Below are 72,089 nucleotides of genomic sequence, written 5' to 3'. Positions count from 1 at the left end.
TTCTATGATTCAATGATTCTGATGAGCATTATCCAAAAGATTTGGTAGCCTGGTTTTGAGTTTCCTGTTAAACAGCATTTCTGCTAGGGACAATCTATATTTCATGTGTGTTGCCCTGTAATAAGAGGGACAGGTAAACATTAGTGTGTGAATCTGTAGCTTTCTTCAACAACTTCTTCACTATTTGTCAGCACTGTACCTGGATTCCTGGCAGCCCTGGGCCAACTTTTAGCATACAGCCCCCCTTTGCCAGTGATAATGATAATAATAATTTAAAAATTACCATTTTCAGGGCCCCTTGCTGTCTGGGCCCCGGGTGGCTGCCTGGTTCACCCATGCCTGTGTCTGGCACTGCTATTTGTACTCCATTTTCCACCAGGTATTTAGGATTTGAAGCATTGTGACAGAATCCATATTTGTCTGCAAACTCTTTAAAATCAAGAAAGGTGCATTGAGGCCTGTTGTCTGTTTTTACAATTTGTGGCATCCCATGTCTAGCAAAATTCCATTTAATGCAAGTTATGACAAGGTTTGATGTTGTGCTTTCAAGCAATACAATTTCAGGATAGTGGCAATTATCCAGCACTAATCCCTATTTTTTTCCTGCATGCATAAATAAGTCAATGCCCACTTGATACCACGGAGCTATGGGCTCCTTCATGACTATCATGGCCTTTTTTCTTTGCACTCTGTACTTTAGGCACATTGTACAAGTTTTACAGCATCTTCTATATGTCATCATTTATATACCTTGGACCAATATAGAACACCGCTTGCTCTCCTTTTGCATTTTTCAGTCCCTAAATGACACTCATGTATTCTGTAACATGTCTGTTTTTAGCACTGCTGGAACAAGTCATGAGCCTTTGAACAAAATGCCATCCAGGACTGAGAGTTCTTCCTTGAACTGAGAGTAGGGGCTAGGTATACGTTTTCCAGGCTAACCAGCACAAATGGCTGTTACCACGTTTTGCAATATGGTGTCCTAAGCAGTAGCTTCTACAAGTCATGCCCACATTTTATCTGTGACCGGAATCACGCTTTGATTAAATTAACACGTACTATGTATGAGTCTGGAATTCTGTCATTTTCCATTGTGTCATATGCTCTAGACAACATATGTGCAATAAGTAGATGCTTTCCTGTGTATACTGTATGTGTAGGTCATACATTTGCAGCTGAAAGAAAAGTTTCTGTTATCTGGGTGGCATGTCTGATAACCCTTTCTTTGCTATAGTTACCACAGGTTTATGATCAGTTTCAGCTATCACAGGCTTCCCATAGATGAATATGGGAATTTCTTACAGCCATATACCAGAGCTAAACTTTCTTTCTCCGTTTGTGCATATAGACAATCTGACTTAGAAGTGCCCTAGATGCATATGCTACTTGTCTCCAGCTATCCCTGTGTTTTTGAAGCAAAGCTGCTCCAATGTCTTTTTTAGAAGCATCTGTTGACAATTTAATGGGTCTTTTAGGGTCATCATATTTTAATACCAGCAATTTCATTATTTTTCCCTTCAAGTTTTTAAATGTAGCTTCATGTTCATGTTCCAATATCCACTGAGCATTCTTTTGTAGGAGTGATCTAAGGTGTTTGGCCTACTCTGTTATGTTGATATTTCCCAACAAAATTAATAATTCCCAGAAATCTCTGCACTCCTTCCTTATCTGTAGGGGGTGTCATGTTTGTAATGGTTTTAACCCTTGCTGGATCAATTTGCCTGCCTTTCTTTGAGAGCTTTTCTCCTAGATGCATTATTTTATTGACCCTGAATTTGTATTTTTGGTTTTTTTCAGTTTCAAACCTGCTCTGTGAGCTCTTTCTAGTGTTTTTCTTAGTCTCAAGTCATGTTTTTTCACAGTATTTCCCCAAACTAATACATCATCAATATAACCCATAGTTCTATGAAGACCTTTGAAAACTTGTTGTATCTGCCAGTGAAATACTTCAGATGCAGAACACAGACCAAAAGGAAGCCCATGAAAGCAATACCTTCCAAAGGGTGTATTAAAGGTACATAATCTAATGTTATTCTTTTCTAGGGAACATTCCAAAACCCAGAAAAGACATCCAAAGTGGAGCAATATTTAGCTTTTGCCATGTTGCCAAAAACCTCTTCCCTGGTGGGAATGGGAAAATGCTCCCTTTTAATGTATCTGTTCATTTGCTTAGGAACCAGACACAATCTCAAGGATCCATCATTTTTTTATTTTATCACCACTGAATGAACCCAAGCAGTTGGTTGCTCTACTTTTTTTATTATGTCCATATTAACCAACCTATCTAATTCCTTTTTCAGTTTCTCCCTTAGTTTAAGGGGAACATTTCTTGGACCACGTTAGTATATTAATTCTATCTTGTACTCAGTTGACAGTTTCCCTATGCCTTGAAACGCATCATAAAACTCTTCTTCTGTGTTCTTGCTTTCTAGTCCCTCAATAGCATCCATTTTCTTAATCTGACCTAGAGTTTTACATCTTTGCAACACAATAATTGGCACTAGCTTTCCTGGGACTGGTACAAACTGAACCTTTACTATGTTACCATTGTGTCTAACATGCAGTGTGCAAACACACTTGGTTGCAATCATGTTGCCATTATATGCTCTAAATTTGACTTTTTTATTCTCAAAGTACTCAGGTTTTGTTTTCATTTTTGAATAATCTATTCTGGTATTACACTGACCTGTGCCCTTGTATCTAATTTAAAAGTTACCATTAGTCCGTTGGTGTCCTGGGTGACTGTCCAATTCTCAGAAGAATGAACTTCTTCTTGCTGTGTGCCAATGAGGAATTCTTCCTCTTTCTCACTGCATAGAGAATGCACCTGCTGTTTCTTGTATGGTATACCCTGCTCCTTTCTGCAAACTCTTGCAAAGTGCTTGAATCTTTTGCATTTGTTGCAGTGCTTACCAAAAGTAGGGCATTGCATGGGTTTGTGGTAACCCCCATAGCATCTGCAGCTGGCCATTGTTTCTTCAAGCAGTTCTCTTTGGCCTCTGCTTGTCTGCTTCATAGTGAGGTCCTCTATATTGCTTGTGTGTTGCCTTAGGTTTTTGCAGTCTTGTAATCCTATCTAGTTCAGCTTATTCTGTTTTTTCCTTCAGCTGCTGCAGCCTGGCATTTGTTATCTCAGCTGCTTGGCACAGTCTAACGGGCTTTTTCAAATTAAGCTCAGGATCCTCTAGCAGTCTTTTGCTTGTATCCCTTATACCTAATACTAGTTGGTCTATAATGATCGACTCTTAGTTCTCCAAAGTTGCATGTCTGGCTCAGCAATCTGAGGTCTTTGACAAACTCCTCTCCTGTCTCACATTCTTTCTGCTGTCTCATGTGGAAACTGTATGGTTCAAAGGTTTCATTTTGTTTAGGTATACAATATTCCTCAAACTTTTTTATTATTGTGCCATAGCTTTTCTGTTCTGCTTCTGACAGTTGTAGGCTATTATAAAGAGAGAGAGCTTCTGAGACTACTATGTTTAAAAAACAGCTACCTTGAGGGAAAAATCTTCCTTCTCTGGAGCTCCAGTGGCTGTCATACATATGGCAAAGCTCTGCTTAAATTTCTTCGTTTTCTGCTGCATCGCTAGACATATTTAACTCCTATGGAATTCTGAGATGCTCCATTTTTCTATCTTTCTTTGTACCCCACTCCTCAGACCATGTGTTGTTCTCAAAAGAACAAGGAGTTACACTTATAGAAAGATAAAGCTTATTTATTCAGAAAGCCTTCTTAGTCTGCTGATCTGCTGCTCCCTCCAGTTCCCCCTCCTTCCATTCCTGGGCAAATGTTACAGCTTATACATAACACTCTTAAAGGTATCCACACACTGCTGGTAACTACTCATGATATCCCCTCATTTTCTGAGGGCCCAGCATGGTACAACTGAAAACTTATTTGCAAAAATACCGAGCCCTCACCATTCTACATAAGGCCTTTGGAACCATGAAGTACTGCAAAATTCTAAATTTCAAAAACACGCTGCGGGTTCCTTACATTATGGAACCAAAACTTAGCTGCCACTTCTGGCAATTCTGGTTTTAATCTTTGTGGCTTTGTTTTGTATACATAAAATAAAGACAACAATCTCACCTTCACTTATTGGAGTTTTCCAAAGATAACTTCATTAATATTTGTAAAGAACTACATGAGGGCACCATGGAAAAATCTATGAAGAAATTAGTAACTCTGTATTCAGTGCGGAGAGGGATAATGTCAGTAGATAAAGTGTGGAGCTACAATTTCAATGACAAGTATAAAGAAAAATATTGCTTAGCTGCCTAGCCATCCTGAGCACTGAATGAGGCAGGGATTTTTGTGGAAAAAATTGTATGTGATTATAGGACTGACAGTCAACCTGAGCAGGGAGAGCTGTGCAAACTATGCAGTAGACAGGGTCCTAAATTGCTCAGGGATTCCCACTGCATTATGATTATGTTCAGTGGCGACGTGTATGGGGTGCATGGGGGTGCATGTGCACCCCCTGAGAGCACCGATGCACCCCCTGTCAGGCTGCACTCCTCACTTAGGTGACAGGCGGGGGGACAGGAAAGAGCACCGGTGCTCCCCCTCAAGCGCCGGCCGGGGAGTGGGAGCGCCAGATAAAGCTGCTGCTTCTGCTTCTGGCATGGGATGAAGCAACCACTTCCAGGTGTGTGTGATTGGCTGCAGGTGGACCCTTACTGGTTGCTGTGGGGGCATGTGCCCTCCTTGACTAAGGTGGCACCAGTCGCCCATGATTATGTTTTGGTATCATTATTGAGTAAAGAGCAGGGACACAAAATTGAACCTTTGCACAGAGCCCCCCAAAAGGTAAAGCCACTGTGTGCAAGGCAACCTTAATTCTAACATTTACTAACGTGCAAGTGGTTGGTTAAAACTATTCTTAATAGAGGGGAACAATAGAGAGTACATAGTGAGAAATTGGTGGTAACATGAGTCTTGAACTAAGATGTGGGGAGAAGTGGGCATGCTAGAAGGGAGGAATAGGCTGCAATTGGACCTAGACAGGTTACAGGGGTGGGTGGATGAGAACAGGATGGGTTTCAACATTGACAAGTGCAAGGTGCTGCACCTGGGGAGGAAGAGCCAGCAGCATACCTACAGGCTGGGGAACTCCCTTCTCATCAGTGCAGAGGCAGAAAAGGATCTTGGAGTCATTACTGATGCCAAAATGAACATGGGCCGACAGTGAGGGGAAGCAGTCAGGAAAGCCAACCGTACCTTGTCATGCATCCACAGATGCATCTTGAGCAGGTCCAAGGAGGTGATCCTCCCCTTCTGTGTGACACTGGTCAGGCCACAGTTGGAGTACTGCATCCAGTTCTGGGCACCGCACTTCAGGAGGGATGTGGACAACATCAAGAGGGTCCAGAGGAGGGCCACTCGCATGATCAGGAGTCAGCAGGGCAGGCCCTACGAGAAGAGGTTAAGGGACCTGAACCTGTTCAGTCACCACAAGAGAAGGCTGTGTGGGGATCTAGTAGCTGTTTACAAACTATTCAGAGGGGACCAGCAGGCATTGAGGGAGTCCCTGTTCCCCCAAGCACTACCAGGAGTGACAAGAAATAACGGTCACAAGCTGGCAGAGGGTAAATTTAGGTTAGATATCAGGAGGTGCTACTTCGCTGTCAGGGTGGCTAGGATCTGGAACCAACTTGCAAGAGAAGTGATGCTGGCTCCTACCCTGGGGGTGTTTAAGAGGAGGCTGGATGAACACCTCGCTGGGGTCGTTTGACCCCAGTACTCTTTCCTGCCATGGCAGAGGGTTGGACTTGATGATCTGCTCAGGTCCCCTCCGGCCCTACCAACTATGAAACTATGACCTACTTTATAATCAGCAACTTTTGTAAACCATGATGCTTTGGATATCAAAATGGGCCTAATGGCAGTACTTGTTTCTGCAAAGTTTTATGCACATTTTTAATTTTGGTGGAATTAGGGCCTTAGTTAATCCCATGATATTTTATTAGAGGGGAAAAAACTCCTTCTTTTGGGTATGCATCATAGCCAGAAAAACTATTTTAGAGGAATTCTTTGATATAGAAAAAAAATGTTATTTTAACAGATTTTTGCATCTTTCTGGGTTTATTTTTATATTTTGTGAACATGAATTTGAGAAGTGTTTTCCCAGGAACATTCATATGAAAAACCCATTTCATACTCCTATACACATATTAAGATATGGGCACACAACAAAGTTATTGCAAGATAGGTATACATTTACCATGCTTTTGCTATTCCACAGTAATCATCTGTGTGCACTCTCTTACCTTGTGCTAGATGAAATCCACCTTAGCTTATCTGTTTTCATTGAGGGATAAGCTATTCGTTTGGCTTTTACCCACCACAGGATAAGAATGTACATACCAACCATTACCATGGAACAACTGACATGCAGTAAATCTAGTAGCATAATGATAGGTGGGCAAGTGGGGAATGAGGGCTGGATGCTGCCTGAAGGGCCATGCTGGAATGGAGTGAAGGAGATGCCTCACCCTCCCTTCACCCCCAAAGCACCCCCACCCCACCAGACACCCTGCACTTTCCTTGCAGTGACTCTGGCTCCTGCAGCAGGGAAGGAAGAGCAACAGGGGCACTGCATCTTGTAGGAGCAGTCAGAAGTTTGCTGCTGAAAATCAGTGTTTTTTAAGCTGCTGGACAAGTGTTGGTGGCAAAAAAAGGAGGTGACATCACCCATCATAGCAGGAAGCCTCTGGCTGTAGCCTCAGCACCTTGTATTACCAGTACACAGAGCACAAGTTACACCTCTGAGTAGAACCCATTTCTCTGTTACATCAAGGTAATCAACTCACGTGCTCACCCTCCTAAAGCCACCTTTATTTTTAAACAGAAAAAAAAATCAGCAGTCATGTGACTGAAATCCCATATGGTAAATGAAATGGTATAAAGCAGGAGTCCATCAGATATAAAGTCATACTTCTTAAGTTATTACACATACGCTATGTAATTGTTTCTAGGTTTTACTTAACTACTATTTTAATGCAATCAGTCCATTAGGATAGGCTCTGTTACTCTATTCCGTACCAGAGGGCAGATGTTCAAGGGAACAGTAATGCAAAGTGATTACCCACAACAGCTGATTTGTGCTGCTAATACATGCAAAATAAGCTAATTAGGGTGAAAAACTTGGACTCCTAGTGACCTATTAGCAGATTCTTTGTGCATACACAGACCCAAATGAATATAACTGTTACAGTCAAGAGCAAAACAACAAAATTGGTCAAAACCTGGAGAAACAGTGAAAGACAAACTATCCTCTTTACCCAGGCAAAACGTACATCACATCACATCCAGCTCTGCCACAAATTTCTGATTGTGAGGATTAATCTACGCTGGTGTAAGTCATGTTAGGACTGTCTACAGGTATCCATAAAGCTCAGATACAAATTTCTCGCTCCCCTTTTCTGATCACTCATTTATTGTGCATGATGATGGCTAGCAAAGACACATAGGGTGTGTCCGGATGAGCACAGATGTACGGTGTGCGACACAGTACACTGCATGTACTGCACATGCAGGCATTCCCTGTGTTGCCAATTTGCAGTGCAGGGGGGGAGGGGTTGACACCAGGAGATCCCGGTGTCAGAAAAACCTGCATCTTAAAAAAGCAGGGTGGTGCACACGGCAGCAATGTGCGCTGCTGGAAACTGGAGCCTAGCCAGGCAGAGCCACACTCCAGCTGTCAGCCAGGCTCCATGCTGCCTGATTCCCACTGTTGCAGCCCCTGGATACCCTCAGGACCTGAGGTAAGATTCCTTGGGCCAGCCTAGGTGCTGGCCTCAGCTTTCCCTGCCCCACCCAGGCAACGTGCCATGAGCCAGACCATGCATGGACGGGCATTTCCCAGGGACAAACAGCAGTGGTATGTATTGAGCAACCCTTAACTAGCACAACAGGATTTGTGTTTATTGTTGATTATATTTATTTGCTAAGTAATTTAAATAATTTAATAAAATAGATATATTAAAATGTTCTGATGAGACCCAGACCAACGTGGAGACATTGAGAAACTCTAAAACTTTTCCCAGATTTGAAAGAGCAGAGACACTTATGCTGTATTTCTTGGATTTTTTTGCAACAGTAACTGGATATTGGTGGCAGAGACAGCTAAATGAAGATGAATATATTAAGTGGGGATTAGACAAGATGCATGAACTATTTCTCTATATTGGATGCAGAACTTAACAAAAGCAGAACATTATAGGGGAAAAATATGACCTGAGTCCTGGCACTAGCAAGTTTAAGTGAGATAGCCTGCATCTTTGCTATATGACCAGACAGCTTCCCAGCACAAAACCCTCACTCCAGCAGCAATCTGCTGAAAACTTCATGGCTAGAATTGTGCATGAACTTGTTATAACCAATTATTTTTTGTGAATCTTCTGGGAACAAGTTTACTTTTCAATGTGATACAAACCAATAATATTATAATAGTCTAAATTTTAGTAGCAATTTGTCAGGTAAAAACACACTCAAGTGACTTATAAAGGAAAGGGTTAAAATAACGGAGAAAAATCCTATTTATTCTTTCTGAACAGCTCCCAAAGATAGAAACTTTTCCCAGTCTCACTTTTGGCTGATGAATAGGTAACTAAATTGGACACTCTGGCTAGGGACAGATATTACATACAAACTGATATAATTGATAGGAAACCGGTCTAAACCTGTAATAGAACAGTGCATATAGACAGATTTCAAAATGGTGGAACCCAGTATAACAAAGACCTGGATGGATGTAGTGAATCAGTGTGGCCAGGGACAGAAGCTATACATAAACTGGTTTAAGCGATCAGAAACTGGTTTAAGCCTGTAATAGAACAGAAGTTCAGTGCACATAAACCAGTTTCACAATGGTTGAAACTGGTTTATGATAAACCTGGTTGAAAGTAGTATTAGACCTAACTGATTTAGGTCAAACTGGTTTATGAAAATTCTGTCCCAGACCCCGTCCTGATTCAAGTTAAATCAGAGTTCCCCAGCATCCCAGAATACTTTGCAGCCCTGGGCTGGGCTGTTCTGTTTGCTCCAAAGAGCAGGGCTGGTCCCACCCCTCTCCTCCATAGCCGGAGCAGTGAGGGCTGGTTCATTGCCACGCCCCCCCCCGGCAAATCCTGGATGGGGTCTCGGGCCAGGCCAGGGGTGGGGGTTAAACTCACCTTCCCCCGAGTATGAAGCTGCCCTGCCCCACTGGCTTACTTAGTGCTGGCTGTGACTGTGGACTACAAATCCCAGAAGCACCTGGAAGCAGGAAAAGGAAGTGATGAGCAACCCTGCAGAGTCCTGCTGTTGTGATTGTGGATTGCAAATCCCAGAGACCTCCTCTGCTCTGGCCAAGCTGGATGGCCCTACATCCAGGCTCTCATAGAGCTGAGGCAGCAAAGCCTCTGCTCCCTAGCCCAGCTAGCTGGGGATATGGAGGGTGGGGCAGCAAGGGGGAATACAGACCCCCACCCCAACTTCCCCAGCTGGCATCTGCACAGTGTGGGGGCTCCTCCTTGGTGGGGACTTTTCTCTCTGCAGCCCAGCTAGGCCATTGCCTCAGCCCTGCCCCCATGCCAGACACAGCTTCTCAGCTGGGGTGGGGGAGCAAGGGGAGACACAGAGCCTTCCTGTCCTAGCCTGTCCAGCTGGGATCCGCACAGTGTCGGGGGCCCCCTGCAGCAGGGTTTTTTTCTCTTTTGCAGCTCAGCTGGGCAATTGCCCCAGCTCTGTCCCCATGCCAGACCTGCCCTGTCAGACCCCAGATGGAGGGCCTGGGGCAGTGCTTGGGCGATTGCCCAGCCCGGCTGCAGAGGGGAAAGCTCCCACTGCAGGGCCCCCCCGTGCCGCGCAGACTCTAGCTGGAAAGGGCTGGGGCCCCATTAGCGCCCCCCAGCCTGTCCTGCCCCCTCCTAGGACTGCCATGGTGACCAGCTCTCAAAGCCTAGGGCTTGGTACAGAGGAGCTTCTCCAGTGATAGCAGAGGGTTGTGGGTGTGTGCCTGGAAAGCCAATCAGGGATGGTGCTAGACAGCTCGGCCTGGCTCTCCTTATCAATGTCCGGCATACTGGGAGGTGTGTGGGAGTGCCCCCCACCTTCTGGCCTGGCCACTACAGGTATTTGCCGACCTCTCCCCTGCCAAGGTGAACGTGGGTTATGTTTGCTTTTGATCCAATCTTCACAGCTTAAAGAAATCTGTGAAGGTGGATTGATTCTGCCTTGTGCTTTTTGAACTGTCTGTACTCAGCCTCTCTCTCCCTGTTTATTATAGTTCTGCCTGTCCACTCAAGGAAAAGAAACCAAGGGACTAACCCCACAGTGGAAACCAATGACAAGTAGTAGATAATACATTAAATGCAAAATATCTAAATAATTTACAAACAGAAAAAAGCCTGACATTTATTATGTAACTTATTCACTATAAAGAGTTTGGTGTTTTCTAATCTCTTGATCTTTTTCCTTGCTATTAAATTAATGATGGTCAAACTGATCCAGATGAAATAAGAACCAATCCAAATTGAACTGGGGCTTAGAACCAATCTTATGTAAGAGGAACACAAGGTTTGGAAATGTTCACAAACAGATGTAGTTTATGTCTTGGCCTGAAATCGTAAGTGCCAAAATATCATGAGGAAGGCTGTTCCCTCAATATTTTCAGCCAAAGTCAGAAACAAATGTGTCAGAAATCCTGCAAAAAAACCTGGTTCCTGTTTTGCACACACAGAGGTTTCAGATAAACTTATGAACTTTTATTTGCTGAGCTCAGCTTAATCGGGACTTGTTTGAGGTTTTTCTCTCTCCAATAAAGCCACATTTCTGTTTCCCACAAGAAAAGCAAATTTCCATTTAAATGTGAAAAATCAGTTGCTTTTCATAGTGCAATCAGAGACTCTATGCCTAAGTGGTAGGTGTTTCCTTAAGTAAAGAAGTAAGCTAAGTACAACCACACAACCCAATATATATTACCAATTAATGGCCTATTTAGCCTGTGCCAAAGAAATTCATTGATCGCTCTGTAATTTGCAGCATTACTCCGGTGAACTTATTGTTGGGAAGCCTGGAAAGCCCACAAGTTACTATACATATAGTATGCTGTTTAGTCCATCTCTCAGAAAATAGAATAGAATCCAAAACCATTTAAACAAATAAATATGCAAAGAGATTTTGCTGCAAAGGAAAAAACATGATGATGTTTGATATTTTTTTTTATTGGCTCTCCAAAGCTAGTATACAAAACCTAGCTGACTGATATCTGCAACATGAGTGAAGAGGAAGGATGACCAAGTGCTTGAAAGTGTTTGTGGGCTCTGTCACACTGCCATCCTGAAGGATGCAGCTGTTCACCTCTTTCTCTGCTAAAACAGATGGAAATTGATGTAGCTAATTGGTACTACCGACTCAGGAGTTAAAGAAATGGTTTTTTTAAGTTCTTTTTTTTTCTCCTTACCTCCTTGTCTTGATGCATGGTATTAACATTCCAGATGGGGAACATTAAAATACGTAGCATTTCAAAAAGAAAATCTCTTAAAGTTGATGAAAAATGTCCATAAAATAAATAAAGGCTGCTGAAGTGAAGACACATGTTATCTATTTCTTCAATTAGCAGCAAAGTCCTGGTGGTATTCTTAAGGAACTGTGAGAGTTCTGACTGAAGTATTCATTATTTTCTAGGATACCACTGTTGGATAAAGAGAGAAAAAAATCCCCAGGCTGAGCTACGGTAAAATGCCTCTTTGCAGATTGTGGAAGTTCTCGGAGCGAGGTTTTATATCAATATGTTTAATGCAGTATTTGTAAAATTCTCTCTCAGTAGGACCCTAAGAGATTATTTTAATCTTCTAGGTTAAAAGAAGGACAGATCACTTGATTTCACTTTCAGGAAAAAATGTGGAGTATTAAAAAAATATTCAAAAACCATAATTATACTCTCAGGCTTATTTGTAACGCTTTTCTCAACTGAAATCAGGAGCAATATTAATAATAGTTCTAAAAATAAAAGGATTTGAAGCGTCTAAAGCAACATTCCTAAATGATTTAAATATTGAAAACTATTAATAGATTTTGTTTTGCCATAATGGACAGTTTTGATTTCCTACATATTCTTGAAGTCAGAAATAGAAATTTATGAACAGGTTGAAGACTCAACAAAGGCTGCTGACAACTGCACAATGAAGACAGTAAATTTCAGTCCTTAAATGCTGCCTTACTTAAGGCTGGGAATTGATAGACATCTGAGATATTCTGTGTTTAACAGTCCTTTCTACTTTCATCTATTTTGCTCAGAAGCAAAATATTTCATTCTGATTGAGAATAGGGTGTTCACTACCTTTCTGACGCTCTTTCTGGCTCAGTCAGAAGAAAGCTGAATAGGTTTCAGCTACAAAAGAAAATCCCACATTTTTCTTCTATTTTTTCTCTAGCCATTGTGTAAAAAAAGAAATACTGCACCTAGCTTCATTTATCAAGGGGCTGCCTAGTAAAATTAACAGCATTATACATTTTATTCATATGCTGCACATTTTTTCTTAATTACTTAGAATCTTCATCCAAAACACTTAGGTATCTTAGAAACCATAATTCATTTACAAATCAGGGTCTGAGATCCATGAAATAAGAAGGAGGCTTTTCATTTGAGGGTCTTTTCCTGCCTACATGAATGGGGAAGTGAGTCACCTCTGATGTACCCTCTTTCCCCTTCTGGAGGCTGTTGATGACTCACTGTGGGTCAGGAGTCAATGTGTGGTAAGTGTAACACTACTAGACAGGACAAGGCTGGGAAAGAGATAAACAGACTAGATGAGAGGTGAATGAAACTTTTTCCAGCCCTGGTTACTCCTCAGAGAAGGTCATATTAGGCTGTATCAGCCTTTATGAGGAGACTTATTATGGTTTTTAGGGATAAAAGAGCTATCTGGTGTTATGCTACCAGAGAACCAAAAGGTGATGATAGGCTGTTGTCGGGCTCCATGGCCTTCACAAAGATTGGTAGATCTCCCAGATTTTCTGAGATCCATGAAGATCTGTCAGGCCATGGATTTTAAGACTTTTCTGTGAATATGGTCAAAAATCATTCCTTGGCGTGGTTATGCGGGGAATCTCTGCAAAGAAATCCTCATGATAGAGGAAAAGATTGGTTCCAGATAAAAGATACTTTGTGGACTGTTTGTAATCTCAGTTAAACCTGTACAAGCCAGATGCAACTACCACGGGGACTACAGCAATGTTAAACTATTGTGAAACCATAGAGAAGTTGTCAATTGTATTATTCAGTCTTGATAGATCATAAAATAGTGATGAATCAACAATAGGTCACGCAGAAGTTAAATGTAACATTTATTTTTGCTTATTTATGCAGAGTCCCTAAGAGACAGTGCTATAACACTCAGGAGGCATGATGTTTTTTTTCCAGTGTGATATTTTCATATTTGGTTTTGGCTGAAAGCAGAAACTCTGCAAGCACTTAAAACAGTAAAATATTAACTAAACTTTACATTTTTCTCAATTGTTCATTTTTTTTAGCAGTGTTGCCAAACCTTTGGGCTCTATCAGTCAATGGGATTGGTCTGTGGGTGGGATCCCACAGATGGGATGGGTCTGTGAGCCAGATTTAGGATGGGGTTGGTGTGTGGGGTCAGCCAGCATGTGGCACCCTGTTCTTCAGATCTGGCTGTGAAGCAACATGTGTGCACTGGTGCAATTTGGCATGGAAGGCCATGTCATCTGCCCATGGGGCTCCCCCCAGGCCTAGAAATTTGGCAGCATGGGAGCAATGGTAGAATTGCCCATGGCTTTCACAGCTGCACAGCTACCACCGTTCCCCTGTTGCCAAATTTCTGTCCCATGGGCCAGATGACATGGCCCTGTAGGATTTGGCCCACAGGCTAGAGACTGAGCACTACTATTCTATAGTGAATAGTATAACTTCCAGGCTAGTTCTTTTGTTTTCTTTAAAAGAAAGACAGAAAGAAAGGAAGATGGAAAGGAAGACAGAAAGAAAGACACAAAGAATGAATGAACCTTGGCTGGATTGGCCAACCTGTGGCAGCCTCTGTGCATGGCAAAGAGCACATGGAGGAGGGGACAGGCAGTGAACCATTAGGTAAGGCAGGAAGCAGGAAACAGAGTAGTAGATTGGGCAGGGAAATCAGAGTGGCACTTGGGGAGGGTATGGAGCTGCCAAAATGTTTGGTCCCCACTGACATAGGCCAATGGATAGTTTGAAATAGCACATCCATTTTTCCTGGTAGTCATGTTTTAATTGTTACAAAACTTCTTCAGGTTAGCTATAAATGAAGCTCAGTCCATCAGTCATGACACTTTACATGCTAGCTCTCAATGTAAGTTATGCTCAGACACATATTTTAGAAAACGTTCATCCCATTTGCCTTTAGCACATAGAAGGAGTATTATAGTGTGGATTATTCATAGATTCATAGATGTTAGGGTCGGAAGGGACCTCAATAGATTCATAGATTCATAGACTGTAAGGGGCTGGAAGGGACCTCAGAAGATCATCAGGTCCAGCCCCCTGCACCAGGCAGAAAAGATCACTTGGGTCAGGTAACCCCAGCGAGGTGACAGTCCAGTCTCCTCTTGATGATTTCCAGGGTAAGCGATTGCACCACCTCCGGATCTGAATCAGGCCTAATTAAGTTTCATAGAGTCATAGATTGAATCTATGAAACTTAATCAGGCCTGATTCAGATCTCGTTTATATTTCTAAACCTCATTACATAGATTCAAAACCTCATTACATAGATTCTAAACCTCATTACATAGATCATCGAGTCTGACCCCCTGCATAAGCAGGAAAGAGTGCTGGGTCTAGATGACCCCAGCTAGATGCCTATCTAACCTCCTCTTGAAGACCCCCAGGGTAGGGGAGAGCACAACCTCCCTTGGGAGCCCGTTGCAGACCTTGGCCACTCGAACTGTGAAGAAGTTCTTCCTAATGTCCAATCTAAATCTGCTCTCTGCTAGCTTGTGGCCATTGTTTCTTGTAACCCCCGGGGGCGCCTTGGTGAATAAAACCTCACCAATTCCCTTCTGTGCCCCCGTGATGAACTTATAGGCAGCCACAAGGTCGCCTCTCAACCTTCTCTTGCGGAGGCTGAAAAGGTCCAGTTTCTCTAGTCTCTCCTCGTAGGGCTTGGTCTGCAGGCCCTTGACCATATGAGTTGCCCTTCTCTGGACCCTCTCCAGGTTATCCGCATCCTTCTTGAAGTGTGGCGCCCAGAATTGCACGCAGTACTCCAACTGTGGTCTGACCAGCGCCCGATTGTAATAAGGTTTCTGTGTAGCGATTTAGAGACAGATGTATTTTATTAAAATATTTGTTAATGATTTTATTGTATTAAGGACTGAGATATATTATATATTCATGATTTTTTTAATGTTCCATACATATTTAGAAAAGTTATAGGGTTTTTGATTGCTTATATTGAGTATATGAACTCCCCTTAATAGCCAAAATAAATAAACGTCTCAAACTTGGGTCCTGTAGCAGGAGCAAGGCCCTGAGCTGTGATCCTCCTGGTGGTGATGCAGCCCCCGCCTCACACTGACTCCTTGGGATACCCTTGCTTTTTTACTTTTTCTGCCACACCTTGATGTTTCTTATGGAGTATAGGGAATTGCCCCAGGGTCCCAAAGTGAGGCCCAAGTCCTCAAGCAGTCGGTTTCAGTCTTGCTCCCGAGGGCAAGAAACTGTGACCTATTCAGACCCATTAGTGCCTTGAGGCACCAGCCTCTTTATAGGTGGTATTCATGATCTCCGTTTCCCCCTGTAGCCATGCCCATGCCTTGCAGGTGTTACTCCATGTCCATTTTGGAGGGAGCCACCTGGTCCCAATGCAGCTTTTGGACCTCAGCCTTCCTGGCCTTGGACTGTTTATTCTGGTTGTGCCCATCAACCTAGGTCCACTGCTCCAGACCTCAGCTCCTGGACCCCAGCCCCACCTTGTACTTGCATGCTCTGGGCCCCTGGCCCAAGCCTGGAGTACCTTCTGGGGTCTCAACCCGAGGTCAGGCTGCCTTAGCTACATGATCCCTCAGTCCTCTGAGTCTCTGACCCCAGGCCGGGCTTCAGGCACCCTTCTCTAGCCTCCACACCTCCCCCATAGCCACAATCTGGTCCTCTGGGATATAACTTGCAGCACAAACACAAGCACCCACTTCCAAACTCAAAGTCACCCTCACTTGGGTCAATGTCATCCTGCAAGCCATACCTCCCTTCAAGCTCTCAATATGCAGTTCTCATGGGTGGCTTGGGTGTCTGTCAGAGTGTCTTCTGCAGCCCCTCTCTCTCTCAGGAGATCTGCTCCCTGCAGTATGTGGGCTAGACTGTGCCCTTTTCTCCAAATACTAGCTTTATATGCCTCTAAGCACACCCCTTCTCATCAAGTGAATCCTCAGCCACCCACAGGTGTTTCTTCTTTGAGTGGCCAGCCTCCCCTCTGCTGTAGTCCTGCACAACCAGCTTAGTTAGCCTGCTGCACTTTCCCTTTAAAGTGAAAGGAACCTCTGGCTCCCTGTCATAGGTCCAAAACATATTTTGTCCCATTTCCACCGTGTTTGAATGATCATTCAAAACCTCATAGTGTAAATATCATCACTATATCAATTTAGAAAGCTGAGATATGAGCGTGTTAAAGCATAGAAGAACTCCTGGTACATATCACTGTATAAACAGAGGTAACTTAAATGTAGGTGTAAGAAGAATTTTTGAAGCGTGTTAATCTGAATGAACTGTAGATAACATTAGTTAAAGTGTCACCATTGCCTTTTATAGGTACTAGAATAGCCATTTGGCCCTTTTTAAATCTGTAAAATGTTATATGTACAAAGATAAAACACAACAATAATAATACTAATAATTCCTGGGTTAGACTATATAATTTTTGAGATTCTTTTCAATGTCTTATCATACTGATACAAGTTCTCTTATAATACTAATAGTTATAATACTCTAGTACTCTGGTTATCTAAACTTACAAGCAATTACATGCTATCATATTACCTCTTGCAATATTTATACTTTTATGATATAACATGGGTCTTCAAATTTAATATTGTTTTGAAAGAAGAATACTGTAAAAATTTGGAGGAGAAGAATGATGATAGTAAAGATGTTGCCTCTAGTTTGCTATCTCTGGAGAATCTTAAAAGCATCTTTAATCTGAACATGGTGACATAAACTTCACTTTCACTGTCTGCTCTTGAACTATAAGGAGCATGTATGCTGCTGAACTAGTGAAGCTCCGTGGGAAGTAGGGTTGTAAAACCCATCTAGGAAGTTTGTAAGATTTTAAGTAGGGTCCCCTGATGCACACATGACAAGCTCTATAAACACTGAAAAAGTTTACAACCATTACTTTGCTAGGACAATGTATTTATCTTGATGAAGTTGATGTGGTAGAGGTACTTACTTTCATGTCAAAGAGGTCTAGCTAATATTCTCTTTGAAATCATTGCAGATATATTTTAGCTCCCGTCATAAGCACCTCCATTTAGGTTTCTGGAGGGGGGTATTCACCCAGATATTTCCATAGCCTGGTAGGTGGGACAGTGTTGTGGGAAATGTGGGCTTGAGTCCTGCAGGCTGATGAAGGTCTGGAATCCAGGTCTTCCAATTCCTGGACAAATGCTTTAACTCAGGGGTGGCCAAAATACAGCTCAGGGTCTGGATCTGACCCATGAAGCTGTGTCATTCAGCCCCAGAGGCTCCCCACAAGTTTGGAAAATTGAAGGTGGGGGAGCAGTGGCAAGGGTATGAACCTCAACTCCAACTGCAACTTCAATATTTAAGAGGTGGGTACTGCTACTGGCCATGTTTTTCATGTGATAGTGGCTGGTGGTTGCCATGCTTTGTAGGTATCAAATAAATGTAGGCACTCGTGGGGGTTTTATAGCTGTTAGAGTGAGATTGATTTAGATACCATTGGACTTTAGGTCCCAAGTCCTGTGTAAGCAGCTAGTTTACCAATTTGATTCTGGCTTTTGGTCACTTCCATATGTATTTTTGCCTTCCCGCTTCTGCAGATTCTGAATAAAAAGCTCTCTCTCTCTCTCTCTCTCCCCCCTGCTCCCACCCTACCTAATGAAAATATTTGGCCCGAGTTTAAACTAAATCTGAATAGAACCTTTTTCAAATTTCAAACTGTTTATTTAAAAATCTTTTTCCAAATTTTTGTGTTATTTTTTTTAACACTGCTGAATTACTGACTATGGTCTGTGGCTAGTAACAGAGTCCTAAGTCTTTTTTTTTATCTCTTTAGAGTGAGAAAGGATGTGAAATTCACAAAAATATCTGTGTTTGTGAGACAGAAATGTAATAATTATTATTAATTAATCTAATAATAATAATTATTATTAACAATACATTTCAGTGCAATTATATTTGATAACTTTTCATTTTCCAAGGGAAATTGCAATAGAATAAAACAATAAATATTAACACGATACCCATTTCCAAACGACATGGATGAGCTGAATTTAGAAAAACAACTGAACACTTGGGTGCTTATCCCAACAATATAAACCTTTTGAGACTTGTTTTTATTAGGATGGATTGCAGCCCTAATGCTGATCTTGCAAGCTGATCTGTGTAGGCAGAACCCTGAGCATACATAGGGCCTCACTGGCTTCTCATTGGATCAGCTTGCAGAGTCAGGACCCAGCTTGGAACAAAACCATATCAGAAAGATAACACGGCAAGTGTTCAAATGCTGCACTGAGTTGCCAACACAGAAAACGTGATGTTTGTATGTTTTTAAATGCCAGTTTCCATTCTTAGAACTACAGTGTGCTTGCTTCATTTTGGAACTGGCTTGTCATAAGAAATAACAAAGGCATGAGAATATTCACACTGACTTGCTTTTTAAAAATGACTAACATCTCTTTTAAAATTGTTTTCTGGTTGATAATTCCTGTTCTTCTGGATGTACGTAAGCTGATTTCTCACCATATGCTTACATACATATTTGAGTGACCCTGGGAATCTAAAATTTTGGCCGTGCGCATACAGTGGTCTTTATAAAACTCTGCTTTTCCCAGGGAAAGGTAAGTGTTAATTCTTTTTTAGGGGGCCTTTTAATTGAATCTCAATTTGTTGTCTGTACAAAATTACACTCTTTCCCACACATGACTTGAAGTTGCCTATTTATATGCTTTTATTGCAATACCATTAAGACCACCAGTAGAGAGGACATAAACAGACCCTCCCCGGGGAACCTGTCAGCATAACTTCTATGTTGCCATATGCTGATGACCCAGCTGTCTTTCCATTCACCCATATCAACTCTGGCCACTGAACTGTCTAGCTACTAGCTTGCAACTTCCCTTGCACTCTAGCCTTCAAGAGCTGACACTAAAAATCAACCCTGCTGCTTTTAAAGATAGCCTGTCTCCTGAAAGTGAATGATCATCATCATATGCTGCAGCTGATACTACAGAAACAACAAAAAGAGTCTCCAAATGAACTGATGTGTTTGTAGGTTCCAATTTGTATCTGCAGATCCTCAAATCCAATGTAGGCAGCTTTTTATGCCTGCAAGATAATCTTTTTCTGGGAAATTCAAATTAGACTCTGTAAACAGTCAGGGAGACAGGCAGTAGCACCTGAGCATTTCATTCTTATTGTTTAACCATTTTTTTTGGTTTGAACTCCTCCACTTTTACTTGATTATAAAGCTGAATTGCAGTTGCTCCATCTGTTTGTTTTCAAACTGCAGAAAAGGCACCTTCATGGTATTGGCATGCAGTACAGTGCCTCTGTTTCATTTTGGGTTAATACATTCCCTATTATACTTATTGTTTTGCATTTATTCTATTGCCTGGTACTGTAATACACTGCTCTCAGTATTCTAATGGGATTTCATGGGGCTGCCATCACTAGCTTGATTTGTAACAGGAAGCCAGGACAATAAAGGCTTTGAGAAGATTAATGTGAGAAATGCATGCCTCTGTAGAGGGGCATCAATGCAAAATGAAAAACAACACTGTCTTCCACCGCTTGTTACAGCCATCTCATTTTCACCAGTAAATAACTAGTGCATTTCCCTCCACAATGAACATGAACAAAGGAAAGACAGCCTCTATCAACAATGAATGCACTATAAGGGAAGAGAGAGGGCAGCATTCCTTTTAGGCATTTAATATTCACCTGTCAACTCTACCCTCCCCCCTAGACTTCTATGTTTAAAGAAATTCTCTCATATTTTATCTCAGGGAGCACCCCCGCAAAAGCAAAAAACCCAGCAAATGCACAGCATGTTATATAATTGGTCTGACAAAAGAAATGGCAACTTAGCAGCAGGTTCTGACTGTAAACTCATGAACATACTCAACTGAAACCATTTTGTCTACCAACATAGTTTGGATGATAAATTACATTTGGAAGCACAGAATATACAACTGTGCTGTTGACCTGAAAGCAAATACCCAGCACCAGAGCAAAGTGGCCCCAAGGAAGTAGCCTCTTCTCTATCACTGGACATAAATTATATTTATGCGCTATGCACACTAATAGAAAGTCATTGGGTGTTGTTAGGGCTGCTTAGATAATGTTCCTGCAGGGCTTTGAAAATGTAAATAGTCCTAACACATTACATTGTTACTGTTGTTGTTAATTCCTATCAAATAGAATCTAAACTACATTGTTCATTTTGGCTAAAAAATGGAGCTGCTGTATGATGAGAAAAGGGGAAAAATGGCATATATACTTCTTTTTTAAAGGCAAAGCCTTTGTGGCTATGCAAAAAACAGCATTTTCACAATTTAGATAGTCAATGGCAGTGTCACACCAACCCAAAAGTGACTTGTGTTAAGCTCTTCAAAAAAAAAAAAAAAATCAGTGAAGTTTCCAGATTCCCATTACAGCTAACTGGTATGTAGTTTGATGACCCTGGGGAGCTGTGGCCTGTGCTCAATAGGGTAGATTACTTTTCTCTAGAAGCATCTGTGCTCTTGTCACCTCTAGGTTAGACTACAATGGAAGTCATCAGTGCTTTCCTGGACAAAACTGGGAATCTTCAGCTCACTTAGCCTATCTGCTCACCAGTGTAAGCTCAACTTAACATACTGTTCTGGTCATTTTAAGCTGCTTTTGAGTGCATTTCTAAGTGTTGGCCTTATTCTATGAACCCCCCTATAATTTGGGTTTAGTCTTATAACAACACATCTGTGCTACCCATATTATTGAGGTAAGGGGTAGGTTCTTCTGTTGCCAAACTTAGTCAGCTGAGAGAAGCATTTGTCTGTGATACTTATCCTCCCATTGCCTAATAATCCACTACAGTCTGAGTTTATTTACTCATGCCACAAAGCTGAAATATTTTTTCAAGCATTTATTTAATTGTATTTTTGATAACTGTATTGTGTAAAGATACCAAAAGGTTAGTACTAGGACTGTCCACTAATAAATTACAGCGTAAATAGATAAATGAGGGGAGAACACAAAAACTTGCATCCTGAATGTCGTGGAATAACGGTTTCTGGAACAGTATTGTAGTTACACTCAGTAGTAATGCTAACAATAAGGTGTATACTAGTACCATATTTTTTATGTACCCTGTACATGTGTGTCCCATAGCAATATCTGTAATATACTGCAGTAACTTTATTATGAAAGCAATAACAAGCAGGCCACTTTGTGATATATTCCTTCCCTTAAATCCGCTTGAGGGAATTCTAAGTTGATTTAGGTGTGACTTAGTTTTTAACTGGATTAAAGTCTGCACTCTATTAAAAACCAATCAACTGACGTGCCTTGCAGGAATTTTATTTTATGAATAGAACTACACTTTAAGAGCCTGCATTTTCCAAAAGATTGATTTTGCTCAGTTTTTCCCTCATCAGCTCTCTCCAATCTAGATTCAAATGAAAGCACGAACAAATTGCAGAAACGCTTTAGGCTCTTTCATTGTATTCCCTTGCAGAACAGATATCGCCCTAGCTCCTTTCCTTTTATTGATCAAGTGTGCAAATACAAATCACAATTGGCTGGTATAGTCCGAGGAAAGTTTTGATTAATCTGACATAGAACAACATCAGTAACCCTGTTAGGACCTTCTCCACAGCCCACTGGAGTCAGTAGGGAAAAAACTTCTATTGACTTTAATGGGCTTTGGATCAGGCTCCTAATATCTTTCTTGTAATAAAATCTGAAAAATATCCTAAAGCAATACAGAACGCAAGACAGATGGAATTTTAAAGGCATTTAGAACTGTGAGATTGACAAGAAACCCGTAATAGTCGTTGCTATTGTAAAGCAGAAGGTTCCCTGAGTGGGCAGAAGTTGTACAAATGTAAAAGGAGTTCTCACTTAGCAACCCAGATCACTTGTGACCACTGAATGCTTATATTTGAAAACGTTAAGGAAAATGTTCCATGGAAATCTGGTTGATGAGAAATTATAATATTTTTAGTGAAAAATAGAATGGGAAAAAAAGAAGAACCACCTCAAAATGAAAATAATAGTTATTTTGGGTTTTTTTTTATCAAGCAGCAGTTGAAATGAATTTATAGTTGCATTAATCGCATTGTCTTGTAGTGCACAGTGCACCGGTTACTTGCCAAGTTGTTGCCAAGTGATAGTTGACGTACACACAGCCAGAAAGTACTAACAAATAGATTTTTAGTGTTTCCCTGTTCTATTTTTACAGTGTTATTTTTAATCTACTAGTCATTATTTATGTAACTTCTCTTTTCCTTTGTAAATAAAGTTTTGCTCCCCAGGTGCAAACTTTAGAATACAAAAGACTTGGAAAGAATAGATGGCTTACATACAACTGAAGGGAGACATTTTCAAGAATTTTCTACTAATACTTTTCTCTATTGCCTTACTACTTTCTACTTGGAATGACATGGTCAGTGTGTATAACACTGCCCATTGTTTGTAGCACATTTTCTTAGTTAATTGTTTCAATGGAGGAAAAAGAAATTCCCATTCAGAAATCTCCCTTCTGTTGTTACACATTACTTTACAAATGAGAGAAAATTTAATGTGCTGTTTTGGACTGAAATCGTGAACGCTGAATGTAATATTTGCCTATGAAGTTCTGTATATGGCCCCTAGCATTAAAGGCTAAGTACAGACATTCAGTGAGGTTAGGGGGAGGTTAGATCACATTAAAAATGGCCACCCGATCCTAGTTCATCCAGGTGTGGACCTTACACTTAGGCCCAGTCTCAGTGATCGAAAATCAATCTAAAGCTGTAATAGTACAGAAGGTCCATGCACATAGACTGGTCTAAAAATGGTGGAACGTGATCTAAGATAGACCTGGATCGATATACATTCAAACTTAATGGATGTAGGTTAGACTGGCGAGTCAAACTTCAGTAGTTACCTGTGCAACCCCAGGGCAGGGATAGCCCAGCCTCTGGCCCCAGACATAGGACTACACTTTTCCTACCCACCCCCTATAAACCCTATGAGCCCCTCTGATCCCACAAAACCCTCCTGGACCCCAGCAACCCCCGCCCCCTCCCCCCGGGACCTTGTCTGCATCGCCAGTTGCTCCTGTGGACCCTGCCTGCCCCCTGATCCCTCCTGAAGATGCCATCTGTACCCCTAATCCTCCCATGAATCCTGATTGCACCTCTGATTCTCCAATCTGGCAGATGCTGCCTGCTCCATGATCCCACCTGCTCCTCTGTTCCCTCCACAGATCCTGCTTACCCCCTGATTCAAAAGAACCTAAATGATTTTCCCATTTTCAAAAGAGACTTAGGCACTTACATTAAGCTTATACAGTGGAAGGCGGTATCAATGCCATGTTAAAATACCTAGCACTAAGTGATTGGAATTGGGTCCAGAGCACTGGCTCTGAAACTTGAAGCAGTCAGACCATGTTAGTGCAGCACTGAGCCTAATTTGATAAATTCACTAGAGTGAGTGTAGTGCTGCACCCACATGGCTATACTGCTTCTAGGCCTGGTGTAGCCCTGATGCATTGATCTTAGCAGGCCTGGATATTCACTTTCACATGCATGCTCCATGCCTGGAAATATGATAGTGGAAATGCCCAAGGATGTCCTTCTGTGGTCATTTTGAGACCTTGATCTGTCATGCCCTTGAGAGAGGCTGCTGGAGACAACCCCAAGCATCCTTACAGTCCTATTTCTAGGTTTGGAGTGCATCACAGAGAGAAGATGAGTTGGGCATGCTCAAGGACATGCTGGCTTCAGCCCACTGTCACCACATCAGAAGTACCCAAAGTCACTTTTGAAAACAGGATGTAGGCACTTTATGACATTTTACCCCCAGTGCCTTCTCCTAGGTCACACAGACAGCCTGTGGCAGAACCAGGGAGAGAACCCAGATTTTCTGAGGTCCAGTCAGCTCCTGAACCACAGTACTAGACTTTCATTCTAACGTGGATTACAGTTTGTAAAGAAACTGAGTTCTTGTATTATGTAGACATTAGGGTGTTTCCATGTGTCTTCCTGCTTTCCCATTTATTCTTTACTGTGCCGTAGATGTATACACCTATGACATTTGTGTACACAGGGGGTCTTACTGTTGTGAAAGGATACTGACTCTGCCATGAAGAGTAGCAAGTATGACCTGTACTCCAGAGTACAAAGTATGATCTGTAGCAAGTATGGGCTGTAGGGGTGAGTGTTCCTATGATTGCATTCCAAGTAGATTTACATTCACTTTCTTCCTTGTTTCTCTGTTTCAGACTTTAAATAACATTTTCTCTCTTCCATCTATGGGGGCGGGGTGGGGGAGAGAACAATAGTTGTTGCTTCTTTTTTGCAGTTCCTATCTACACCTCATGACAAGAAGGGTCCAAGAATGGTCTTCCGTTGGGGTATGAAATAGACCTTTCCTTTCCTGTACATATTGCATAAGTTCAACCTTTCTGAAAAGTCTTAATTGGTTTCTCAAGATAGCTCTCAAAGTAAGTGTAATTGTAGATTGAAATAGCCCTGCCCTTTTACAGAGACAGTATGGTATCATTTTTATACATGTCTCTCAAATGTGGGGGATTAATTTTTAACTTTGTGATATAGCAGTACTAATGAATATGAACTAAAAAAATACCACTAATAGCTGTTGGCACTCTCATGTGCTCATAATGCATTTATAGAGCCTCTAGCCTACCAAAAGGATTATTTGTATCAGGAATATATAGTCTAACTGCACTTTTAAAGCATGCAGGTTATTCATAGCTCTGGACCTGATTACCTTTTCACTTATTCTCACATAAATCAGGAGCTGAAGTCTATCAATACAGGTAGATGTAAAACAAGTAAAGGTGAGAGGCAGACTAGGTTCATATATATCTGTATACCCACATGTACCTGGTTCTCCTCTTACTCAACATTTATGCTAGTGCAAGTCCAGTGACCCTGATATAATTAGTTTTGATTTACACAGGTGTGTCTGAATGAGATGCTTTACTGAGCAGTAGACTAATCTACTGCTCAGTAAAGCATCACCATGTAACATGCACAGCAGCTACTATACAGTACATTAGACTACTTTACAGTTAGCTAGTACCTGTACATTCAGACAGTAAACTAACTGTACAGTAGTTACTGCACAGTAGAGCTTGTGTAGAATGAGTGGTTTTACTGTGCAGTAAGCTTTCTGTGCATTAATTGCATGTGTAGCTGCACCTACTCAGGGGATGCTAAAAGTGTAGACTAATTCTACTGTGCATTAACACATCACAGTAAAAGCTGTGCTAATGTATTATTGCACAGTACAGTTAGTCTACTGCACATCAGCATCACCTAAAAGATGTGCACCGGCAGTAGTGCTGACTATGGCACATTAAGTTAGTACCTGTAATAATCATGGCATATTATGGCACATTAATGCACATGTAGACATGTCCAGTAAGAAGAAATTTAGGCCCATTCTGTTAAACCCAAAAGAGCAAATCTCTGCCCCATTCTCCCATTTCCTTTGTGGTGCCACTGTAATTAAAGCACCTGGAGCGTCACATGTATCAGCATATGCACACTGAAAAATGGCAGCAGGGACACTTTAATGAAAGCTTGTTGATTGAGCTTTAGTTAAAGTGCCTCTACTGCCATTGTTCAGTGCAGGGACACTGATACATATGATACTGGAGTCTGCATGAGCACAGTAATTACCAGTCTCCAGCAGACTCAATTAATTGAGTCTTCTCCGACATGTTGTAATTACTGTACATCAGAGCAGCCTCTCTGCACGTATATAGGTACCCTAAGTACCTAAGGTTAGGTTGCGAGGAAACAGAACACATGTTATCACTTGGTGGTGGTGTGGGGGAGAGGGTTCAGAGCCTGCCTGCACAGGCCGAATCCAGCAGGTATGGCGGGGATTGGGGGGGCTCTTGCATGCTTCTCAGCATGCCCCATGGGCTCCCTGGGTTGACAAAGACTCCCAAGTGAAGCTGAGTGGCCAAGCCACCCCTGACTGAGGACATCATGGTTCCCCACCTGCCCCTGGTATGGCAGCAGCTCATCATCCCCATGAGCCATCAGCCAGGTGTCCCATGTATGACCACCCAGTGCACCAAATGTGTGTGTGTGTGTGTGTGTGTGTGTGTGTGTGTGTCCCAGATGCCTGGGTTCTGTGTGTGAGTGCCTCAGCCACCTGGGTTCTGTATGGGGGTGTGTGTGTGTGTGTGTGTCCTGGATGTATATTCTTTGTGCGTGAATGTGTCTTGGATGCCTGTATTCCGCCCCCAGCCCCAGCCAATTGATGCTGGTGGCCCTAGCCCCACAAAGCGGCAGGCTATTTGGATCCATGAAGCCCTTGCTGAGTAGCTCTTCACCCATATGAACCAGGAGCCCTCCCTGGATGAGTGGGGCCAGAGGGCTCTGAGTGTCTCCTTGTGGCACTGGGCCATGGGTCTCCAGCCTCGGGCTTCTCTGGCCTGTGTTATGAGCAGCACTGCCCACAACCTGGGCTGGCTGGGCACCAACCCCTTTTCCCTTTTCCTCTCCAATGCCTACCAGGGGCACACACTGGGGCTGTTGGGGAATGCATCCCAAGAAAGAGATATGCCTCATTTAACCAAATGTTGAAGTTGCCAAAGTGTTAGTATGTTTATTAAAGAAAAACTGTGCAATGTTGCCCACTCTGGAACTTGGAACCTCCTTTTCACTTAACACCAAGAAAGTAGGGAAATACCCTGCCTGCACTGGATAGTTATGACATGGAGTGGGGGGAGAGGGGTGGGAAGTCGTGGGGGCTCAATTTAACAAACATGAAACCTTGGGGCAGCAGGGGGAATGCCACATGCAAAACTGCTGCCACTTGGTTTAATGAAATGTTGCAGCTGCCAACCTTTTCGTGTGCATAAAAAAGAAAAAATGTGGAATGTTGCCCACTCTGGAACCCCAACCCCAGGGGACTGCCTGTCCTCCAGAGGCTGTGTTGGTCCCCTGCAGTGGGACTGAGGTCTGGAGTGGCTTGGCCCGGTTGGCTGGTGTGCCAGTGAAACCTAGAGTTGTAACTGGTTGTAACACCTTGGCTGTAGGGCTGAAAAAAAACTTTTCAGTGTCTTTCAGACTGTGTTTGGAATAGGGCTTGCACCAGGTGGATCTGGGTAAACACAATGGCCTCAGGAAAGCAACACAGCCTTGAGGGATGGGGGCAGCCAGTTGTTAATTAACCAGATTTATGGTCTCACTCCATGTACCAGACTGATAAGCCCCCAATAACAGTAGGGAGTACTGACACTGGCACCTCAGCTTCCTTCCAGACAAGTGACATGTGGGTTGTGGGGGTTGCCAGTGGCATGTGAGTTGATGTTTGAAAGACATGGGATCAGTGGGGAGCATCAGTAAATCTATACTATTAGTCTTCCACCTGGACAATCATCGAGCCAAGAACATGCTGAATATCAGAGTAGGCAACCATAGCCTTCCCCCCTGAGCATACTCTAACTTACCAAGGAGTGACATTAAACCTTTCCCTCACCTATAAACATCATATTCAAAAAGGTGAGCTGTAAAGTCTCTGAATGGGTAGCTGCCTTAAGACATTTAGGCAGCACAACATGTTGTGGCAACTTCAAAGTGCTTAGAACCACTGCACCTGCAATGGCATACACCCCAGCAAATTACTGTGCTCCTGTATGGTTCAGTAGTTGTCACACTAAAAAGCTTGACACTGTATTTAACAGTGCACAGAGACTCATTACAGGTTGTACAATGTGTACACACAGATGTATTCCCTGGACTCTTGAGCATTAAACCAAGTAACATAAGAAGACAGAGCCTAACAGCTCCCCTGCTGCCAGGTATCTGAGCATGTAGACAGCCCAGAAAGCCAGGTACTGTGGCCTTGGGTATTGCACTGAATTTAGGTAAGGGGTGGGGTGAATGGAAATGAAATGATTGTTCAGAGTAATTGGCTGTGCTGTAGCAAGGGGGCGCGGGGTGGGGGGCGCGAGTGTGGTGACTGCTCTGGCTGCCGAAGCAAAGGGGCACCAACAGGCACTGCCCATCCAGGGAGGAACATGGGATGGAGCTGCAAGCGGCTCATTTGAAATACAGGGACAGGAGAAGGGTGGCTCCCACTGCTGTGTGCACTCCTGGGCATAGGTGGTAGAAGGTTGTGGCTAACGGGTCTTAGCCCAAACGCGGGGCAGCGATGGCAGCACATTGGACCACAGGGCAGCCTGGGTGCAGGCTCTGGGTGGATGCAGCATGAGGGAAAGATCACGCAGAGACACAGATGATCGGCTGGAGCCTGTAGGCAGTCAGAAACTCAGCCCGGCTCTGCTGTGTGTGGAGCAGCGCCCAGCATGTAAGTGTGTGGGGGGGAAGTGGGGAGGGAAAGGTCGTGAGGGAGGCATATTATGGTCCCAACGGTGAGGGAGGGAGTGGGGGAGGGGTGAACGGGGCCCTGGGGCAGGTTGTAGTAGGGGTGGAGCCCAGGTGGCTCATCCAGGGGCATGGGGGACTCCCGCCACTGGGTGCACCCCTGGGGCGGTCATGGAGGCAGGTGGCACCCCAATTGGTGCTTAGGATGGAGGTAGCCTGCTGTTGCAGGCTGGGGCTCTGTGACCTGCTGCCACTGCCCTGGTAGCTGTGCAATGCCATGTGCCTCCCATCGCTGAGTGGGCAGGGGTCTCAGTGCATTCAGTCTGCAGGAGGCACGTGGTGTCACATGGCTGCCAGGGCAGAGGCAGTGGGGCACAGAGCCCCAGCCCTCAGCGGCAGCCCTCCTCCATCCTGGGCACAGATCCAGGGGGATGTGCCCCCCATGCCTGCCCCAGGGGTGTACACAGTGACGGAAGACCCCCATGCCCCTGGATGAGCTTCCTGGGCTCTAGCCCTCCCATGACCTGCCCTAGGGCCTCGTTCACCCCAGCCCCTGCTCCTGCCCCTACCTTACTCCCGCCTTCACTGTGGGAGCCTCAATCTGCCCCCCCCCACAACCCTTCCCTTCCCCGCTTTCCCCCTACACACTTACCTGCTGGGCAGTGTCTGCATGTGTGTGTGTGTGTGTGTGTGTGCCTGTGCATGTAGAAATATCTTTTAAGTTTTACTCAGCCCCCACAAATAAGATTTTCTCCCTTTGCCTATGCTCCCAGGCAAGCATGGGAGGGCGTGTGCCCCCTGGATCTGTACACAGGGCGAGGGTGGGCTGCCATTGCAGACTGCTCTGGCTGCCAAACTTTGTTGTTACGGCACTGGTAATTAGGTCTGAAATCTATTCCTGCAACCTTTTATGCCAGCACCAAATGAGTCCCCCATTGGTCATGACCTTGACAGAGAAGTGTGGATCAGGCTGAACAGACTGAGATCTAGATATGGATGCTTCAAAACAACACTTCATAAGATGAACATCTTGGGCAGCCCATTGTGTGAGTGTGGTGTCCAGCAAACAGCATAGCACTTATTCAAAAGCTGAAAATTTAACATATATGCAGATGAGGTAACTGGAATCCACATACTATGCAATAATACCACACAGTGGCACATAGCTGGTTGGAGGGAATGGGCTGGGGGAGGAGGGGTTTTTAACCGGGAGTTCACCGCCTCAGGTCACTTGGGGTTGGACCGGCCTGGTACTGAGGCAGACCACATAAGCTCTGACTGAGGCTACAGTGCTGGCCTGGGAGGTGGGATGAGCAAGGTGCTGCAAAGCCTATGGGTTGCCAGTGGAATGTGACCTAACATGAGCTGAGATCAGATCTGGTACAGAAGTTCGTTACAGCGCTCTGATGTACAGTGCCGAAGTCTGATACCACATCCATCCAGGGGTTATCTTAGAGCAGGATCCACCAGTTTTACAGCATTCTGTGTGCCCTGTCTGTTCAATTACAGCTGTTAAGCATTTTCTGGACACTTACTGTGCAATAAATGTAACTTCTATACCAAGCCTCCGAGTCATGGTGATATTCTTCTTTCTCTGTTGTACCCAATGTGAACTGGAAATGAATCTGACCCAGATTCAGGTTATATCAATGGAACTATAGATACCACCTTAGTCATAGAAATGTGAAGAGAATCATTGCAGTGTGTCGAGTTAAATAGCTTATTAATGCACCTCTCAATTTTTGGTCATTTTTAATAATACAAGGATCTAAAGGGGGACATTGTAGTTCTAACCTTTCACAGTGATGAGCTGTTATTTTCTGTCTTGAACTGTTCTCAACCTTGCTGTGCATCTAGAGGATAATTGTATCTCAGACATTTTACATCTCTCAAAAAAATCTGTTTGTCTCATTTGATGGACTTGAGCAGTTGCAAGATCAGCATATCCCAAATATGCTTCATAAGCCAGAGGAACGGTCTGTGACAATGTACCCTGATGCCACAGTGCATTGCTTAAACTGTTTCCTTTTGTTAATTTACATTCTTCAGGGAAGATCTGATATATGTGCCATGAAGATATCCGAGGGTATTTTTGATCATAAAATCTAATGATAAAACTAAACTAGTTTTTCTGTTTTTGTAAAAACCTGGAGCTAAGAATTCAGCTAGCCGTGGGCAAAGGAAAATCCTTCATTATTAAGCTAATTATGTGGGGTCAGATTTTGATCATTATAGTTACATAAAATAAGTATTGTAGTTATTGAGTTACCACAATGATTTTGACTGGATTACCTGAAGAGAAAGAAAATTCAAGTCTAATTAAGAGTGTCAGACTCGACCCCTTGCTGCCTCTTGGTGGTATATACAGATATACCACAGAATTTAATGGAATTACACCAGCATATAGGATAAAAGCACAGGCCCAGTCAATATAGAAGTTAGTTCTTACTTGTTACAGCTTTCTTTTTTTATTTCTTCTTTTCCTGTACTTGAAAATGTTGTTTTTCTGAAAGCAACCAGCCAGATGGCTTTGGACATGAATCTAAACTTCATAACTGACTTCACAAGATTTACACCAGCTGAGCCTTTGGTCCTCTGACATTCTCTTTATTTAGCATGGGCACTGTCAGAATGAACTACCGTGCCATGGACTGAAATCTGTTTTGGAAGCATTATATGTGGGACTGAGGGCTCAACCATCATCTCATTTCAGTTTTCACTTTCCTCCTGAGAAGAAAAAAATAAAGGTTCACTAATGCTACCAAGTCATTTCACATATGCTACTATGCAAGTGTCGATGGCAATAACTTTCAGATAATATAAGGTAAAAGACTTTGTATCTCATTATCCATTCTGGGAGTCACCCAGGTTCCCATCACACACAGTTCTCTGACAACTCATGTTTTGTGTATACATGCTGCTATATAATGGATATTCCATGTTAGTTTTTAGTTTAATCCATCAAATATGTCTGGAGGTCTGGTGCTTTTCTGCCCCTCTGTGAATGGTGAATATATTAGAGATGGGTCCCCGGTTTCAAATTAAGCTCATGCAAGCAGTCTAGTGAACCTTGTTTTCAGGTTCTTATGTTACTATCTTACTTTCCACCATCCTAATTTCCCCTAATTATCATAATTACTAAGCTAACACATAATGTAAAAAGCTTAGCAATTCACCACAACCTCTGGTTCATATTTTTTCCTAGTCTTCCATTTCTTAATTTTTAAGATATCAGGTTCTTGTATGACATACTTTAGAAATGCTTTAATCTTGCCATTCCAATAGTAAATTGACATTTTACACTTGGTGTACATTTTTTTAGTTTCCATGTATGTCATGCATGTAAGAAGCAGCCCCTCTGCTGAGTAACATGCAGTATAGATCTGGGCTGTCCAACTGGTGGCATCCAGGCCATATACTGTCCACAAGGGGTTGATTTGAAGCCACCGGGTTCCTACCCAGCTAGTGCTCCCTCTGTCACTCTACCTGCAGCAGCAGTTGGGGTCTCTGGGCTCCCTTCCCTCCTCTGGCTTCCACTTTCTACTCCCTCTCCATCTGTGCTGTTGGGGGAACCTGCCATCTGGGGCACCCACAAGTAGTGCAGTGGGGAAGCACCCATATGGTATACAGTTCAGGGGGCCTGTGGCTCATGCTGGTGCAGCCTGAGCAGCATGTGGCTCCCCACTGGTGTGGCCTGCAGGCAGTGGTGATGGTGTAGGGAGTGCACAGGGGTGCACGTGCACCACCTGAGAGTGCTGGTGCACCCCCTGACCGGACGTGCACCCTGCTTAGGTAATGGGCAGGTGAGAGTGCCAGTGCTCCCCCTGCAAGCGCCAGCTGGGGAGTGGGAGTGCAGGATGTAGTGCCGTGGCCACTTCCAGAAGTGCTGTGGCTGCTTCCTGGTTGGCGAGATTGGCCATGGCGGGATGCCTCACCCTGGGTGCTGACTGGTCACTGCGGGGGGCACCAGTCCATGCCTGCAGGGCATGCAGCTAAACACTGCTGTAAAGCAGCTGCATTTCCTCATTTTCAAGAGATGCTGCATGCACGGTGGGAGAGAGTGGACTGAATGTGCTTCGTGGAGGGCTCCCAGGTGTTGGCACAGAGGCAGTCACGAAATGTAGTCATACCCTTTCTACTGAAGTGGTAAATCAGCACAATGCCTCTACAATGGACTCTGTTATAAAGGAGATTTATGATGTTACAGCTCACCCCTTTTCCCTTATGAGAATAAGCTGTGCAGATTTAAGCACTTTTATGTCTGTATAACTGCAACCACACTGGGTGTGTTGTACCACTTTAACTGTGCAAAGTTGATTGAAGCAGTACAATTTTTGAGTCTACAAACCCATAGTTGGGGTTTGTTTGGTTTTTTGGCTTTCTTTTCCTCATGCATTTAACATATTAACTAAAATGATACTTCCGTACATTGAATATTATAAATGTGTGTGTGCATACACACATTTAAATAAATGCAAAAATATGGCTTAGATAAAAATGCAGAGGTGCCAAGGAATACCTAAAATAAAACAGATTCAATAGTAGTTTCCTTTTAAATTAGTTTATTCACCTGGGTTTTATTTCCACTAACTTAAACTACCTCTGAACTCCGCATCTAAGATGTGGACCAGCCACAAACACAAACAGACTATATGATTTTAACCTATATTTTTGGCATGGGCAATAGCCCAGCTCCACGTGATCTCATTCAGTGACTAGCCTCATACAGACAGAAAAATACATAGGCCCTAAACTGTTCCCCAACTATATAAGTCATCAAAGCAATTTTAAAATCAATTTGATGTTTGACAAAGAGCCAGTGTAGCTCCCTGAAGATTAGTGTGACATACTGAGGCTGCTTACTTCGAGTTAAAATTCTGACAGCAGCATTTTGCACGTTAGAGACTATGCAGCATTTTCTCAGAAAAGCCATAAAGTAAAGCAGTACAATACTCTATCTTACAGATCACAAATATGTGCACTACATCAGTCTGTAATAATAGTGTTGGCTAAATTCCTGCTGTGTTCTGTGTGTGACAAATCAGGCAGGTAGACAGAGCCTATAGCACAATCTTGCCCCAATTTTAAATAGCAAAAAGAGCAATCAGCTCATATTCAGCAAATTATTGGTATCAGGAGTCTTCATATGGTGTGTAGAGGTAGGGAGCAAGAAAATTAAGAATCATTCTCAGTACTGATTTTACCCAAATCTTTTCTGGGGGGTTTTAATGGATTGGGGCTTGGATAAATATAGTGCCAAGCTGGTAAAACCTTATTTTTCCCTCAATGAACGTTGTAGGCAGGGTGATGCCATGATGCTTCTATAGCAGGATGGAGCAATGTAGTCGTAGTGTCTTTTGGGCCAGCTACTAGGTCATTTGGTAATAGGAGAGAATCACAGAAAGGGCTTATAAAGCAAAATGAAGGTAGTTATTAGAACAAGGAAAAGAGAGTATTATTGCTATTACTCTGTTCCCCCCTGCTTCAGCGTAGAAGTTTCTGCTCTACTTCTACTTAGGAGCTGCTTAGAGCTTCCTTCCTGTCTAGTTCTGTGCTAGCTTTAAATGAATAATACAAGATCCACACTGTTATTTTCAACTCTCACTGGCTCTTAGACTTCTCGGCAGTTAAAGGGGCCTCAAAATCATTCTGCACCTTTGACCAGGGAGAAGGCTGAGAGATTGAGTGTTTAGAAACTGAAAGGTCACAATCTTGGACTGGCTAACAACATATGAAATAAATAAGAGAAGGGCAGCACAAGAAAAATCATCTCTATTACACTGAGGTAAATACTAGAGAGAAGTTTCTATGATGTTTTAAAAGGAATTCAGGTTCTGCCATGTTTGTAGCTCCTATAGAAGTTGAATTTCATGAACATGCATGCAGTAGTTTTTGCTGGCACTGATGAACTCTTCTGATTTACACCTGTTGAGTATCTAGACAATAAAGTTTAAAAATGTTCCAAAATATTGTGCATTACACACACACACACTTTATGACACACACACACACACACACACACACACACACACACACACACACACACACACACACACACACTTTGGAGGAAATAATGAACTTCTTCCAAATATTCCAGAAGCCAAAAAAAACCCAGAGGCTGCAAATTATTTGTCTACTCACCATACATTCCAGGAGGGTCCTTTAATCAAGTGCATTAAAAGCTGCTGACAGATTCAGACTGATATTGAGTCAGAGATAATGGAATATGCTCAATGTCTGAGTTCTGAGAGTTCAGTTCAGAAATTTCCAGACTGATTTGCTTAATCACACAAGTCCATTTTTAAAGAGCTTTAATTTTCCTTCTGCCTACTGTTTCATATTTAGAAATTCAGATATTCTTGGGTTCTAAAGCTTTATGATACATATTCATATGACAACTCTGAACATTATGATGGCTTGTTCAGAATATGAAAAATGCAGTTTTGAGAGTGAATGATCAATGTTATTCAGAAAATGGCTTGAAGGCATTATTCTAGGCTGACATAGCATAATCATCATCCTGGCAAAGAGACAGCGCTGGTTAATAGCCACAGCTAGTCTTTCCAGTTCTTTTTAGCATTAGGAAACAAAATAGTGGGAGACTAACTGAACTGGAGTAAAGACCTGGAAGGCTGGGGCAAATAGCAGGAAAAAGTGATCAGCAAATCCATAAACCATGTAAACAAATAGAGGCAGAGCCAAATATCAGAATCACTTCAAGACTTTTAAGCATTTCAAGACTTTCCATTGTGTAAGGAGACCGAGGTAAATGTCATGTGAAGTCAAGCCATTTCATAAATGATGTGAAGTGTTTTGACAATAAAATTGTGTCAGTGTCGACATGAAAGATGAAGTCTTTTAGTACCGAGTAGCATGCATAAGAATAACATCTGATCATTCTTATCTGAATCCCCAAGGACTTCAGAGGGTTTGTTATGGATGGTAAAAGGTAATGGAATAGGAAGTAATTAATATTCACAATTACCCAAGGGCATGTGGGGATTATTTTACAATGAAAATAATCATGATCTATGAAAAAATGTAGTCATGTGAAACATAACAGACAAAAGAAGAGCATAATTAAGTGACAGTTTGGAGTGAAAACATTTATCAGTAAAAATGTATTATTTATCTAGTCATAGGCAATGTCATACTGGTCTGAATGGTGATTAAATACGAGAATGAAAGCTCAGGGTTCTGCTGTGTTCCCCCCTCAAAAACTCAGGGGACAAGCATGTTGAATTATTGCAGATGAAATCTTGCTCTGCTTCCTCTTATGTGTCATGGCATCCCCCTTGAGGATTCTTCCCAGAGGCAAGTAATGTTATGGGCACTCCTGACAATGTGTTTTCTTGGAGAGCTGCTTTGTGACAGAGATCACTGGAATGGCCTGATGGCAATACTGAGGTGAGGGCTCCTAGTTCATAAGTCCTTTTCGTATGGAGGTTCTGGAGGAAGTTGTGAGCGGAGGATATTTCTGCTGATAAGGACAAAGACTGAAAATGGAGGAATTAGAAAGGATTTCCATGATTTCCAAGTGAAGGGAAAAATTGGTTCTTCCTTAAATGAGGTCTATTGAGATTACTGGGGAAATGGCTAGGTGTTGGAGAGGAGAATAAGAAACCTCATAGGTAAACCTATTGGATCTGAATAAAGTCCTGAAGCTGGACCTTTGTTTCTCCTTCTCTTCATAAAAAAAAAAAAGGATAAAACAGAAATGCTATGTGAGCATTTCAGCCACTGCTACCAGAGAGCTGCCAAATGTTTGCTTTACAGTTGGGGGAAACCCCCCAGAGACATGGGGGTGGTGGAACTTGATATTTAGTATCAGAACCCAGGGAAAATTAGCTAATGTGTGTGTCAGAACAAAAAATCCTCTGCTCATTTCAATTACTCAAAATCTTGGCTTGCTGATGAGAGTGCATTTTAGAGCCTTCCATAATTAAACGGAGAAGTAAGAGCCAAAAGAGAAATTATAAAAACCTGTAAAGGAGAGTTAAAAAAATAAAACTATGTTTAAGTCACATATTTTGCCACCATCTCATACAGCATAGCCCATAACAGAAGGGTTTTTAGTGGGCTAGATTTTTACACCAGTAAAAAACTGCAATAATTCTATTGATCTCAAAAGCTATGCCAAAATTACACTGTATAACTGAAGTCATTGCCAATTGTTTGTAAAGTGAACATGTAAAGCATATAAAAGTTCTTGGTATTAAATGGAAGTACAGGCAAGATCTGCTGATTGTTGTGCAAAGATTTGCAAACCTTTATGTCTGTATTCTTACTGCAACTCTTGGTGAATTGGGGAGTGTAAGGACAGTAAATATAGTTTAAAATCACCTTTCTATGCCCTCCAATAAGTCAGAGTCATATTGGCCCTTGGCATAACTTAAAGGAAACCCAAAGACTATCAGGTTGGTGGAGAATCCTCCATTACTGTATCTTCCATCTAGCATTGGGCACGCCTTGCACAGGATGGGGAAATAACTATGCTCTACCTGCCCTAACATAGCAGAAGGTGCAGCCTCAACATAGATCACCTTTTCATCCCCTGTGCAATGGAAGGGGACTGAATGGAGCCAAGGACTTGATGAACCTGTTGATTTTGAGTGAATCCCAGGCCATTTTTGGTTGACATCAGGCAGAGCTTACTGTTTTACAAGTTTCTGATTAAAAACCAGTAGGAAAATATTAAGTGTGACTGTAATTAGCCTTCAGGTTCTGGGTTTCTCTGTAACCCACATAACTTGAAAGACAAAAAGCAATTTCCATGAATTTCTAAAAGCTAAAATGTTCTAGCTCTATTTAGAACCCATACTTCAAGACTTCTGTAAATACGAAGAAGAAAGTATGTATATTCTTATACTAAAAGAGAAAATCTTTAGCAATTTCTTCACCAGGCAGAAGACTCTAAGCTTTCACTCACTGATAAATACAGCAGCTGAAAATTAAAATCAAAAGACACTACAAACATATTTTCCAATGGTAGGATTTCATGTCTTTCTGGCTTTCATATTTGTTTACAGAATTGGTAAGGAACGTAACTTTCCAAATTTTACAAAATCAACTCATTGCACCACATATATTTTCCAGCTCCCCAGCCCTTCACAGGGTAGTGGAAAGAGAGCAGGGATGACAGAGCTCTCTCTTCTTTCATAAAAAAAGTGAATTAGTAAATGTAACATAAAAAAAGACTCATTTTGTGTAAATATGAGAAGAATGGGGGAGGGAGAGACAACTGGTCTCACCAAGTGCTGAGTACAAGCAGAAATAATAAGATGCATTTTTATCTAACACAATGAAAGCTCTCCAGTCCCACACAGTATTTATTGTTTCAGTTTATGTTGGTGTAATGGACTCCTAATTTTTGTCTGCTTCATATGCATTTGATTGTTATTTTTGTTTATCTGCAGTTGCAGTGCATTTAGTGATTAAATCTTCCAGAGAATTTGTTTTCCAAAACCCTTACAGGCTAGACAGGCCATCTTCAAGTATCAGTTGGGATTTGATATAGTTTGGCAGTAATTGTTTCTTTTCCTATTATAACTGTAATAATAAAGAGAATGCATGTGATATCTAGATTGGGAGAATTATTAGGTCACTTATACAAGTCAATATACCAATGGTGAATATTGCTTGTTGAATCCAAGTTATTTGGCCCTGTGGGCTGGATTTGGACTGTGAGGCTTTAGGCAGGCTGGATGACCTATGAGTGGTTTTGGCAATAGCACCTTTAATCCCTGCAGCTGCAGAGCTGCCGTATCAGTGCGGCTGCAGGGCTAGGGACAGACATTACACATAAACCAGTTTAAGTGATCAGAAACTGGTTTGAACCTCTAACAGAACAGGTGTTCAGTGCACATAAACCAGTTTGAGAATGGCTGAAACCGGTCTGAGATAAACCTGGTTAAATGTAGTATCAGTAGGCTGGCCATCATAGAGGACATTCCAGTTTTCTGCTACTCTTTCCTCTATTGATGTGAAACCCAATGCCTTTATGTCCTCTATTTTTTCTCTTAAACTTCAAGAGAAAAATAGAGGGCATAAAGGTGTCGGGGTTCGTCTCAACAGAGGACAGAAGACAACCGGACTGTCCTCTATGATGGCCACCCTAAGTATCAGACTTAACTGATTTGGCCCAAACTGGTTTATGCAATGTCTATCCCAGACCCCTTGCTGGTTTAAATTAAATCAGATACCCCTGGCATGCTCTCTGGACTAGGTGGGGCTCTCTGCTCCACAACAGGGCTGGCCCCTCCTCTCTGCTCCCTGGCTGCAGCTCTGGCAAAGACTTGAAGGCACTGCAGCATCTGCCTGCTCCCCCCACTCTCTGCCTGCTCCCCTCTCCACTCTCTGCTAAGCAGGCATTCCCCCATTCCTCACAGACACTTCTCAGCATTAGCTAGCAGACCACGTGCTGGCTACCTCCGAGCTGTGGCACAGGGGACAAAGGCAGAATCGACAGATAGCTGGTAATGTCCCTCTGTTTTCTTAATGGAGTGATAAACATTCCCTGCTGGGCTGTTTAGGAGGGGAGGGGGGAACCCCTCCCTAATCAGAGCCTTAGGCCTGGCCATGACCCCCTCAGCTCAGCTCTGTGGAAGAGATGGGAGGGCTGCTCTAGCGCCCCCTGGCTTCTAGCGGGAGCCAGTGCAGGCATGTGCCTGCATTTCTGGGATGTCTGTCTGGTTACAAAACTGATTTAGCCTAGCCAGGTTAGACTAACCTGCAAAGATTCAATCAATTTAGGCTCAGGCTTTTTGAATGTCTGTCCCTAGCCATGGTGAGCTTAGCCCTCAGCTACTCCAAGGAAATTCTACCAGGCCATTAGCCAGACATCATTCCTTCTACTCTCCAGCCCTCTTTTTGAACCTGAGCCACTACAAGTTGCATTTAATATTCATTGGTTAAAAAAGATGGACAGCAGTGGGAAATTTTCTGCCCCACTGGGAGCAAGGGTCCAGGCTAAAACCCAGATCTGCTCCATTCCCCAGCAGCATTCATGTCACTGAGCCACACACCCACCTTCTGGTCCCATAGCTCACCTTTACTTGGCTGCTCATGGGGCTCAAGAGGAGCTTAGTTAATACCTAACTTGTGGCCTGAACACTAGGATGCTGCCGGAAAGTCAAGAGATGCATATGGAGTGCTCAGAACCTGGTTCTCCTGTTTGTTAGATCAGTGCCCTAATTACTTAGCTACTGGGGTTAGAACATGAGAGGACCCCTTTTTCCACTAGTCATGGGTTACATATACAGCCATGTAGCTGCCTAGCCACTCTGTCACTTATTGTACATGCTCGGTAGCCATGTGGACACTTACATATACACGCTGCATGCAGTGCAGGACTGCAAAGTCTGAGTAAGTGCAAACAATGCCACTTACAGGGCTGGAAAGCTGCCATTTGGATGCATAAACAGAAACAGCATTTCACCCTTGCTGTTCCCTGATTTTATGTTTGGTTCTACTCTGTTGAGATCCTCAATACAACTTAGACAGCCTCAACTGGTAAATCATTAGGGAATTGCGAGAGAGCAGTGGTGCTCTAGTAAAATGGCCTTGTTCCTTATTATATTCCCTACACATTTTTTATGCAATGGGCTTTATATCATCTGGGAGCTAGCACAAGATGTTTGGTTCTGCCGGCTGACTTCCTGACACCTTTGTGCTATAAGAGAGGTGAAACAGACAAGAAGAGCACTGAGGATCTGACCAGCTGGCCTACAGCAGTAAACCCCCTCCACTGCTTATTAGATGAGGTGTAAAATCATGATGCTGATTACTTGTGGCAATTAAAAATCTGATGGGGGAAGGGCCTGAAACTTCTTCCATATACAAAATATGCTGAAGGAATCACTGTGTCAACCACAGGAAAGTAAGTAATCTCTGAGACAAAATGCAGCAATCCCTGGAAGGTCTGATTTGATTCCCAATTACTTCAGTGACTTTTAGATCACGTCAAAAGCACCCCTACCCAGGAGTTGTTGACAGGACATGAAGGATACCATAACTAATTTTTAATTTCAAGGGCATTCTCCATAGGTGGGTGGGAACTTAATTGTCCAAACTGGAATTAGTCTATGGTACTAGGGTAGAAGTCCTTATTTAAAAAAAAAAATGCTGTGAGACATTTAATGACCTCTGTGTTACCTCTTATCTAAAAAAAACACCCCCCAAAACCAAAACAAAACAGCATTACAATGCCAGCTGTAGCAGTTCTGCTTCCCCAAGCAAACCAGCAAAGACATGTTTACCACAACCAGCAAAATCTCCCACAGAGTTACTGAAACCTCTGATGATTTTGAGAAACAGCATCACTACTGTTCTCCTCCCCTTTACAAGTTCTTATAAGAGAAGGGAAAACCACAGATCACTTTACAGCTGTGTGTGACATCACCAGGGATCCTGGTTTTCCCTGTTTCAAAATCTGATAAAAAAATCTGTTTTCTCTGATAAAAAAATCCAAAATTTTCTGATGAACTCTCCCCAAATCCAGATTTTTCTGCAATTAAAATGAAACACCACTACATATATAGGTATCAGTTGAACACAATGTTTTATTGACATATTTACAATTTTAAAGCAATTTGGAAACTTGCCAGTGCCTCAATCATTGTAATAAAATAAATTCTAAATACCTATATATTTTGGCATTTGATTTTTTTTTTACCACAGAAAATCGGAGCTACCCCTGCCCGCTTCATTCACCAGGATGTGGGTCCAGCTACAGTGGCTGCCCCCCACTTTGTGGTGCTGAGCAGCCGTAATATGCTGGTGCTCTGTCTCTACCCATGCTGTTGGCCCTCACTCCTGACCCACAGCCCCCTGGCCTTGCTAATGCTCCTCCACTCCTGACCCACTGCCCCCTGACCCTGCCACTGCCCTTCCACTCCTGACCAACAGCCCCCTAACCCCTCTAGCAGGGCTGGAGGGGGCCCCCAGCTGCCAGAGCTGTGGGAACCAGAGCCAAGACCCACAGTCCTGTGCCCCCCCCAGCACTGCCGGGGCCCTGGCTGCTGCCTGTGGGAGGCAGCAACTGCCATGGCCGGAGTAGAGCGCAGACCCTGACTCCCCCTACGTCTGCAGGTGGCATGGCCGGAGTGGAGCCTGTGGGAGAGGAGGGAGGCAGATGTGCATTACCCATTGTGGGCTCCCCTGCTGCCCTCCCTTCAGGGGCTCCACAGCAGAGTGGGACAAGAAGGCTTCATGCTGCTGCCAGGAGCCCCACACTAGCTACACTGCCATGGCAAGGCATCCCCTGCCCCCTCATGCCTCCTTCCCTGGGAGTGCACACAGCAGTGGGGAGCCCGTTCCCCTGCCACCCCATGGATGAGCTGCCCATGGCTGCCCTCCTACTCCCCAGCCATACATTCCTGCCCAGCCCTGGGCCCCATGCACCACCCCAGCTGGGAAATGTCCCCAGCCCCAGCCCTGCTCTACTCCTCTCTTCCCATCTCCCTCCCTCACCGTGGGGATCTCAATCTGCCCCCCACCCCCAACTTACCTGGAAGGAACTGTAGGAGCTACTCTCCACTGCTGCCTGGCTGCCATGTGCATATATTAGCATTGTGCATGTGGTGCCCCCTGCCTCTGATTGCCCTCTTCCCACTTCCCCTAGCCACAAGCAGCCCCTTGCAGGCTGAAACTCTGCCAGCCTGCAAGGGGAAACCTGCTAGTTCCCACTTTAAAGAAGAAAATACATGTTTATCCATGTTTTCCCATGGAAAATGGAAAATCGTGATCCCTGGACATCCCTATGGATACCTTCAAGAAACTCCCAGTGCGGAAATGAAGTGAGAAGAAAAATGTTTGCTTGCTCTTTTCTTAAGCGCTTCAATAACAAAGGGGGAAAAAAACCCCCTTGTTTTGCTTTGCATGTCACCCTTAAAAGTGCAAGGCTTCAATGAGCCTTACAGATTGTAGATCTTTATAGTACCAGCTGGATTACTGTTAGTGGTTCAGATCCTTAGTGTGTATAAATTTGCATAGCCATAAACTTAAAACTTTTATTGGTTGTTGATAATGCCCCTCATGATCAAGGTACTGCCCAGCCTTACAGGAAGATACAGACCATATCCCAGACAACTTACAGTGTAAAGCCATTTGATCAAAACGGATGGATTTCTGTAGCCAATTGCATTTATTTCCATGGACTCTACTTAGACACAACAGCCTACCTAAGTAGATAAGTCTATATAACTATAACCTAAGAAAACACATGGAAGAAGGTGAGAAAAATACATTCATTATAGTATGTAATTTTTGGCCTGATTTTGAGAAATGCTGAACACTCACAGCTTTTACTGACTTCAGTTGGAGTTGTGATTACTCAGCACGTCTAATAATCAGGCCCTATATGTATTTCTTGATTAAATAAATTCACAGCAGCTATACTTGACTGCCCTCCAGCAAGACAATTATTAGATCATTACAATGTCTTGTACCATCACAGTAGAAGTGAATCTGAAAAGAATGTTAATTCACATACAGCAGTAAAAAACAAGAACGCAACAAATAAGTAGTTGTCTTGATAATCGGAGGTTCACCGACTAGTCACTATCAAGCTGCTGGATGCTCACTCCTGTTTCATTAACTGCTTTTAAAATATACATAGTTCAGAGCAATTAAAATAACTAAGTAATGTGGCTGAGCTGAAAGGCATCAAAGAATGCTCTTCAAAGTAGTATAAGAGCTGACTCACCCCTGAATAACTCCAGTTTTATGTCAGTGTAACTCCACTGAGTGAAGCCAATAAGGTTATACTGTCATAAAACTAGAATAAGGGCTACAGAATTATTTCGATAAGGGACTTCTAGAAGGGTATTTAGTTCATCATATACCTTGACCCGGGATGCTAGTATCTCTTAAGCCATCTAGAAAAGCTGAGCAGATGGCTTTGATGTGTAGATTTCCAGTGATACTTATTTCACTATTCCTTTCAGAAACATTCCACTTCATGACTAACCTGACTGTATTAAAGGAATGATGTACTGGAGCGAGTTCTCTCAATGGCATGTTGTTCCTTGGTAAAATTTGCAGGCAAATTGAAGGATGATTTTTTTTCTGAGACTTCCCTGTTTATAAAGGGGCTTGTCTTTGGGTACTGCTCACTCTTCTTTGTAAAAGAGGACGTACAAGAGAGGATATACTCATGGGTCTTAAAAATATCTGTATAGCAAGCTTCATGATGTTGGAATGGCTAAATTTTCATCAAATGGCAGGGATAAATATCACAGAATATATTTCACAGTGTATGATACACTAAGTCTCCTTAACAAGATTTTCACTCAACTTACTCCCTTTCAAAGGGTCCTTTTCATGAGCAAAAATTGTTCATTGCAAAACTGAATTAAGAGCTACTTCCAGGGTACTTCTCTCCCTAAATATCTTGTGCAAGAATTAATCTTGTGCGTGCAATTAGGTAGGCAGAAAAGCTACTCCTGTGATTTGCTCTTGTATTTGAAATGCAGGTGCAAATTCCTGCATTTCAATTCTTGGAGCAAAGTAGTAGGCTCAAATTAGGCACGCTCATATTGGTCCTACAAACAGAAAGAGAAGCTTGTACCATAATGAGTTTCTTTGCCAATTGTTGGTGTTTGCTTTCTTGGTTGATATCTTTGCTTCCAATCAGTAGGTTCCCAGTTATGTACTTCAATGAACAGGATTTGATGCAGACTGAAAAAAGGAAAACATCCTGGCAGCTTTTTTTTCAAGATATTTTCAACACTACTGTGCAAAAGATATTCTTATTAAGACTTATCTTGGGTAGGCACTATATAAAATGTATGCTAGCAGATACTAAATATATGACTGTAAGCTAGTGTGGTTGGGTTTGCAGACAACATAAGGTACACTATTGCCATATTTAGAACAATTGAACCATACTGTACTTCACCTTGCTAGTCAGACAGAACCTTCTACATATATGCCAAGTGGTAGTATAATATGACAGTAACGGTACTTTGCTCTTTTTTGCTCTTCTGATTTTCATAGAAGAGTCTCAAAGAGTTTTATAAAATTAGTTAAATCAAATAAGAGCCCTTTGTGGAGGATAAATATCATATGAATATTTTACATTGAGGCATGAAGTGAGTTTCCCAAGACTACAGAGTGACTGGCAGACATGGGAAAAGAACCTCAGAGCTGCAATTCATACACGCTTGTGTATGAATATACCCTAATGAACCACTATACTACCATAGCTCTACATCCTAAAAATAGCAGACTGAGCACTCTCTTGGTACCCCATTTGCCCCATTGCCCACAACCCCAGAGGCAAGGCTGACCCTTCCATGACAAAGACTCTGAAGAAGGGATGTCATTCCACGCTCCTTCCCACCACCAAATACACTGCTGGGCATGGTATTGCCCTTATCCAGCTGTGTTTGCCTGGCTCCCTATGGCTAGGCTGCTTAGGGCTCTATGTGCCGTGGAAATACTCATTGGGGGAGGGGGCCATACTGGCATCCCCTCTAAGTCAGTACTCAAGGCTGGCACCGCCCTCTCCCCACCCTAGTTATGTTACCAGTATTCCAGGGGAGGACCAGGGGCAGATCCAGAGGAAGGTCAGTGGTACAGTTGTACCCACCCCATTTTGATTTGTGGTCACCCAAAGTTTAAAACAAACTGTCTGGCAGTGGCAACAGCATTTTTATTCAGGCATCGTCAGTAAGGGAATCACTTGACTTCCTCTTTCCACAGGGGTTAATGACCTCTTCTCCTTTTGTAATTGTCTTAACGTCCCACTAATCAAGGAATTCTTTCTTCAGAAATTCTGCTGTCTGTTAGTGACTCCAGGTAATGCAGCACTTATTTCATAGCCCTGCAGACTGTTTCTAACTTTAGCTAAAAAATTTAACTCAGGTGTGGAAATAACTTTCAATGAAGCATTGGATGCATTGTCAAGATACTGAAGAAGGCTGATTTGGTTTTAGGACTCCAAAAGAGATGTACATTTAATTCTAATGGCTGCAGGACTAAAGAAAAACATTGAAAAAATTTTTTTGCCCAATTTATTGTGTTTTTAATACATAATGTATGAGATAGCAAATTTAATGCACATTTCAACAAACATATTTGTTTTTGCTTTGATGTTAAACAGAATACTAAAGCCCTAGGCATCTAGTATATTAGTAAAATTTGTGGTTTCTTCTTACCTGGAGAAATGTGTGTTGTGTTATATTTGATAATGCACCATGCCATCTCCACCCCCTTCTTCAAAATCCTAGAGCTGCCCATGGGGAGGCATTATCAGTGATGAGTAGAAGAATCACTTCCTTTGATTTGCAAGTGACACTCCTGCTAATACAACCCAGTATTTTTTTGCAACAAGAACACACTGTTGGCTCACATTCAGCTTATGGTCCCAGGTCCTCTCCTTCCAGGTATCAGGAAGGAGATGCAAATATAAGCAGGTTTTTTAGCACAACTGTGAATGGTGAATTTTAAGCTTAAGAGCCAGATCCACTGCCAGCAATAGAGCTATGTTGATTTACACTAGCTGAGGATCTAGTCCTGAATACACAAGTATTCACTGCAAGCAAATTTATAATTACATCAGTAATTCTGAATGACTAATTTGATACTCAAGTGTGCAATTTGAAATTTTTGCTGTTGCCAGTTAGTTACACAAGTCATCCAGTCAGGGAAAAGAAACAATATCATGTAATTTATATAACTAAGTGGCACATCTTGAGTTTTGAATATTTGCAATGACCTATTGTTGAATGAGCTGCAGACCAAAAATTATTCATTCAACAAATCAGCAAATACTTTTCAAACAATGACTACACTTGTGAATGTAATACTTTGTGAATAATAGTTGTACAGAAAAAAGGCAATGTTCCTTGAATGTACTGTTAGCTTTGAATTATTCAGCCACCTTTACTATACATACAACAGATAAGAATTTCAAAAACATCTAAGAGACTTTTGAGTTTAAGTCTCATTTTCAGAGCTAGATTTTTAAAGGCGTGTAGACTGCCAAAGGTGCACATAGGTACCTAGTAGGATTTTCCTACAGGGAACATGGTCTATTTCCTATGGAAGTTAGATGCTTATGCACTTTGGAAATTCCAAAGCCTTTTAAAAGGTGTTTAGGTAGCTAGCTGCACCTAAAATCCAGGTTTAGGTCCTATTCCATCAATTAGACATCTTATGTGACTCTTTGAGACTCTTTCTAGAGTGCTCCTATTCTACATCTATGGTGCCTAGGTTTCTTACTCTCTTAGTGGCAGCCTAGTGCACCAGAGGTGAATCGTATTCTTCCCTGAAGAGATGGCTAGTAATCGGCAAGTGACAGTTTTGTCTACTTCCTATGAGTTACCTTATTCCATTCAGGGAGATGTACATACGCATGCATTTCTCTCATGACCTGAGTTATGGGCAGCTTTGCTTTTCCATTAATTCTGGATCCAGTTTGATTGAACTTGCTTAGATGGAAGGAACTCTCCCGGGATCCAGGTCATGCAGAGGAGAGGTTTACTGTTGAGTCTGATAGACAGCAGCATTTATTTCAGTGTAAAGGTAAGGAGAACCAGTAAGTATGATGCCCACCACTTGCCAATAGTTAAGGCACTTGCTCAGGAAGCTGGAGAACTGGGTTCTAGGCCCACCTTACCATGGGGGGGGTGTTGATTCCATGTATCCTACTTCTCAGGTGACCATCTTAATTATTAGGTAGTGTTGAGAGTATTGTTCACCCTTCCTGTCAAAGCTGGGCCATTTCCTGAAAAAGCGTGCAAAACTTATCAGGCCAAAAGGAGAAAATTTAGGAAGGACAATGTCTCTTCAACTTATTGGTTACTGCACTGCCTTGTAAGAAGAGAATCTTAGGTTCTAGGCACTGCTTTTCAATGGTATTTATCCATTTTATCCAATACTATTACATGAAAAATTCATAAACATTTTTATAGCAGTCTAAAGGGGTGGGGGTGGGGAATCTAGTATTCCCCCCAAACTATGTGGAATAAGCATTAGGCTACAGAGTCACACAGAACTCCCTATCCACTGGACTGTTTATACATTTTACATAAGGCTGCCATTGGTTAAAAAAACAGACCAAAAATTTCAATAGGAACCAGAATTCAAGACTTGCCTCTTTCAGAATAGGTGGGCTACAGAAACATGGTTCCTCTTTCTTATTTATATTTTGGCCCCAAGGCTCTTGTGTTTTTATCTGCTCAATAGTTTAACTTCAACAGGAGGAGTGAAGGATACTCTTAACTTTGCTTGGCCCATGACTAGGAGACTAAAGTGGTATTTTGGGAAGTAGAAGATGTAGGTTCAAATCCTTCAGGGTGAGGTAGGCCTAGAATCCAAGTTTCCAACCTCCAGGACATCCCAATTTAACAACCATTAGACTATCGGGCAAGAGGTGGGCACCATCGTGCTTGAGACTGATGCTAATAGATGCCAGGTATGGTTTTCTCCGGTTAATGATTTGGGAATTTATTTGACATTTATATCCATTCCCAGTTGAAATAGGATTGCAAGTGGAGTTAGATGCTTCAGAGGTCATATTTGATTATTTCTGAGCATGGACAGAGGGGCACATCTTGTCACCTGGGGATCTTTTCATGGTAAGATAAAAAATGCATGAGGAATCTAGGCATCTTAGTTGAATTTTGGATCTTGTGTCAGGGTGGAATAGGATCATAGTTAGTGAACCTGCATAAGTGCCTCATTAAATGCAAAATAGGATCTTGGTCCTGATTTGTAGGCAGTTAAGAAACTATGTTTCATTGACTTTTGATGAGACAGGTTCCTAAAGTGCCTGCATTCCTTTTGAAAATCATTTGAATACTTTTGAAAATTTTGCCTTATGGCCTAAATTTTCAGAATAGCTCAAAAACACGTGACAAAAGATGTTCATAATAATTCACTGTCAAGATCATTTGAAGATGTGGCTACAAGTTTCACAAATGAGCACTGCTAGTTGATGGGTACTTTTCAAAATCTCTCCTTAACTGGTATTTCAACAAGGGCTGAGCTCTGCTGAAACTTGCCCATTTGTAGAGGCCAAACTAATGACTCTAAACTGAAGAGTCATAAAATGCCTTGAAAATCTGATCTCATAAATTGTATTACCGTTACTGAAGTTTGCTATTATTGTGCATTCCTCAAAATCACTAAGAAGTATCATAGAATAATTTTCCCTTAGCTGGATGAAAATGTAACCTTTTGTAATGATAAAGGTCATTTTATTTGAGATACAACAATTTATGTTAACCTAAAACTGCTGGATTTATGGTTTTTTTTAAATGTTTCTATCAGTTTAAATATTACCGTAACTGAACCAGAGAATATTTTGTGTGATTTGGAGTCCATTGTTGTCACTGTTACTCATGAGTACTCATGTGAAGATCAGAGTAGCTCATGAAGTAAGCGACAATTCAGTTTGAGTAGTAGAGTAGGGTGGCAGAATTGGGTTTAGGGGGATTAGATGGTTAATTGTGGGCTATAATCAAGTATAATATCCACCTTCTGCAAACTACAGATTGCATGGAATTTACATAGAATTATACTGTAATCCCAAGCAAATTGACAATTAATTTCATAGGAATTGCAGATCTGACAGCTACTGTCTAATTAAAGAGTAGGGGCATCTGTGTACAGCAGTGTAGTGCCATTTCACATTTTCATTGAAGTTCAGTGATATGCCAATGCAACTTGTTTTCCAGAATGTCTTTTCTCTCTTCTTGAGTCTTCTGGGAAATATTTTCAGTGCATCTTTGCTGTCAGCTGATTTATAACATAGTGGGGGGAAAAGAGAGGGAAGGGCTAAAAAGGAAAATAGTGAGTTGCTTCCCCCCCATTATAAGTAGCATTTTCAGCTCATTGAAAATCAGGCAGAAAGCAGGATGTAAGTCATTAATACATTTCTTAGACTTCAACTCCTATTTCTATGGTTACAAATCAAAATACAGCTTTGCTATGAAAAAGGCAAACTTTGAAAATGGGCCCATAGAGTGTGTTTCTTCCTCTCTCCATGATTAACAGTATGCTGCAGTCTAAGTCAGGATTTAAATAGCTGGTCGTTGCTGGGTGTGTTCCCTTTTGCTTTTTCTACTTCTCTGGATGCTGATGACCTGTAGAGTGCTTTTCAGTTCCATAAAATGCATGATCAATGGATCTCTGTTTTGGAAAAGACCAATAAGCAATATTCAATAAAAAAATCCTCTCTCTCTGTTAACCACTTATGTCAAATGGAGGAGAATTAATACAGTCTCACAAATACATAATGCACACTCACCTGCCATCACCATGAGTCTGAAAGTGGTGGTTTTGTGCTGTGATTTCAGATGCACTAATACTATTGATTTATTTTTCCCATTGTCAGAAATGGCTACTTTCAGGGACTGTGAAGGAAATAAAAAATACAGTGATCTCCATTTGCTGATTAGATGAACAGAAAGGGCATGTAAAGGACAACTTGGAAATACTCCACATCATAGTTCTGACTGTGAATACAATGTGTTACCCACTCCATAGCTTGCACTGCACTTAACAATACATTAGTGAAAGATTCAGAAACAGGTTTCTTGGCTAATTTCTCAATTCTCACTCCATTCACTGAAGCTAAAACAATGGCTCTGACTCTTCATGCAGCTGTATGGTCTACACAGGCTGTGCCATGTGCTGAGATTACAACAAGGACTTAAAGCTAGACTGTGCTGGATGTGTAGCAAGCACAGCAGTTTACAATTCATGAGTGGTGGAGGATGTCCTGCTTGCCAAGAATTCTGCCTTTGTTAGATGCTGCCAAAGGATACTACTGACTAACAGGTCACTATCTGAGCCAGAAGCAAATATGCACTTGAACAATAATAAAAAAAGATTATTATAAAATATATTATCTCTTGCAGTACAGTGTGTCATACCATTGCAGAATCTAATAAATTGTAGCATGCCAATAATTTATGGCATATTACCACATAGTCATGTCATTTCATAAGAGACCATACTACAGTATTACATAATGTAAATTGAAAAATGGCATGCCGATGGGTGGCTTGAGGATGAAATGTCTGCATTGCTTGTATTTTTAAAAGCATCAGAGTCCCTGCTGCCACCTGAAATGAACTGATCCACCATTCATCCATTCTTAAGTGGTTTGTTTCAAATTGAAATAAGAATAGTTGACATTTGTTTCATTAAGTAAGAGATGTTGCTGGGCAATAGGGCATTGTTAATCTCTAAAATAGCATTGTAACACTCAGCTAATTCCCCACTTTCTCTTTGTTAAACTACTGCAATGTTCTCTGGAAACTGCCTGATCCAAAGCACGCAAAACTCACTTGCAGTATTTCCACTTATTTCCACTGATTATGAATCAAGCCCGGTTTGCATAAAACATTACAATGCAATACAGCTGTACTTTGTCAAGTCCCTTTAATACAGATTATACCCTCAAAATGTTTACAAAATTCATTAATATCATTACAGAGATAAATATGACTGAAGGGAGAGAGAAATAAAGAAATATAGACAAAGAAGGAGTAAGAATTTTCAGCTGAGCTTTAAAGTAAGGTTTTTTTCCACATGAAAACTTGTAAGGATCAAATTACCCAATATCTACCTGCTGGGGGGTGGGAAGAAGGGTTCTTACCTATCTTACTTTAAAATATTATTGGATGCTTACAAACATGGTAAAACCCCCCCTCCAAAACAGGCTTTACTTTCATCTTGGCACACCCCCATGCTGAGCACAGAGTATGCCCAGGAGAGCAATCATGTCAATTTGACCCAGTTCACCCAGATTGAATCAGCTAGTAGATAAAAGCACCAAAAAGCCCCACTGAAGTGTGTGAGCGGTACAGATGCTGGGGAGCTGGGTCAAACTGACAGGATTCTTCTTCTGGTAAAGCACTGTTGTTGTTTATTCCCCGCTCCCCACCCACATCTGTCAGCACCCATAGTGCTGGTCTTTATCAGAGATAGGATACTGAATTAGATGGACCTTTGGAATATAACACTTAATATTTTGAAGTGATTGTATTACAATGGAAGGGAGCAGAGCAGGGTGATATCTTAGGGCAGGGGTTTTCAACCTTTTTAAATAAGTGTACCCCTGGCAACCCTCATTTTAGTAAGTGTACCCCCTAGGGGGGGTGGCAAGCAGCTGGACATGGAGCAGGGGTGGGGGGTGGCAAGTGGCTGGATGCCAAGCAGGGAGATTAAAGGGGGGAGAGGGTCATGGCAAGCAGCCAGATGTGGAGCAGGGGTGTGGGAAGCAGTGTTTGTGCAGCCCTGCTTTTGCCCCACAATGGCCCTGCCCCTGTGAGGCAGAGGCACGGGGTGGTGGAGCTCTGTCCCTACCTGCCCCCATGTACCACCTGGGACCTTTCAAAGTACACCCAGGGGTATGCATACCCCCAGTTGACAACCCCTGTTTTAGGGCATTTATATACATACCTTTTTGTGCTTCAATGCACCGGAGATCTGACGCATCAAAGCAGACTTGATTAATCAATTAATCAAGTCTACTCCACACGCGAGCTGACGCGTGCTACACTGTGTCGCATTGCAGTTGTATAAGTGGCAAAATGCACGTGAGTGCATGGAAAATGGTGGCTGTGGCATGAGCATGTGTACAAATGCCCCTGACTCATTTGGAGAGGCAGATACTTTCATAGGCAACAAACTTAGTCAGATGCTAAATGAATTAAATTGGTGAAAGTCTGTGTGTAAGCAAGTGTATTTCAGTTGAATAATTATTTCCTTTGGTAGAATTTAACTACTATTGGAGCCAATTTAAAAGTGACCACCCCTACCCCCCTTGGCTGAAAAAAATCAGGCATTAATTTAAGTTAAGCTACTTTAAGAGAAGTAAGAATTCTGTGAACAGATCTGCACTGGTTTAACTAACTCAGCTTAAACACATATCTTTAATTGAAATGCTGTAAACCTGTATATAAATAGACCTCACGGTAAATTAGGTTGAAAACAGAGCAGGGCTGGAAATAGATTTTCTATTCTACAAAGGTTTTTGAGATTTCAAAATTTTTCCCATTCTGTATTGGGATGAAACTGAGAACTTCTATAGATTTTTTCAGCTAGAGCTTTCTCTTATTCCAGAGTAGCCACTGGGCTAAGAAATCTACCAGCAATGCAGGAACACTAGGTTCAAAGTCTTTATTCTGCCTGAATCAAGTAAGGAGCTTGAACCAAGATTTCTAAGGTACAAATAATTGCTTGATTAGTGGACTCTTATGAAGCAGTCTCTTTCTTTGGTTTGGAACAGAAATTTCATCGCAGACCAGAGAGAAACATTTCCCAAGTTAAGTTTCATTGTAGCTGGTTGTGGCGGTGAGATGCCAGCATGCAGAGCTGTAACTTTGACTGGAAGCCAGTCACATAAAATCTGCTTCAATGAAGGCTGAGTACCTGGAAAACTTGCTTGGAGGTACGCTGCCTACTGTGGGAGGTGGTGGTGTGGCAGTGCCGTTGTGGCAGTTCGTAAGTTCCTGCTCCTTTCAGCTTAAAGGGGCACATCAGACGATGTCATAAAGATGTACCATGGCAGGAGCTTAAAAGGGACAGCTGCTAGGTATGGCAGGAGGGCTGAAGAGCCAGGAGATCAAGCCCAGTGGAGGGCTGAAGAGGCGGGAGAGTGAGCCTGGTGCAGGGCTGAACAGCTGGGAGAGTGAGCCTGGTGCAGGGACCAAGAGCTGGGAGAGTGAGCCTGGTGCAGGCCTGGAGAACTGGGAGAGCTGGACAGGTACGAGGAAGAGCTGACAGGCCTAGTCTGGGACCCTGGAGAGGCAGGCCTGCTAGCCCTCTATTTAGAAGTCACATTGGAGGGCAGGACCCAGAGTCAAGAGGTAAAGCTGGGGAGTGGTGCCTGGTGCTAGGGTGCGAGTCTTGCCATAAGCCCTAGAGCAAGAAACCTCAGAAGCCCCAACTTTGCTAGCCAGTAGGGGTTCAACCTTGCTAAGGACTATGACTATGGACTTTATTCATGTTTCTTTTACCATTTTTGGAGTACCCAGAGGGGCTGCATTTTGAGTTCTCACTGGGAGAGCCGACCAAGGGTGCATGAGTATTTAATATATTTTTGGATTATTTTCACACAAATGTTTTGTCAGCACCTGATTTCACAGGAGGCAAGGAATAGACCTCGTTGCTGAAAATCCAGGAGAGGATTACCTTCAAGAGACCCCAGAGCTTGGCTTGGGTAATGACTAGTTCCTGAATAATGTTGTGGTTGGTGCCTGGATGGGGTATAGGGGAGGTGAAGCCCCAGACCATCAGCTGCTGTGACATGAGTAGATCTGATGAGACCTTACATCACTGGACTCTCCCCCTTTTTTTTACATTAACATCAAAGGTGTGGCAGGAAAGTTGGAGAGGATTACCTCTCTGGGTTGTCATAAATAGCAGGTTCCATTACCTGGCTCCACTACACTGGTACATACCCACATAAAAATATTTTCATGACTAAGTGGCATTTTCTAATGAAAATCCATTTTGTCAGAATATTTTTCACCAAGTCTAGTTGAGATGTACTATTCCTCAGTGTGGAAAATGTCTCTTGTTTTTCTTTGTTTGCATAGTGCCTTGCACAGTGGCCTATAAGTGGATACCTTCAATGCTATAGCAACAACAATAACAATAATACATAAGGGTTTTCCCGATGACAAGAGAAGCAGAGGGGAAGGGAAGGTGTCTGGGATTGAAAGTGGCATGATGATGTTTATTTGGATGTGTGAAAATGCCATTAGCAGTGATTTTACACATGCTAGAGTATGGACACTGGAAATGTGGGAAAATAAAGAGGAGAGATTTTTAATAGGTGAAGTCAGTTTTTAAGATCTTGATTTCTTGCCTCAGCTTCATCTGTAAAATGGAGATAATATTCCTCTATCTCATGGGGATTAATTTATTTTGTAAAGTACTTTCAAAATGAAAAGATTATGATGCTATGTAAGTGCTAAGGGGTATTATCATAGCTTTATTAAGTATTATTATCTCATTTAAAAAAAATAAAAGCGATTCTTTCTGTGAGCCATAGCTTTCACTAGCATGAATTCTCATCTCTTTAATAAAATGGAACCTAATGGAATCAGCCTGCAAGTGCAGTAGTTACATATGCAAAATCCCTACCCACATAAAAAACCTTTGTACCAAAACATAAAAGTCTTATATAAGTATAAAGCTACAGCATCATGATTAGCGAAAAAGAAGGTAGCACAAGTACTTTGTGTTGAGAGGTTTGTTTCCTGCCTCAGCCTTACCCCATAAAAAGTTACACTGATTTCTACTTGTGAACAGCTCATTAAAACTAGTTCTCAATTCAGTCAGAAGGAGATTGTAAAGCTAATAAAGTCCAGACAGGCTTCAGACTGCTAGTTGAATGCTGAGCAGGTAATTAGTTGCAGGACCGTTTGCATACACAGTCCTTTTGTCTAGACTATTTTGTTGTGTATTGTCACAGTATATGAATGATACAACATCATCGATAGCCCAACAGATGATCCTGTGCCTTTTTGACACCTGAATGTTTTACATTACTGATACAATTTGGATGCAAAATAATTGGACAAGGGCCACTGGCATGAGTGGTTTCAGCAGCCCAGATGGAGATGTGACTTCCCTTCTCCCCCAATCACCTCTCACTTTCACTCGTTGGGTTTTTATTATTCTAGGACACCTTGCCCAGATATGTGAAATTGCTGTACAAGAGCCCATGTTTGCAAATAAAGTTAACCAGACTCAGTAATTAATTAGATGAGAATAGCTGTAAAATTTTTGCTTTTTGGAGTTTAGGGCTCATGTTTTTCCATGGTGAAGGAAAGAAAACCAGGATTGCATTTAATTATCCTTTGATCCCAGGTGGCCTACACTTCTTCATGCTTGTTAGCTACTGAATACTATCAGAACTGCTTAGCTGAAAGCCCCCTCTGCATGTTGATGGGCATTGCAAATCCTCCTGCAGGGTTCCCTTTAATGTCAAGACAATATCAAACATAGTGAAACATCACCATATGTCCTTAAGTTTACTTCTCTTTTTGCTCTGCAGGTTGTATTCAGCAATCTTAACTGCTATTCAATGATCAATTTGCTTGATTTGGCTTATGCCCAGCAGCTTCCTTGCTGAACAGTGTATGTGTGCACATGAAATTGTAAGTGGGGGGAGGAGCAGTTTAAAGCTTTCATTCAAGATCCTCCTTTTTAGCAAAAAAGAATAGCAACATCTGCTACTTTGCCTAGTCTAATTTTCAATCTCTTTCCTTCCTTGTTTATTAATATTTAGATCTTCAGATGGAAAACAACCCCTTTCAAACTGGAACAACCACCATTTTCACCTTGCCTCCCCCCACTTCTGATTAGCAAGTGCCATAACCTTCTTGTTTCTTGACAACAAGAATTATTGTATTAGCATGCTGTATAGCCTGACTCCTTTGGGAATGAGGTTCCTAAAATCACCAAGGAAAAGGCAAAGGAAAACAACCTGCACTCAATCATTTAGAATCTGATTCTTACTAACCTGATCTAATTTTGGACTGTGAAAATCTTCTCCAAAGTGTAATTTAGTGTTAATACTGGATTTATAAAGATGAGGAGGAGAAGAATTCACTTGGGAGCTGTTACTGCTTCCCCTGGAATTGTACTGAATTTTTCATTTCTGCCCATTTGATTGGAAATTTAAATCTTCTTCCATTTCAGGATATTGGTAACCTCGTAAGATACAGAATCTGACAGTTTATGGCCTCAGTCTATGCCTTGCTGTCTTTAAAGGAAAGGTAGTAAAAATGAAATTAAGGAAAACAGATAAATGCCAAAATCCTATGATGGTTCATCTTGTAATTATCACATCTGCTGCATAGCATCTGAAAAACGGCTCTGGAAGCCTGCCACGCTGCAAAACAACTCACACAATGAAGGGGAGCAGGACAGTAAAGGACAATTGATAATGAGTTTTTAAAATGGGAGTTTAACCTTGTAGCAGTAGCTCTTGCCTGCTTCCTCTTTTGTTGTTGCTTTTGTTAGATTTTTCATCTAAAAGCCATGATTTTTCCCCCCTTCACGATGCCATCTCATGGCACATTTAGGAAATGTAGCACAAGAACAAAGTCATCGCGGCTGAGAATGATGGGAGAGGGGGGTGAGAACTCAGGGTGGTAAGAGAGAAAATTAATTCCTGAAGCCCTGGCCTTAGAAGAGCATCTGCTAGTACCCTGATGGACTTTGTTTTTTCATTTTGCTAAACTCCATTTTTCAAACTCATCTGTAATAGTGGGATCCAGTTGAAACTTGGCAGAGGAGCAAATTTGTTTATTCTTTGCTAGATGGAGCTTATATTGGTTTACCAGGGGCTTGGGAGGGTGAACATTGTTTTATGATTTGGGAAGCTAAAATGAAATCTTATGCTAGAAAGTGCTTTGAGATACTTTGAGGAAAATTTGAGACATCTATGTGAGGTCTTGATACTGCAGTTCACTGTGCATGGGTGAAGCTGTCCATCTGCCTTCAGTGAATTGACAAATCAGGGCACTAGTGTAAAGTACTATTATTTACATGCTATTAATCCATAATGTATATCCATAAGGTGTCTCTGGCGTCTTCTCATGGAAAAAATGAGTTAATGTGATATAAAAATCTACTGTAGGTATCTAAGTAGATCTTTCTATGAAGAACTGTATTTACTTTATTTACTACTGGCTCCATTCTACCTTACTTGGAGTAATTGATCCTTACTGAATGGAATTAACTGGGAAGTAAGGTACTAGTCATTTTTTTGAGCAAGGAAACCAGGTTCTAGTCCCATAGGGATGAAGCATTTGGAGTAGAAAATGAAACTGGATTATAGGCAATGATTTTTAATATTAGAGGGGAAGGTAATGCTGTCTATTACTAAGGCACTTACTAAGGCACCCTTTCTGACACTAAGATCATGTTGTCCCTTTCATACTCCTTTTTTCTTCTGGCCTAAAAACCTTGGATTTTTTTCTGCACAGTTGTACAGCTTCAACCAGCAGTGCTGATAGGAATTCTCTCCACTGCCCCAAATAGTTTCTAGCCTAGTGGGTAGGAATTCACCAAGGAAGCAAAAAAGGTTTAAATCACGTCAGGCAATTTCACTAAAGAGTACAAATGTACTTCCCCTCTTTAGCCATTGTACTAAAGAGAGGGGAAGGAGCAGGAAGGGAGTAGTAGTACTACATCCTCCTTTGTGGGTCAGGTTGTAAAGAAAAGAAAGATCCCTGATGCATTTTTGAAAGAAAAAATGTAGGTGCCAACATTGAGGAGAGTGTTCAAGCCTCTGAATCCCAGAAGGAGGAGACCCCTTCCAGTGATGCTGAGCAAACTGCCTAAAACCTAGAGACAAGTGGGATTTCAGCCTCACCCTTCTCTTCAGAATTTCCCCATTGATAATTTTAAGTAGCTCCCTACTCTATTCTATATATGGGCGCCTAGCTCTGCCCATATATTATGAAAGCAGTCTAGGCACTTAACTCAAGTTTTGATTCCATTACAGGAGCCAACCACCTAAATGTTATACACTGTAATACATAGTGCTGCTGTGTTTGAGTCTCTTGTTTGGATCTGGGCCACAGACTCTGTAGTGGAGGACAAGGCAGAAAAGGCCCTGAGGACTTAATTCTGTGGTGGGTTTAAATTGCATGAATTAAATAAAGAATGGGGCTACAAATTGAACAGCACTGAATAGAAAATTGAATTTGACTATAGTGAAGAGCTGCCCATTAATTGGCCACTATGCATACTATGCACTGAATGAGCCAGGGATTCTGTGGAAAAATGAGTTTGTAATAATATAATTAAAAATGTATTACAAAACACACATATAAGGGGGCTGAACTGGGTTCTCAGAGATAACCTTAATGCTGGCATTTCCTAAAGAAGAAGTGTTTGACTTTACAGTAATTACTAATGTTTTAACACAGTCTTTTGTGTGTGATGTGCAAGGATCCCGGTTTTCCCTGATAACTCCCCCCACAATTTTTTAATTAAAAAAAAGTAACCCCAAATCCACATTTTTCTGCAATTAAAATGAACCACCACTATTTCTAGTGATGTTTCATCATAATCGTGGAAAAGTGTGGATTTGGGGGTTACTTTTATTAAGCCAATAATGGAGGGGGGGTGTTATGAGAGAGAACCAGGATCCCTGGTGATGTGTAATATATGTAATAGTCTACATATGATATGGACAGGTTGAACAAGGAATAATATCCTTCTAGCACAAATAAAGGACAGCATGTTGCTGCCATACTATCCCAAGTGACCTGGTATGTTTCTTAGCCCCCATCTTTCTTGCCTTTTTTGGAATGCCATTATTCCCTGGGTATACACTGAAGGAGCAGTTCATGTGCTTCCCTAACTGCTAGGTGTACAAATATGATAGGTCCTTAGCAATGTATGCAAACACAAAGAGGCCTTTCCCTCACAAATTTATATAGAGCCCTGTCACAGTCTGGCCCAAATAGTTTAATGAACATATACATTTATACAATAGATATTACCTGTATGACGCATGTCAGGCATTGAATTTAAATAATTTGCAGTTAATCTTTAGCAGTTTTCTTGGCTTTCAGAAAAGCCATGATTGTGTTGTACTTTGTCTTTTTCTCTTTATATACTAGTCTGCTTTGTTGAATTTCATAATATGAATAAGATATTAAATATGCGTCCTATTTTGACTTCTTATATAAGTGTAAATCTTAAATCGGCAGACTCTTCCTTCATTTGGGACTGTTCTGGGCAATAGTCTCCCACAAGTTGATGTCAATGTTGCATTTTTTTCAAGTTGGCCTTGAGGCTGTCCTTAAAGCACTTTCTCTGTCCTCCTCTTGAGCATACACGTTGACTGAGCTGGGAGAATAAAACTTGCTTCAGGAATCTGGAGTCAGACATCCAGATGATGTGGCTGGCCCAGCGAGGTTGATGTAGAATGATCACTGCTTTGATGTTCATGGTGTTTGCTTACGGCAGGATGTTAATGTTGGTGCATTTATCTTTCCACTAGATTCAAAGGATCTTCTGCAGGCAGCATTGATAGTACTGCTCCAATGACTTGAGGTGTCTCCTTTACATTTTCCATGTGTCAGTTCTGTACAGTAAGGTGAGGATCACAACTGCTTGATAAACCATAAGCTTCATTTTGGATCTGATGTCATGATCTTCAAAGACCTATTTCCTTAGGTGTCTGAAGGCTGAATTTGCACATTTGAGACGATGTTGGATTTATTCATCGATGTCAGCCTTTTGTGAGAGACGGCTTCGAAGGTACGGGAAATACTCAACCTGCTCCCAAATCTCACCATGAAGCTGAATTACCAGAGTTGGGGACTTACTCATTAAGAGCTTGTTGCAGGAGGACCTTAGTCTTCTGAATGTTAAGCATCAGTCCCATTTTTTGTATGCCTTGGCAAAGATGTTGACGATTCTCTAAGGGTCTGCTTCTGAGTAAGCACACACTACAGCATCATCAGTGTACTGGAAGCTTGATAATTGAAATCAGGGTGGCCTTTGCCTCGGGGTTGGCTGAGATTAAACAGCTTACCATCCATTTGGTAGTTTAGCCCCACTCTGACTGGATGTTTTTTGATGGTCAGATGTAGCATCATGACAAGGAATATCAAGAAGAGTGTTGGAGCAATAATGCAGCCTTGCTTAACTCCCATCTTAACCTCAAAGGGATCTGTGATAGATCTTCTACTGAGAACTACTTCTTTCATACTATCATGGAGCAGGCAAAGAATGGTGATGAATTTTGGTGGGCATCTGTATTTCAGCGCTTCTTAGCTGACAGAGTTGAAGGCTTTTGTGAGGTCAAAGAAAGCCATGTAGAGAGGTTTATGTTGTTCCTGGCATTTTTCTGCAGCTGGGGAACTGTGAAGATCATGTCAGGTATGCCTCTTGATGCCCTAAACCCACACTGAGGTTCCAGAAGCTCTTTAGCAAGTGGAAAGAAATATTTCAGGAGGGTTCTTATAATGAACTTTCCTGTGGTGAACAGCAAGGTTATCCCTCTGTAATTTTCACAGTCAGACTTGTGTCCTTTATTGAAGACTGTCATGATCATGGTGTCGCTGAGGTCATCTGGTATTTCCTCATTATTCCAAATCCTTAAGATGAGGGCACTGGGGCTAAGATGTGAGGTCCTCTCCCGACTGCTTGAAGATTTCAGTGGGGATTCCATCTGCTCCAGATGCCTTGTCATTCTTCATCTACTTGATGGCTTTCCTCATCTTGTCAAGGGTTGGAGGGATTGTCTCTGACTGGGTATTGCAGGATGGAGTTGAGAGTCATCTCAACAACAACAACAGAGTCTTGATTGAGGAAGTCTTCAAAATGCTCCTTCCAATGGGCATTGATAGCTCCCCTTTTCTTGATCCTCCATCCATAGATCTCAAAGAGGTTGGTCCCTGTGTGCTCTGACCATAGATAGCTGTTGTGACATTGAAACAACTGTGCAGATTGTTAATGACAGTGAGATGTTGAACCTCCATCTCCTTGTCTTCCCACCATATGTTCTTCATATTGCAGGTCCTCCTTTGGACCTCTGGTGTGGCAATTGTTGGTGATTAAATTTCTTTTGCTTGGAGTTGGTGTCATTCTACCAAACACAAAAGGCCTTGCCTTTGTGATTGATCAACTTTTGGATCTCCCAATCATTCTCATCAAACCAGACTTAATGTTTCCTCATAAATCATCCAAGTATCTTTTCACAGGTGGTGATGGTGGTGGACTTGAAGGTACCCAAGTGCTGCCAACATTCTCCCATTTTTGTTAATTGGAATTAACCAGTTTTTCATTGCGGCACTGGTGGAAGAGATTTTGCTTGATTGGGTCCTTGAGTTCTTCAATGTTGATGTTCCATCAGCATTGCTGCTTCTGCAGCCATCATTTGGGAGCCAGTTTGAGGGGCATAACTGAGCAGATGAGTCAGTGATGTGTTCAACAATTGTCAGCTCATAGCATAACTCGGTGATGAAGACATCTTTGTGATCCTGAGCATGAAAAATGACATAGTCAATCAGATGGTAATGCATAGATTGCGGGTGTAGCTGTGAAGACTTATGTCTGTTTTTATGGTGGAACAGGGTGTCAGTGATGGTGTGTCTATGTTCCACCCATTAAGTCAGAAGGAGGATACTGTTGGAGCTGACCTTTCCTATTCGTTCCTTGCCGAGAGTTCCGTTCCAGAGATTTGAGTCCCTTCTGACACTGGCATTGAAATCACTCAGAAGATTAAAGTCTCCGTCCCTCCAAAATATCAGAAAGGATTTGATCAAAGTTCGTATAGAATTGCTCCTTGGTTTCATTGGTGGTGTTGCATGGGGGCATATATACTGATGACAGTGGAATATTGGCTCCCCACCAGTCTAAGACAGAGAGTCATGGGGCACTCATTAATTATGATAGGGAACTTATTGATTTGGTTTATGAGTTCATTCCTGATGGGAAAACCAACTCCATGAAGCTGGTGCCCTCCTTCCTGTTTACCTTTCTAGAAGAAAGTATAACCACCTTCATGTTCTTTGAGTTGCCCAGCTCCCATTCATGAGGTCTCACACAGTACAGTGACATCAATATTGTGTTACATGAGTTCTTGAGCCACAATTGTGGTGCGGCACTCTGGGTGTTCACTATTAGGATTGTTCATGAGGGTCCTGATGTTCCAGGCTCCAACATTGATTGCGTCTGTGATGACAACAGGAGATGGAAAACAGAAGCAGCAGAAACAGCATGTTGCAGGTCAAATCAAGAAACCAGAGCCACCCACCCACCCATGTTCCACGTTTAGACATGGAAACATGTCCAAATTGCAACAGAGTCTGTTGATCCCAGATTGGCCTTGTCAGCCATCTTTGGTTCCACAGATAAGAAATCATGGAAGACAGTCATCTTTGGGTACGAGGGATTGCCGAAGATAAATGTTAAATAAACGAACTAAAAGCAATAAAACATTCTATATTTATACCAATATAAATTAAATCAGAATCTGTCCAGCTCATACACTTTTACTGAATCTGAAACCACTCAGTTCCCAGTGAAAGAAGAATAATGATGATCAAGATAAACATCAAATACAATCTTGAAGACAAGTTTTTCCCCCTATTCCTTTCTTATATCTTTCTTGTCTCCCAAATGAAACAAGACCCAAGGACCAGATACTGATATTTTTAGAATGGGAGTACTTGAGGAATAGAATGCTACTCAGCATGAATGAGAGGATCAGAATCCAGCTCCACTACAAAGCAGTGAAAAATCTTTACAGGTACAACTTGTGTTCTGTAAGGGACAGGGAGCTCAGGGTTAAAGGTTCTTATTCTTTCTGAGCCTAAACTTATCAGGCAGAACTACTATGGGAGTCAAATAACACTCTCTTTTCTTGCATATGTTAGGTAACAATGTGACACAATTTTTGCAATGTCATCTCCAATGGTGAGAACATACTAAATTGTGAGAACTGTAACCGGGACTTAATTGGTTGTGTGCAGAGTGAAAGCAGACACAATATTATTACAGCTGTTTTTCCATGTTTAATTAAAGATACAGCACAGACATAGCAACATCAAGCAGTGTATCTCAATGTAAGGGGAAAAAATGTGTGTTATCAACTGTCTGTGGTTGATAAGTGCCTTGGGTCAAGGACTGTCTTTATATTTTATGTATATGCACTGCTTAGCACAATGGGCCCTCAACCACTGACTGAGACCCTCAGGCACTACCATAGTACAAATAATAAATGATAACAACACTAATTTAAGCTAGGTAGTAACCTTAATGCAGTTTTATCAAGGGGCAAAGCTGAAAAGTAAAATCAGGAAGTTCTGTGACAGACAGTGTAGGAGGGTTTATTTTATACACTAATTGTTGTGGTAAAGTGTATTTTTGCTGCTCTTTCAGCTTTTTATGGGAAATCCTAAAAGCCATGTCTCTGAAACTGGAGACTTGGCAGGAAAACAAGAGAAAACATTGCCCCATTCCTATACAAAGGGTTTCTGAGGAGATGGCCATGGGAGTCATTGTGTTTGAGAAATGATTGAACATACTACATTAAATCAGAAAGTAAACCTGGAATGAAATAAAGATGGCTCTCTTGTCATTTGGTTTCTAGAAGCACTGAGCATCTTCTTGTAACTGTTATCCAGCTTATTCTCTTAACTACAGAAAAGGGCTGAAGAAGTGTTCATTTAATTCTGGGACTATCCCTAAAATCACTGCTAGCTTAAGCAGGCACTTTGTATGGATCCTGAAGTTAGCTGTTTCAGAAACTATGCTCTTGGCTTTTTACTAGAGAGATTTGCAGACGATGTAGTAGTCACATATTGACATAAGAATACTCTGAAGAAAGCGGGAAGTGCTGCAGCAATGAAAATGTGCTTGAAGTCATTCCTTAAGAGCAATTTTTCCAACTATTTTGTTGGTCTAATAAAAGATATCACATTTACCCAAAGAACCTTGTCTGCCTATGTCCTTAGACGAATGCAGCTACAACCAACAACACTTCCTTGATAGCTGCGCTCAGGTTTCAGTCTCAGCTCCTGTTGTAACATTAATCATCATGATGTTTTTTTTAGTGTACTGAACAACTAATACCAAACAGATGGGGAAATAACACTGATGCTGTGTTTGATTGCAAAATCATCATCATCATCATCACCACCACCAGCTAGAAAATAGGATAAAATGACTTAAAACATAGCAAAAATGGATCTAGGGAGGTTTGTACTTACTTCTAACTCTGCATTTAAGTCGTTAAACCACTTAACACAGTTTCCTTCTCAAGACTACTGAGAATATAAACTCTTTGGCAAAGGAACTTGGGATATAAGTGCCAAAACACTTTTGAAAATTTCACTAGCTTCCTCCCTCCTACCCCTTTTTCTTCCCCTCATCTGTATCTGGGGCTTTTAGTACCTTGCAGTCTGTTCTGAGTGCATAGTTGTGCTGTCCTCAGAGAAAAGCATATCCCTAAGGCATATTTATATCGCTCCAGTACAGTCCTAGGGCCTCTCAGGAGAGCTTATGGGCATGTAAACATCACTGCGTTAAGCCCACCTACACTACTTCCAGTTCAGGAATGAACAAAAAAGGGGTGACAGAAAAACCATCCTCCTTCCAGCCAGCTAAGAAAGTAGTGCAAGTGGAAGGGAAAAACTGATGAGACATTTTTCATAAAACCTGAGGCATTACATAGAGTTCCTAGACCACTGATTCTCAATAAGGTATCTGCAGTGCTTTGGGGTGCTTTGAGATCCCTTCAGGGGTGCTGTGGAATGCCATGCAATATTAGCACTGTTAGGTGTACAGACATGATTCATAAGAAGAGCCCATTGATTTCAAATAAGAATCCATAGTGGTTAAAACATTCTGACCTACTGTGGTCTTTCTGAGTTCTCTACAACAGAAAAATTGTTGTAATATTTTTCTGTAGTCAAAAAGAATTGGCATTTTCAATAGAGTACCTTCAGTCCAGGGAGGGGTGCCTTGAGCCTCAAAAGGTTGAGCAATACTGCTTTCAAAAAAGGCTTCTGGGCTAAGTACAGACAGTCAAAATGCCTGAGGCTGAACTGATTCAGTCTTTGCAGGCTAGTCTAAGCTGCACAGATTAAATTGAAGCAGAAGTGAATAGACATTTATAACTTTGATTCAGGAAATGCAGCCACATGCCTGCAGAGGCACAGGCCAGAAGCCAGGGGGTGCTAGAGCATAGCTCCCTGGCTGTGTGTTCACTTCCACTTTCAGCTGCCCTCAAGGTCTCTGGGATTTCCAATCCAGAATTATAGCAGCAGGACTCTGCAGGGCTGCTCATCACTTCCTCTTCCTGCTTCCAGGTGCCTCTAGGATTTGTAGCCCACAGTTGCAGCCAGCAGTAAGTTTAAGCATGGGAAGGGGTGCTTAACCCTCTTCCCTGGCCCCAGACCCCAGCTTGGGTTTGCCTGGGGGGAGGCAGTCCCCCTTCCCTCCCACCCTGAAGACTGGGCTGCACCCCTAACTGGGCTTGTCCCCCTACCCCCTGTCAGCCAGCTCTCAATGCTCCAGCTAGGGAGAAGTGGGGCAGGGCCAGCCCTGCTCTCTGAAGCAGACAGAACATCCCAGCTGAGGGCTGAAAAGCATGCTGGGATGCTGGGGGGCTATAATTTAACTTGAACCAGGAAGAGGTCTGGGACAGAAATTTTATAAACTGGTTTGACCCAGGTTAGTTAAGTCTGATACTATATTCAATCAGGTTTATTTTAAACCAGTTCCAGCCGTTTTGAAACTGGTTTATGTGCACCAAGCTTCTGTTCTGTTACAGGTTTAAACCAGCTTCTGATCACTTAAACTGGTTTGTGTATAACTTCTGTCCCTAGCCCTGATGATAATTGTCATACTTCTTTTTTAGAAGCTTGAATTTTCACCAGAACACTGCCCCTGAACTCAGCTAGTACAGCAGTAGCCAGGACAATAAAGGGACTGCTGCCTACTAGGCTTAGGGCCCAGTTCTGTAACCCTATATTCTGTGGGTATTGCTTCCTGAGATAAGTAGTCTAACTAGAAGAGTTGTGTTGGAGTTACTCATGAGTGTTTAAGAAATTCTGGCTTCCTCCTAGAAGTCTATGCCTGGCAAATATCTTAAGCCCTATAAGCAGTGAGTAGAATTGTTTTTTGGTTGTTAAAATTGGAGAGATAAAGAATATATTCTTATTTACCCCATTTACAATATTTTTATAGGATGTGCTCTGTAGTAAGGAAAGAAAACATATATTTCTCTAGAAAAATCAGAGTTTTTATGAATGGTTATGAACCAGAAAGAACTTTCATTATAGTAGTAATAAAGTAGACATTTAGGAGGACTGGACAGCTCACAATCCACAATACCTTTTATCTTTAGAAAAGTTGTTCACATTTAGATTAAATTAGAAATATTTGAATATTAGCAAGGTTGGTAACCTTTATGAAATGAGTTTGGTGGCCTCTATCCAATTTTCAATGGGCTTATGATGGTCCAGTCCCACTATATCTAAAAGGTCCTTGCAATCGTCTCTGGATCTGAATAACCAAGAAAATGTTGAGTTCTTTTCCCTAATTGGATGATCTAACCTTTATTAAGGAGAAGACCTGTTTATCTTGTCTGGACTCTTGCAGGGGAAGGTTAAGAGGACATCAGGAAGTTAGAAAGAAAGAGAAATAGGAGGCTAGGGAAAGAAGGAGATAAGTATTTGGAATTTTAAAATACTGTAATCCGTTTCGCATTCATTTTTCTAGTATGAACCATTATATTCACTTCCTATATGAACTCTGAATTTTGAAATATTGGATTCCTTTCTTATCAAGAAAAGAAAAATACAAACTTCTTTATATTTGTGGTTCAGTGGGTAGATTTGTATTCAATTTATTTCTTGTCAAACTCATCAAATAGTTGCATTTATGTGTGTGCATAGTCCTATTTGCAGGGGTACTCTGCAACTTGCTATGTATCTCTCTGAGTTGAAAAACTGTTTTAGTGTTTATATCAGTGGGAATAATGTGCCTAATTAAACTGTGGCTCCTTTCATGCCATCTCCAGTTGAGCACCCAAAAACTGAGGCACCCCAATTTCTTGATCCTTCCTTTGAACTCAAGTAGGCCTTTTATATGCTTGCATTCCTATGGACTTCATCATCTGTCACAGCAGCTGAGTCATAACAATAAAATCTCCTCACAAAGGAAGCAATTTCAAAAGGATAAGCAGGAACAGTTTATTGTGTTCCAAGGCTGCCTCTTCTGTACTTGCATGAAAAGCCTAATGAGCACACTGGCTGGAGGGTATACCCTCACAGCCACCTGCACTACTGTTCAAAGATTAATGGAATCAACTGAGGCAGCAAAAATGTCATGACCAACCTTGTGCTTTCACCACTCAAAACCATGTCATTCAGCCCCTGGAAAATGTAAATAAAAAGAAAAAGAAAGAGAAAATAAAATAGCTAAGATATAATCTCCTGTATTAAAAAAGTATCATCTTCTTCCATTTCTCTTAACAGAAAATCTGAACTGAACCCTTTACTTAATAATCAAAAACAGATTGTAAAGGTTATTCTCTTCTATTCTTTTAACAGATGATGGTTCTGATAATTTAATCTTCATATATGAAATGTTTGTTCTAGTTCATATGAATAGATATGTATTGTACAGATCAGTTGCCCATAGTTCTGCCATGTATGCCATCAATTTTTATATCAGAATATGCAAAATCATTATTGAAATACATGAGGGTTTGATCAGAACAATAAAAAAATGATCGGGCCTGTCAATTCCTGGTTTTAAGATTGCTTTTAGAAGATTAATAATAATAATAATAATAATACTTGTCATTATGTCAGTATGTCATTATCATGCACAGGTTCTGATTTCTTTCCCATCATGCTGTACCATGTATGGTGTATGGCAATTTCATTTTGTCATTCAGTACTACTTGTAATAACACTTATTATTATTATTATTATTATAATAAACAGCCCTCTCACAAGATGATGTCATAACTGGTGGTAGGCAATTTTAATCTTTTTTTGCTCCAAGTGTTTCTTATCCTGAAGGTGATTCTCTTAACCCATATTTTCTCCCTCAAATTCTTTTTATGTTTAGATTCATCATTACTAAGATGAATTCTTCATGAACCCAGGTTGAAAAACAGTAGGTTAAAATTCCAAAATATAAAAGCTTAGGTAAAGAAAGCGTGAAAGTCACATACTGCCCTGTCTCCTTATCTCAGTTTGGTCAGTGTGTACTTGGTGTCACATTCATATTTCTTCCCTTCTGTTGCTAAAAGACTGAGACTACTTTCATGGATAAACATCTGCATAAGCTTGTATGTCATTATCATGCACAGGTTCTGATTTCTTTCCCATCATGCTGTACCATGTATGGTGTATGGCAATTTCATTTTGTCATTCAATACTACTTGTAATGCATAACCCCTTTCCATGGAAGCTTATTGCCCTTGGCAGAGTGATTTGAGAAGCCTTTTGGCAAATTGTAGTCCTGTGCTGGCTCTGAGGAGACATCAATACAGTACAAAGTATTTTTCAGGTTATTTTTGTGACCAGCCAAACCTAATTAACTACAGAATGAAAAGCATTACAGTAATGAAATGGCTAATCAAGATGAAACTTCAGAGAAACTCTTGTTTATGTTAACTGTCATCACCATAACTTTTCAACAGACTTGTTCAATGCGTCACATAGCCTAATTGAAGTTTGGGTGCGCTAATCTTTTGCTTGGATTTTTCTAGAAGCACTGTCCATTCTCTAACATGTATTTTACACATTGGGAATAACTAGGTGATGTTCTACTGGCTACCCTTTCAACACATTTTCATTTAAATGTAAACTCCAACTGCCTAAGCGCATTAATTAAGTTGAAAACAAACTGGAAAGCCAAAAGCTAGTTAATGAACATTGGTTTCACTCAATACTTGAGAATATTGGAAAAGCACTTAAAGACTTTCTAGTCTGTCAAAACAATGACAAAACAAACCTTGGAATCTATATACATAATCTTTTTCATTAGCAACAGACCTATTGTTAATGGATACTATCCCTTCAACAATTTATGCACTGAGTAAAAGGTTCTTTTCAAAGCTCCCTTTTGTGAGACGAATATTCGTTCCCTTTTTTAGATTTGACATGATTACCGCAGACTGTTTTCTGTGAGCACACAGCACATTTTCAAAAGGTATAGAAGACAAACAGTTAAATATCTGAACTTTTTCAACTTCACTCAAACCATCTCCAAATGCCTCTGGAATAAAAGAACAAACGAAAGGTATCCTTACAAAAAGTCAATCAGACCAAGCTTCTCTGAGCAGACAGGGGGCTGGACGTATAAGCAGGTTACAATAAATCAACTTGGGGAATAGAAAATGAATAATTAAGAGACCTTCTTAGCTTCACAGTACTTTAGCTTGAAAAGCGAAACTAACAAAGCAGGCTACACAGAACCTGGAAAAAAGATAATCCCTCTGGGATGACCTGTTGTAACCAGTTTAATGCCTTTCCCAAAGTGAAAAATCTTCTCATTGTGAGAAGACACCAAAAATGCAGCTTACACTTCCTTAAAAGTTCACATAGAGAATAAACTGTTTGAAACTATCTTCATTAACTATTTTATTTCTTTCATCTTGATTTAATTGGTTGGTACAAGCAGAATTTTATACAAATCAGGAAACCATGTGTTTGGCTGAAGTATCCAAGCGTAGTAAATGAAGGAATTTCTTGTTACACGAAAGAACATTTTACAAGCATCATGTAACAGAAGAGTTAGTTTTTAGATTTTGTTTTCCTAAAAGTACAAAGTAGGTGTTGGTATTACTCGGCTGGTATTGTATTCATTACTGTCCTCATTGGTGAGATGTTTCTGTTCCAAAATAGAACTTCATAGTGTTAAAGGACTACTACGCTCCATGTTGAAATAAGGCAGGGTTTACTAGAAAAATCACTAAGGCATTCAGAACAATCTGTCTGATTCAGGGGATTAATCATGGGCTGGATGCATTAATTCAGTGGACAAATCAAAGACCTTAATTTTGAAGGCACAAGTTCAAGGGTGTGTTGGTTTTTATGACCAGCCTTCTCATCTTCTGATTTGGGGAGACTAGAAATATACTTGAGTCATAGATTCATAGAATGTAGACTGGACGGGACCTTGGAATATCATCAGGTCCAGCCCCCTGCACCAAGTGGGAAAGACAACTGGGGTCAAGTGACCCCAGCAAGGTGACCGTCCAGTCTCCTCTTGAAGATCTCCAGGGTAGGCAATTGCACCACCTCTTGAGGGAGCTTATTCCACAGTATGGATACCCTGGCTATGAAGTTTTTCTTGAAGTTGAGCCTAAAACGGTCTTCCAGGAGTTTGTGACCATTTGTCCTGGTTTTCCCTATGGGTGCCCTGGTGAACAGTTGTTCACCGAGCCCTTGACATATGCCCCTGATGTAGCAGTAAACTGCTACCAAGTCCCCTCTCAGCCTTCTCTTCTTCAGGCTGAGGAGTCTCAGGTCCCTGAGCCTTACTTCGTATGGCTTGCTGTGCAAGTTTCTGATCATACAGGTGGGTGGCCTTTCTCTGGACTCTCTTGAGCTTTTCTATGTCCTTATTGAAGTGCTGCAGTGGATGTAGTACTCCAGCTGTGGTCTCACCAATGCCAAGCAGAGCAGAAGAATCACTTCCTTAGTTTTGCTGGAGATGCATTGATTGGTGCACACCAGAGTATTGTTTATCCTGCTGGCTATAGCATTGCACTGCCAGCTCATGTTTATACTGTGGTCAGTTATTACCCCCAGGTCTCTTTCATTCATAGTCCTGGTCAGATTGGCATTGCCAAGCCTACAGGTGTGCAGGGGATTGTTGATCCCCAGGTGGAACACTTTACATTTCTCGATGTTAAACTTCATCTGGTTCTGATCCACCCAACTTGCCAGCATATCTAGGTCCACCTGTATCTGCACCCTGTCTTCAAGTGTGATCACACTTCCCTATAATTTGGTGTCGTCCGCAAACTTGGCTAGCGAGCTCTTCACCCCCACATCTAAATCATCGATGAAGGTATACAATGTCAACCTCCTCTCTCTTATCCAGGTGGTGAGTTACCTGATCACAAAAGGAGATGAGGTTCGTAAGATAATACCTGCCCGTGACAAAGTCATTCTGGCTGTCATGCAGAATCCTACCTTCTGCAAGCCTATCACATATAGACTCCTTGATTAATTTTTACAGGATTTTTCCTGGGATAGAAGTTAGGCTAATTGGCCTATAGTTACCTGGGTCCTCCCTCCTCCCCTTCTTGAAGATGGACACAACATTGGCTCTCTTCCAGTCCTCAGGGGCCTCTCTGGAGTGCCACAAGTTTTGGAAGAACTTCATCAGGGGTTCTGTTATGACTTCAACCAGCTCCTTCAGCACCCTCAGATGAAGTTCATTTGAGCCTGCTAATTTATATATATATAATTTTTTTAATTGGCCACACACCAGTTCTAGGGCAATAGGAAGGCAGTCATTCCTACCCTGATCCTGTACCCTATCTGGCATGTTTTTCCCCTTGGCCCAGTGAAAGACTAAAGCAAAGTAATTATTCAGGACCTATCAGAAAGTTGGAAAAGTACCTCAAAATGTTCAGAAAAACTCATAGATAAATAAGGCTAAAACAGAAGTCAGATAGTCTACCCCCCTTCTTTAGGCAGGAATATATCTGTCTAAACCAGTGGGTAACAAGGAGGCTGTTACTGGCCCCTGTTTTGGGAGAAAAATGCAAAAATACCTATCTGAAATAAATGCACAGAGTGTGGCATGGACAAGTGATATCATCAAA

Source organism: Alligator mississippiensis, chromosome 3 (assembly GCF_030867095.1).
Source record: "Alligator mississippiensis isolate rAllMis1 chromosome 3, rAllMis1, whole genome shotgun sequence".
Classification (NCBI taxonomy): domain Eukaryota; kingdom Metazoa; phylum Chordata; order Crocodylia; family Alligatoridae; genus Alligator; species Alligator mississippiensis.
Note: the sequence above shows the minus strand (reverse complement) of the source record.